This window comes from Saccostrea echinata, unplaced genomic scaffold (assembly GCF_033153115.1).
Source record: "Saccostrea echinata isolate AGI-Se365-2 ecotype Australia unplaced genomic scaffold, CSIRO_AGI_Sech_v1 ptg000077l, whole genome shotgun sequence".
Classification (NCBI taxonomy): domain Eukaryota; kingdom Metazoa; phylum Mollusca; class Bivalvia; order Ostreida; family Ostreidae; genus Saccostrea; species Saccostrea echinata.
This window is the reverse complement of record NW_026889826.1, coordinates 348940-421028: the sequence shown is the minus strand read 5'-3', so window position 1 is coordinate 421028 and position 72089 is coordinate 348940. Positions and strand designations below refer to the sequence as shown.

The 72089-nt window shown below is 33.0% G+C and overlaps 2 long non-coding RNA genes across 5 annotated transcripts; one reads left to right on the top strand and one right to left on the bottom strand.

The window, feature by feature from the left end:
• Positions 1–12981: 12981 nt before the first annotated feature.
• Positions 12982–33186, bottom strand: LOC133176624 (uncharacterized). 4 transcript variants are annotated; one of them, XR_009719497.1, is made up of 6 exons: positions 33122–33186; positions 30239–30334; positions 22968–23072; positions 22657–22754; positions 15299–15371; positions 12982–13333 (listed from the first exon to the last, which is right to left on the bottom strand). It is a non-coding gene; the product is annotated as an uncharacterized LOC133176624 (long non-coding RNA). The 4 variants fall into 4 exon arrangements; XR_009719498.1 differs by lacking the exon at positions 15299–15371 and having other exon boundaries at positions 12984–13333; XR_009719500.1 differs by lacking the exons at positions 12982–13333; positions 15299–15371 and adding an exon at positions 16280–16359.
• A 4208-nt stretch (positions 33187–37394) lies between these two features.
• On the top strand, positions 37395–58812 carry LOC133176625 (uncharacterized). Its single transcript, XR_009719501.1, has 5 exons — positions 37395–37510; positions 40335–40430; positions 44869–44966; positions 56281–56353; positions 58273–58812. It is a non-coding gene; the product is annotated as an uncharacterized LOC133176625 (long non-coding RNA).
• Positions 58813–72089: the final 13277 nt, after the last annotated feature.

The window sequence follows — 72089 nt, the reverse complement described above, 5'->3', positions numbered from 1 at the left end:
GGCACGATATATCGGAATCTTTTTGCAAATGAATATGCATGTATTTAAAATTGAGATCTTTTAGGTTTCACATACATCTTAATCTCATGAAGTGCAACTTTAAAACTTTCAGTTCAATATGCCAAATGAAATATAAAGTGAGGATCACAAGTTAAGGTACGAGGGATGTTCCAAAAATAATGACACTTGGCTTTTTTCACCCACATTTATTAATCTTTGATCCTTTTATTCGTCCCTGCCCTTCAAAGTACTCACCCTCGGCCTGGATACACCTTTTAGACAATCAATCCACTTCTGGAAACATTTTTCATACTCCTCAATAGGGACACCCATCATATAATGATAATGTAACAACAAAGCTTTAAGATAAACGTGATGACTTTAACTTTTCAATCGTCAACTTCCCTTACTTATGCAGCAATATACCCTTATCACCTGCATCCGGAGTGTATATTTCACAGTTGATTCAATACGCCAGAGCATGCTCTGCTTATGAACAATTTCTAAAACGAGGTAAGTTATTGACAAACAAGTTGATGAAACAAGAATATCAACAGTCTCTTTAAAATCATTATTTCGTAAGTTCTATAGTCGTATTAACGACCGTGTCAGCAAATACAATCTATCATTAAGTCATATGCTGACAGAGGTTTTTCATACTAATTGTTAGGCCATTATTTACAAACTGATTTGTCGACAGATTTTTCCGTTATTTCCCGATCATGACAAGGAGCACACGGCGGGTGGACCGGTCGGCAGGGGGTGCTCACTCCTCCATGGCACCTGATCCAACCTCTGATGTTTTTGGAGGTCCATGTTTGCTCTGCTCCCGATTTGTATTGTTTTAATGGACTTTGGGCTCGAATACTGTCCGTTATCTCCATATTTCATATTGATAAATTGCAGACCCAAGGGCATTTCGTGATTTGTATCTTTCTCCAGATAGGTGGAATCTAAGTTTGAGGAACAGAGAGAAGTCGTAAACGAAGGGTGTGGTAGGACAGTAACATTTGCCGCATCCAAATACTCGGTCACAATGCGTGCTTTGTGTGCATGCAGGCACATTGTCGTGCAAAAGTCGGAGATACTTCATACCCGTTTTGTGTGACAACTTTCGTAACATTTCTTCAGTTTAAAATAACAAAAGTTTTATAGAAGTTACCTGTGACTGGCACAGGAATTTGCATGACAGGGCCTTCTTCAAGGTCCGTAATCTTTTAGCAAGACTAGGCCGTTTTGCATTCTTTGATGCCCAGATTCTGTTACTATACTTTCAACACGGACTCTCTTTTGTTCATCTCTAAGCAAATGAGGTATCCACCTGGCGTTTATCTTTCTAAGCTTTAGATTCTTTTCGAAATACCCTGAACACGTGCTAACGACAAGTTTGTCATACGAGCCAATTGCCTCATGGTATATTTTGCGTCTTTCTGTAAGATTTGGTGGATTTTTAAGATTTTATTATTGGTTGTAACTGTTGCAGGGCGGCCTTTGCGATCTAGCAGCATCTTTGAGGTTTTCGTCACCTGTTTTAAATTTAGCAGCCAATCTACAAACATACCTATGAGACTCTTGACCATTCCCATAGATATCACAGACCTCACGATGAATATTTACGGGTTTAATGCCAAGTAAGAACCCACCTTTTAAACATGGCCTAATTTTAAGTGCATTGTTTGCTCTTTTTCCAGTCATTTAAAGTACATTGTATATGTAATAAATATGGTATAAATCAATGTACACTGTAGCTAAGTCAGTGAAATTGTGAACATGACATTTTCAGTTTTCGATATAACGTGTCAATGTGGTTTCAGTAAGATATTTACACGATTTGCACGCGAAGAAGGTGAAATGACATTATTTTTGGAACACTCCTGACATGAGTTGAATCAAGGATTTTTGTGACGGATATGTTAGATAACTTCTCATATTTCATGAATCAAAATGGCAAACTGGGGGTCATTGTGCATCTTACGGAGTAACAGTACAATTAACTTGACCTTTTTGCACTTAAATTGTAACTTTTAACCACTTTAACCTTTATCACATTTTACCAGATATAATCATGGCAATAAATATGATCTTATTTATGTAAAATAATTTGAATAATATTTATTTTTGAAAAATGATCCTGCAAAGTAATGCACTTAAGTTATTGTGCGATCTTTTTGTACTAAATAAATATCATATTTGGTATATTTAAAATCTAAATAGGCAATAAAATATTTTCTTGAATCAAGAATTTTTTTGACTTCAGTTCTGATTGGTTGGAAGTATCGTATAGTTTAAAATGATGAAAGAAAAAAAAGCTGGTAAAAAGTAATGTAAATTTTGACGTATTGGTGAAAATACGCGATTTGTAGGAAAAAAAAAAAAAAAAAAAAAAAAAAAAAAAAAAAAAAAAAAATATATATATATATATATATATATATATATATATATATATATATATATATATATATATATATATATATATATATATATATATATATATATATAAAAATTTTATCTTGACTTTTTCTTTTCTTGGCTAAATCTGTTGAGTAAATGAATGTGTAATATTTGTTCTGAAAATATTAATCTAAACCTATATTTAATATTACTAGCATATAGTAATGAGAAAAATTTCTGAGTAAAAATATGTAGGACTAAAGTACCAATATAGAACATTTAGCTAAAGTGTAGATCTGAGGAATTTTGTTCTAAATATCCTTCCATCACAAGAAATAGTCCCCCATAAATCGTATTAATTTATAATTTCGTGAACATTTTTTTAATTGAATATCGATAATTCACATTTTTATCTCAAATACGTCATTAAAATTTAATTGTAATAAATAGTTTCTGATCAAACTTTTCCAAAAAGCTGACGACTGACAAGAGCTATTCTCTGCAACCACTTAAACTTTTCTGCCACGCATTGTATTCAATTTTGAATCATTTAATTTCTATAAAATAATTGATTCTGATTGGATAAAAAATTCTTTTGATAACTGCATCTATAGATTCTTGAGTTCACTTGCACTTAGCAGCCGGAACTACTTTGGCTGACTTTACATGTATATTTCCCGCTTTCCAGATTACTTTGTGAAAGAAAAATGAAATATTTTTACTCTATTTTCCTGAATTTCAAAACTTGTCCGTTAAGTTCCTGAGTTATTTTCTACTTTTGTTTTTTTTTTCGAATTATCCCCCTTTGGTAAACAAATCGGATCGTCTGCATTGACATAGATCTATGCAGTTGCGCGAAAAAGGAAAGAAATCATCATACATATGTTAAATGTCTGTCTTTGAGTTAACTGATATGAACAATAGAACTATGAAGAAATGTTTTAATGCTACCAAAGAAAAATTGGGATTAATAGTTACTTTGCAGACAAACTATGGTAACAACGTATTAGTGGTTTAAAGTGATATTTTTGCTGCTTTAGGAATTTGTTACATTTTAATAAAAAAATATACTATTTTATTCACTCTGAATAGTCCTTACCTGATATTACTAAAGTTGAATATTATGTATCAATAAATTTTGATTAAGGAAATAACACTGTTGCTATGATTACCAAGAAGATTTTTTTTTTTGATTTTGTTAACTTTCAATCAATATTAAATTCTATGAGGTAGCTTCTTGCACCCAGTTAGAGATTGTATGGTGGTCAAAACTGAAAGTCAGGTTAGCTGTTTATAAATATCTATCATAAAAGGTTTGGGAGTCTATATACAAGAGTACATGTCCAAAGAATTTAGTTTTATACATACAATATTTTTCCGATAATTTCCTTTGCAACGCTCTATTTAAAGAAATCAATTTGAATTTCTTGAAATGAGAAAATTAGGACCACACCAATGCCTTTGAAAATTGATCAGGGGTCATAAAGAAATATGCTTTTTTTTTAAAAAAAAAAAAAAAAGGGAGAATCATATCAAAACTTACATAGAAAAAATTTGAAATCCCTTTGCGATATTAAAACCATGGCAACCATTTCTAATAAGACATATCACATTCTGTCCTTGGTATATGTTACAAGGATTTTTTTTTCTATTTTTTGCTTGCATTTCAATCTATAATTGCTTTTAATGTTGAGTGTATGACTTTATGAAAATCAATGAATAAAATTATTACTTTTGAATACTTTGTTTCTAAAGTAAGGTATGAAAAAGTTGATTTCCCAGATAAGACATCAGGCCTTCAACTTTTTGGAATTAAGAAGTCCGCGTTTGCTCCGCTCCTGATTTGTATTATTTCAGTGTGAGATTGATTACTGTTCGTTATCTCCATATATTTCAATGCCACTTGTTTGTATTGCTGCAAACGATAACTATGAGACTCTGAACATGTTCATAAATGCCATTTTCTAAATTTTAGTGCATGTTGCCATGGTAACCATGAAACATTGCAACCAAATTTTGCATGATTTGAGTTCATGGTATCAAAGACTTTCATCATAAGGAGTTTGGAGAAGGTCTGAGACGATTCGTGCCACAACTCATACATAAAAGTTTAAGTCATTACAGAGAATGGCTCTTGATTAAAAAGGTCTTTAATTGAATCAAGTCCGACTTTGGGAGAGGCTGTTGTGAACTTGAACCTTTGAATTGACATATCATAAAAACAGAGCTCCGGGGATCACGTTTTGCTCACATAAATTTTAATTAGAGAGTTCTCTGGAAATTGTAGGTGTATTTATTTCCGCGTAGGATTAATTTACGCTATGTACGCGATCACAGATCTTCTACGAAAATTTGTCAAAGCGTATTAAAGTGCAATTAAGACATGGAGCGGCAATGCAAGAAATCCATGGCTTTATTTACTACCCGGGGATTTAACAGAAATTGTTATTCCGCGTAATTATGACCCCGTAGAAAAAGGACGTTTACAGTAGTTTTTAAGTTGCAGATTTCCCTGCACATATATCACTATATGACATTTTCGCATTTTATATCAATATGACATCCTTAAAGCAAACTCTGATCAATCATGTTATAAAACTCCAGTGACAGTGAATAAGTTCATTTTTAATACATGTATCTGAGTCTCTTGAAACTCCCCATCCCAAGTAAAAATAATTCTATTAAAAATAAATAAAGGTTTTAAAAGAATGATCACATGGATATTAGTCTCACAATTTTAAAATTTAAAGAAACTTTTGTTTAACTTTATTCTACTTTTACAACATCTCAAAACTGATTTTTCTGCATGATATAAACGTAAAGCATAATTAATATCAACATAATAAGAGGCTGAGGGGTATCAATTTTGAAGTAATAATCAACGGAACAGTTCAGTTCATGATAAAATATCAATCGATTTGAAAACCTAAATTGTGTGAATTAACTTATAGGAAGAGTAATTTTTATACTCTTCTTGCACATTTTAAAAGAATTCATTGAAATAAAACTTAAATTTCAAATATTACTATTACTATTATAAAAATATATTATAACAATCTATTTGACAGAGCAAAATCAAAAGTTTTCGAAAGCAATTACCTTGACCGGGTATTGTCCTCAAACAATAATAATAATACATCCAGAATCACGTGCGTTACATTTGACTACAGCATCGATGAGCTTTAAGAGCTTGGTTAGTTTGAGCCTTTTCTTACAAGTCAAGGTAAACAAACAGTTTTAAGGCATAATATTTACATTTGCTATGTTTTTCTACTAAGACAACTGTGAAATTGATTTGAATGCCATTTCTGTGTATACTCACGCGTAGAAATATGCACTAAGAAACTCGCACTAAAGTGACGTCACAATGAGCTACAGAGGCGTTAATAAAAAAAAAATGAAACCATATAGGGCAGCGAATAATTCAAAAATTGGGTATATTTTTGGTGCTTTTGAACATGTAAAATGTAAATATAAGGAATGTTTTTAAGCGCTTCATGAAAAATATGCCTACGTGCAAGTCTGTGTGATTTACACACCAATAACTTACACAAAACTTAAAAGCATTCCTTAATTGATATACTCACGTTTGCATGTAATTGTGACGTCACTCCATGTTCCATCCCACAGACAGCTTATCAACCCATCTCCAGTTTGATTGTATCCTTCTTTACAGGACAGTTTATGCCTGCTTCCGAAGTCAACAGCTAGTTCGGATGCAAAAGGTTTAACGTTCTTTTCAGATATATTTAAGTTTTTTGGGTGACATTCTATTGAAAAAAAAAAGAATTCAAGTTGTCCACAGTTGTAATGGAATCATATTTTCAATAAACTTTGTGGAAGAAAACGAATTGACGCAAACTAAGATTTTACTTCGATCAATTTTCCTGAGTAACAGTTGTAAAAAAAATATTAAAATGATAAGTTCCTTAATATTGCGTAAGTGTCGACTATGAAAACAATTGTCAATATTTTTTTTTCATCTAGTCAAAATAAAAGTGGATCTCATAAATATGAAGAAAAAATATAACGGGTTATTTTAGCGACCGGCAAAGAAGATAAATGCCTTTATTATATACCCAACTGTTTGTCACTCAGTTTAACTGTTAAATTCACGCAATCACGTGACAGTGTGATCCGACGTTCCGGATCACCACACTGTGGTTTTCTGAATCCATATCACCCCTCTCTGAAACTGATGACGTAGTACACAGATAAATGACGTTTATATTCTCGCGCATCAAAAAGTTCCTTGACAAAATGGTTTGTTTATAATGTTTAAAAGTTATGCAATCGATCCAAAAAGTTTTATTTTATTATATTTTGCTAGTTGTAAAGGGGGTATATAATAAATTTATCATTATAACAGTAACTTGATCCGAAGAGCCGTATCACGTCTCGTTGACAGGCGCGGATCATCAGATCAAACTCGACGCTTCGCGTCTCGTTTGATCTGATGATCCGCGCCTGTCAACTCGACGTGATACGACTCTTCGGATCAAGTTACTGTTATAATAATATATATGTATCTTCTGATATATAAAAATCATATTCAATTTGTGAATTTAGTATTTAGAGTGAAGTTCTTATTATTGAAATTTATGAAATTATGATAAACAAAGTTTTTCTAGGAAAATTTTCTCGACAAAAATTATTTTGTTATTAAAAAAATAATATGGTATTCGTGGGGTTCGAACCCTAGCAATAAAAATCCTGGAATACCATTTTCCTTTGAGACTAACATGCTAACCACTACGCTACACAACTGCTGATGACCCTTGACTAAATGGACCAAGTATTTCTAGGAAAGTTGCGAATGTTGTGTTATAACAGTGTATTTTTAAGGTATAGAGGGTCTTTGCTCCATGTTTTTTTTAGCCAAACAAATGTTTATCTTTACGCAAACTTTGGTGATAAACTTTAAAAAAATGAAGTGAAGACCCACTCATATCGAAAAATTGTGTTATAGTAGGAGAAAATGATCCTTTTTGCCCTATTTAGTGTGTGTTTGCTATTTCATAGGCAAATAATTTCAATTTTTGTGCAAATTGTGGAGATTTCACGTAAAGTATACTTTAATGTTAGATGAAATATCAAAAAAAAAAATTTTAAAGTTGAGATTTATTTTTCATCTTGATGTTTGTCGCACTATAGACATTTTGCTCGCCTTGTTCGCCCATTTTCTTTAACAATTTTATTCTATAAGTGGGCATTTATCATTAGCATAATTTTTAGTGATTTTAGGAATAATTCTATCAATTTTCTCGGGTTATATCTATGTTTGAATTATTAGCGACATTTATTTTTAGCGTTGCCAAGACCGTCGCTAATAATGCCAAAATTAGATAGTCGCTAAAGTTTCGCTTACTTGTTACTTTTTCGCAACCGATATCTTTTATTATTTTGAGAGAATGATCAGATTCTCTTTCTTAAAAAAAACAACAACAGTAAAATGTTATGGGTTTCATACGACATAAAAGCTGTTCTTGGAATAATATCAAGTGTAGTCAATTTCATGTTTTCTTACAAAATATATTCATGAATCTTTTGTCTGTATTTAAAAAAAAATAAAGAAAATGATATCTCGATGCCTGTATCGAATCCTTTACGATAAAGGTTTTATTATTAATTCACGGTAAATCTCAGATCGTACAAAAAGAACAAAAAAGCAATCATATTACACTCAATATGTACATTATCATATCAATATTCTGCTATATATTTTATGCACTTTATGAATGTTGGATTTCAAGACACGTATTAAGAACAAATGATACTTAAAAGGAATACTAGTATGTAACAGAAATTCGTAGACCAGTTTGTGCAGGGTTTATTATTGATAAACTCAAACTTTCCTTATTCTTGTATTTTCCTCAAGAAACAAAACTTTTATATTGAAATTCAATGAAAACATGTGATTAAAATCCTCCAAAAATGATTTAATATTAATGCATTCATATCTAGAAAATCTACCATAATGGTAGATTTTCTAGATATGAATGCATTAATGATCCCACCTCTTATGTTTTAGAGGTCCGTGTTTGCTCTGCTCCTGATTTGTATTGTTTGAATGGACTTTTGAGCTTGAATACTATTCGTTATCTCCATATATTTCATTACAAAGCTGTGTGATAACATAATAGAAAATTCAGTGAAAAAGTTCCACTTCATTTTTTTAGGGGGGGGGGGGGGGCAAATTTCAGAATGACTTTAAAGTAAATCTTTGTGATACCTGTACAAACTATTTTTGCAGATTTATTCAACATATCTTTCTGAGTATCACTTTCTAAAGAAAGTTTATATATATATATATATATATATATAACTCTGATTTAAGGACTAGGGAGACCAGACCATTATATATGGCTTAAGGGGACAATATACAGATTTTTTAAATTTGCTTTTTTCTAAAAAGAAATACCAGATCAAAGATCTATAGAACACCATTTAGTCGACTCTTGCTTTATTTTTTCATAATAAATGCCTCCTAAAAATATATGAAAAAAATGGTCTCCTTAATATTTTATGTTTCTCTCATATGACTTAAGGAGACCAGTGTATATTTTTTATAAATATAACTTGTGGTTTAAGTAGACCATTTTTCTTTCATAGTAATTTCACTTATTATGCATTAATTAACATATTGTTTCCAACCAGAATAGTTGCGGATGGTCATTAGTCAAGGTCAGCAGAAAGATATTTGTGCTAATGTGACTCAACATGATCAGTACAAAACTTTGAATTAAACTAAAGTCATTGCACAAGTGACTTAAATAGAGAGTAGTTGCCCCAGTGGCGCAGTGGTTAGAGCGTCTGCTCTAGAGTAGCGAAGTAAGGAGTTGATCCTTACGTCGCAGGTTCAAATCCCACTGTGGGATGGGGAGACCGGTCCTTCAGATGAGACCGTATAAATCGAGGTCCTGTGTCGCAGTAGGTGCTGGCACGAAAAAAATCCCTCGATGCTCAATGGCCGTAAGTTCCGAGTATAGGACAAAATTTGCAGATCTCCACTGGCATGTGGTGGTGTCTCCATATGAGTGAAAAAATCTTGAGAGGAATGTTAAACAACATACAATCAATCAATATATAGAGAGTATAAGCCCAGAGTAGCTTGTTCTGATATCCACATTTAACTCTCAATGCTGTCGCCCACATGGTGCAGTGGAAAGAGCCTATGCTCTAGAGTCGTGGAGTTAGTTGATCCTTTTGTCACATGTTTGAATCCCACTGTGGGACGTAGAGACCAGTCCTTCGTACAAACAGAGGTCCAGTGTCGCAGTAGATGCTGGCATGAAAAAAATCCCTCACTGCCCATTGGCCCTGAGTGCCGAGCATAGGTCATTTGCAGCTCTCCATCGGCAAGTGTTGGCATATGAGTGAAAAATTCTCCAGAGGGACGTTAAACAACAAACAAACTCTCAATGCCCAAAACAGTTTAACCTAAAAGTGAATGCAGACACAGATTATTCTTTAGACCAAGTATAGTATACTCCATATTGTTTTGTTGAGGACACAAAGTTCACAGTGGACATCAAGTAGTTTTTCCTGCTATTTATACCCAGCTTCTTTTAAACCATATAGTCACCGAGTGCATTCGCTTTCCAACTAATTGATGAAGTTCTGACCTATGCCTATATTTGTTTAAATTCTTTCTGATTTAAGAATACATTTGACCAGTTGAAACCAAGAGTACATGTACTACATAAAATTTCAAGGTTGTGATTAAGATTCAGTAAAAGTTATGCCCCATCCAGTATAGCAATATGTGGATGCCATGTTCAATATACCCGGTACATATTTGCTATCATTAAACTTGCAGAGACCATGAATCAAAATAATTCAAATACTTAAAAATCATTTTATTTTTACTGCTAGTCAAAATACAGTCACTCAAGCATATCCTTTGTTAATTTGAAAAAAAAAATGATAGTTTAACATTTATTATTAATACCATACCAAAGCACAAGATAGTGCACTTCTTACATAATCCAATGATTCATGCTGTGATTTTACCTATTTAGATGTTTCTTATTTACAGTTCAGTATACATGATATACCAGTACAATGTGACACTAACCTAGTATCAATTAAATGGATCATTACTATTCTGTTTTTAAGAAGTTTGCAGGGTAAAAAGTATAATAAAATAAAAATGTTGATACATTTATTGATTGCATATGCTAAAACCTTTTATAAAATATCAAACATTGTATCATAACAGCTTTTACAAATTAATTCAATACATTCAAAGGTACAAAAATCAAATTATTTTCATCCACAGTTTTATCATATTCAGTTGAACAACAGCTACATCTATTATATAAAATGTATGGTAGTTGGCACTGATGGTATATATACAGACCTGTCTACCCTTTTCATTGCGAGGGTGTAATTTCAAGACTCAATTAAGTGGAATTTATGAGGTAAAGGCGTAATCCTTTATGTTTCCCTACTTTGATGTTTTGCAAAGCTACTATATTGTCTGAATCAACCTGAAATTGTACATCATTGAACAAAGCAAGCATGAATGTTTCTTTTTCAAATCATTTATAGACAAAAAGTCCCTTTGTTGTAAAAACTGGTATCGTAATTGCAGTCAAATCAAACTTATTTATCTAACATTCCTAATGAACGTTTGGAAAAAAATTAGCAAATCACATAATTCAGAGTTTCAATCGCATATTAATACAAATTCTACATTATTCCGCTATTTCGATTTTGTTTTTCTTACATTTACTTGTCTCTATGTTGTTCTTAGCAATGTAAGAATAAACCGAATTGAAAATTAAACTGACTTTACTTATTGCACACATCATTCAAAAGTTTTGTTTCCTTAATTTTGGCATGCAACCCGTTTAAAAGGCATAACTACAACGTGTATTACGTATGTTGTTTGTATCATAAATAATCATATCGTGAAGAACTGAAACCCTCCATTAATTAGTATTAATTACCTTCTCGTTTTCATTAAGGAAAGCCTTTACTTTAACTCCAAAGTTAGCCTTTCATTAAGTTGTTTATGAAAAAATATTTAAAAAGCGTAAAATTAGTTTTCATGGCGTAACAGCGTAATTTTGTGGTAAAAAGCGGAAAAATTACGCCAAAAGCGGAAGGGTAGGCAGGTCTGTATATATCCTGAGCAAAGAAAAAACATACCTAATCAAAGAATACAGAGCTCACTTCTATAAATGTTATCTACTAGTAAGGCAAAGTCTCACTTAACAAACACTCTAGTAATGTATATCACCTGGATCCAAAATCTATGCAAGTTGGTCTGGGTTAGATTTAACTGCTCAATAACCCTGAAAATGTATGTTACATCCAGCATCAGAAGCAGGATACATCATCTATGTTTACTGATCACCAAAGAGTATATTGTTACACTGAATGAACCTTCTCTAAAAAACTGGTCATTAATCCAGAATATCTAAGTCAAATCAAGGATTGGTACCCTGAAACATTTACATGTACATACATCATCTTTGCAGGTTTGTTCAACATAGAGTTTATAATTACATGAGAATAGGACTGCTCAAAACACTTAATCTTGTGGAGTCCCCCATGTGGCGCAAAGGATAGAGTTTGTAATCTAGAGTCGCGAGTAAGGATTTAATCCTTAAGTCTCAGGTTCAAATCCACTGGGGATGTGGGGACCAGTCCTTCAGATTAGACCATATAAACCGAGGTCCCGCCTAGCAGTTGATGTGGGCACAAAAAAGATCCCTTACTGCTCAAGGCCCTGAGTGCAAAGTATAGGTCAAATTTTGCAGCTCTCCACCAGCAAGTAGTGGCATCTCCATATGGATGAAAAATTCTTGAGAGGGATGTTAAACAACAAACAAACAAAAACAAAAAAAACACATGAGGAAAATGTAGATCAGGTCAAGCATCTGAAGTAAATCTGTTAATGTGCTTTAATCCATGCAAGTTTGTCCAGGTAGAGCTTAGGAATTAACCTTGCTCCTTAAATTTTAACTGGGATGACAATGCTAGGTATATAGTGAGAACTCATCTAGACTGTCCAGAAAATCTAAAAAATATTTAGCAATTTCTTACTTGCATGATTTAAAAAAATCTGCAATCTAACATTATTTCAAAAAAAATTTCAACACATTTTCTAATTTTCAACAAATTCAATGCACTATGAGACGATTTAACATTTCTTAACCACATACACTGTACTTAAAGTGCAATATACATGCATTATATTGTATGTTAAATCTTTACAGTTTTCTTCAAGTACTCTAATAGTATATGAAATATGAAGATTACCAACAGTGATCAAGCTTTAAAGTCCATTGAAACAATACATAATTAGAGCAGAGCAAACAGACTCTAAAAACACCAGGTGCAATGGAGGAGAAAGCATTTCCTGCCATGTGCTCCTTGACATGATTGGGCAAATGGAAAAATCCACAAACAATTCAGTGTAAACAATTTTGAAGAAAAACATTAGTCAACATTCAACTTAATGATCGATTGAATTTGCTATAACAATTAATTTACACGTAAGTGTACACACATGTATGCATACTAGATGAATTATTTCACAATATCCAAAATTGGACAATAATAGTTTCTAATCTAGCTAGACAGCAGGAAATTTTCATTATTACTTAAATTACATGAAACTATTGAAGTCTATGAGATAAAAATTATATCTAAAAATTATACACATTTTAACAAGTGTTTACAGTTTAGTGTATTTATTATACACAAATGATGACTTAGTAATTATGACTTACTAGTAAAGTCCACAGATTGACTTCCAGATTTCAGCTCAAAGGCTTGAAGATTTTTAGTGGCTCTTTCATCATTTTTTTTTTCACTGAATATTTTCATTTTTATTTTCAAGACGCTGTTTTTGTTGAGGTCTTTTAGCCGTTTGATGCAATCCAAGAACTCCAAGGGCAATTTAAGAACTCCTGAATTTCTTTCTTACCTGGAAAAAATAAAAATTTAAAAGTTTAAAATATATTCAACTTACATGAAGAAAACTAGTAAAACTAGTGATAATGTAATAGACCTTTCAGATGTTCCAAAGCAGCTACATGTATCTAATTAAAAAATATAAAGTTTGAAGTATTTAGAGTCACCTGTATTCTGAACAAGCATAAGGGATATGTGTATTTGACAGACAGATGAATGAATAGACTGATCACTATAGAGCACCTTAGTCTTTTTTCAATAATCTTTATATTAGTGAAAATCAAATAGGAACTAGAGTGTTTCAAGGAATGTATATGTCACCTGCTAGGTATCGTCATTAAAGAGGTAAATAAATCTAAGAGTGGTCCGCTATTAATTTAATATTAGCATGGAGGTTCAAGCATTTGCCTGCAAGGAAAAAAAGGACCCAAAAGTATTTAAAAGACTGGGATAGAATCTGGCAATCGGAGAAAATATAGTTCTCCAGTCCTCAAATGAATAATTTAATTAAAATTATGAGGAATAACTATTTATCATTTTATTAATACACATGTAGGTGCTTCCAACAATCCTCGGAGGAAAGGAATTTCAGACTGTCTTTACTTTAATTGTCACTTTGTCAGTCAACATGATTCATTGTGGAATACTGATCCCAATGTATTTTCATAGTATTTAAATATAAGTTTGTGTGGTAACTGAATTTCATACAGTTTTAAAGTATAGTATCATGAGCTCAAAAACATATATAAATGCTAATTATCAAAACCCTGCCTCTCAAAATTTTGGAGATATAAGGTGTGACAGACGGACAGACAGACACCAGGTAAAGTGATCTCTAAGTGTCGTTCTGCTCTGCAGTTGACACAAAAATGAAAGTTAGTCAATTTTTGACCATGTATATCACTTCAGTGATGAAAGGAATGCTGAAGTGGTAAGTCTATCCTAATTATTTGAAAATACGGCAACCCCATTGGTCAGAATATAATACATATGCTGTCCAGCCTTAATTTCATTGGCATAAAGCAGCACAAAATACGATTTAATTGGATGGTGCAACTTGTTTTTCTAGGGGGCGCTGTTGCAACCCTGGAAAAGAAAACAGGACTGGGGCTTGCCCCTAGGGGGCACTTACTGACCGGAAGTAAACAAACAACAGAAATAGCAATACACTAGAAATATGTCCATAGGACATGTATGCCCGCCGAGTGTATAGTAATGCAACATGAAATTTTGTGTTAGTGTATGAAGTTTGATGAGAATATCTTGAAAAGTTTCTTTAAAATTGAAATTGAGATCTAAAAAAAATGGATATAAATGATAAATTCTCACCAAATTATGTATAGATGCATAGCCTTAGATATCAATATTTTAAATGGTTTTAAAACCATGCAAAATGCAAATTGAAGGAAAGTGAGGTCAAGGTCACAGGAAAGGTCAAAAGTTTTTGAAATAGTTGAATAGGTCTTACTAATTATATATGTATCAGCATATTAAGTTTGATAAAGAATATCTTGAATGATTTCTTTAAAACTGAGCTAGTCACAAGCGTGGCGCCATGGTTAGAGCGTCTGCCCTAGAGTCGCGAAGTAAGGAGTTGATCCTTATGTCGCAGGTTTGAATCCCACTGTGGGACATGGAGACCAGTCCTTCGGATGAGACCTTATAAACCAAGGTCCCATGTCACAGTAGGTGCTGGCATGAAAAAGACCCCTCACTGCTCAATGGCCATGAGTGCAGAGTATAGGACAGAATTTGCAGCTTTCCACTGGCAAGTGGTGGCGTCTCCATATGAGTGTAAAATTCTCAAGAGGGACTGCAGATTACCTGTAATGATTGACCAAAATCCCTACTAGGCTTTAAACTTTTCATTCTTGACCTGTATTTCGTCAAATAAGATTTTTCCAGTTAATTAAGGTAAAATTACTAATTGTTAAAACTGTAAATGATTTTTTTTTTTTTTTTTTTTTTTTTTTTTTACCTGAGCCAGATTTTTACTTTTCTTAGAAGTGTCTGTATTTGACTGTTGGTTCCACCTATCTCAAGAAAATGATCTGTAAAAGTAAATGTTAGAAATCATAATCTGTTCTCTATCTACTATAATCATGAGAAAAGGTGTTGAAAATTAACAGATGGAGATAAAATCAGCAGTCATAATAAAGGCTTTTTTTCAATAATCAATTTATTAGTGAAAATCATAAAAGTATTAGGCAAAAAGGAAAAATAAATGTTGTCATTAATTAACCTTGCATATCTCTACAATTTTCTGATAAGAAAATTATACCCGATAGATGCAATATAATCACCCTTTGCCTGCCCCTAAATTATGATTATTTAAAACAAGGTTCTTTTAGAGGTGCCTAGGGTCGAAATTCATAGAAAAAAACCTACAAAAAACGTGAAAACCTATTTCTATCATACTGGTTTATATTTATCACAAATGTCCTCATAGTCAGCATAGCCCAGAACAATAGACCGCAGACTCTCACCATGAACATTTTTAGTGTCCTGGTTCGAAACCATTTGTTGGCACATTTTTATTTTTTCAAACTTTTTACCTGTATAAACACTAAAGAACGAGTGCACTTATGGGCCCCGGTAAATTAAATTAAGCATAATTTTCCATCTCAGATCATTAATTGATATCTAAACCATAAGATTCAACAAATTTTGAATATACAAAGAGCAAAGCCATACAATGTGGTAGGGGTCAGCCGACATTCGTGATTTTCTATAGTAAATCGAGGATGGTCATTCATTTCAAAGCTTTTGTTTATTGTCAGCCTAACACTGTACAAACTTGTGCGATTGACAAAAAATGCATTATACATTTATAAAACTTGTGTGAAAGTAGGAAATTTGTACATGATTAGGCTTGTACTTAAAATATTAAAAATGTATGAAAAGTTCAATGTTTTTCCTATAACAAGCAAGAGCTATTTACCTGTATGACCTATGTTGAACCCACCCGTGGAATAAATTATTTAAAATACTGGTAGTCACGTGAGTTCTACCCCGGTAAACATTCCTCAAAGATGCTCACTGTAAAACATAACCACGTTCTGTATCATTATATCGAAGTCAAGCCGCATAGAGAAGTTTGTATGTATTTGGTTTTAGGAACACGGGATGGTTAGGAGAGTTTAGTGTCGTTAAAATGTCATCATAAATAAAAGTGTCAACCATTTTAACATTCATGCAAGACAATGGTACTGGTATTGAAAGCCACCAAATACACTTTTTTTCATTTTAAAATTTAAAGGAACTAATGTTAATACTTATTGTATTATTTCAAATGCAAGCATGCAAATTTCTTAGTTTGATCACTATGGATACAGGTATCTATACAACTTCATTCGATTTTTTTCTCGGGTAAAATAGCACAAGAAGTATCATTCGGCATACGCGCCTGTCAATGATCCACCATCAGATTGTTCAAGTGTCTGATTTAAATGTCTCCTCCCCTTGATTTAAATAAACGAAACTCAAAATAGGTTCGGTACGACTTTTCCGGATTTGGGGTATCTATAGACATTTAAAAAACTTCATTTGTTTCAAATCCATGCTGATTTAGGTGATGTTTTAATGTGATTTTAATTAGAAATGTCCACTTGTGTTTAACTATTACCAAAAGAGAACAATTTGGTAATACATTCTAAAGTAATATGGCACTGAAAAAGGACCCATTAAGCATTGCTTAAGTGCACTTGTCCTTTGATTTTTTAATACAGGCTTTTGCATTTTACTTAATATATTTTCTTCCTTAAATGCATGTTTGGTGTTGATATAAAAGACATCTATGGAAATGCAGATCATAAATTCTCTTTAACTAAACGCAATCAACCGGAACTAAACCTCATTGTAAGCACACTTTGTTCGAGGACATGAATCATTCACTTTGTGTTACTCGATACTCCAGGTGTCATGAAAAAAAATCATGCCGAGCAATAATTGCTGTGTTTGCCTTTCAAGAACATAATGACATGTAATAGTACTGTTGTGCCAGTGGGAGAGATACTGTTCTATGCAGAGTAGATGCAGTTCATTCCTCGGGAATAATGTGTGCATTGGCGATATGTTATGCTAAAAATGCATGAGGGTTTTCAGATTAGAAAAGAATGTGGTAAGGTCAGTTAAGGTTTTATGTCCCATTGCCATTACTCAGTCAGACATCAAGAATGACCCTCAAACAAAGGATGTATCATTCTGTAAATACTGAGGTAGGATCACATGAACACACAGTTGAGTAGAATGAAATATATCGAGATAACAATCAGTATTCAAGCTCAAAAGCCCATCAAAAAATACAAAATAGGAGCAGAGCAAATACGGACCTCCAAAACATCAGAGGTGGGATCAGGTGCCATGGAGGAGTGAGCATCCCCTGCAGACTAGTCACACCCGCTGTGTGCTCCTTGTCACGACTGGGAAACAATAGAAAATTCCATACACAATTCAGTGTGTAAATAATGGCCTAACAATAAGTATGAAAAACGTCAGTCAGCATTTTACTTAATGATAAATTGTATTTGCTGACAAGGTCATTGTATCGACCATAGAACTTACAAAATGATGACTTTAAACAAGACTGCTGATATTCTTGTTTCAGCAATTTGTTTGTCAATAACTTACCTCCTTTTAAAAATTGTTCATACATAGAGGATGCTCTTGCGTATCGAATCAACTGAGAGATATAAACCCCGTATGCAGGTGATGAAGGTATATTGCTGAATAAGTAAGGGAAGTTGATGATTGAAAAGTTAAAGTCATCACGTTTATCATAAAGCTTGGTTGTTAGATTACCATTAATGTAGAACTAAAGCAATACATGAGAAACAAGAAACTACACACGTGACCTAAAGTCAGTGACCGGAACATATATCGGTAAGCTTTTTCTAAAGACTGAACCAATATTGGTCCTATAGGTCATCTCATATTTTTAACTAGAAGTGTTCCTTTGATATACTATATTTTACTTAATTTCTATAGACTTACTATACCCTGAAAAAAAAAAGGAAAACAGGAACTACCTGTTTAAATGACCCCGACCACCGAGGTTAATCTAAAGTTTGTCCCTGCCTACCTGAAAAACAGACTGCCTCGGGCAGTCAGTAATTTCCAACTCTGGTTATGAGATGCTAAATGTTAAATATTTACAATTAAATGCTTATATTTACATTTTTAAATTCATCATAGATTGAGAAAGTCGATAAAATCATTTCTATATTAAGTCTGTATACTGTATAGGGGGAAAATAACTCGCGGTGTTAATATTCGCTATATTCACGGTGTGAATAAATCCGTGAATTCAAGAAACAGTGAATAAGTTTTCAATAACCTACATGTTATATTTGGAAATTTGAGAATAGACTACGATAGGTAAATATACGTGCAGTACATGGTCATTTCAGTAATTACGAATCGTACTTGTCATTCAATTATTTTAATTATCACGCTTAACATTGATTTAGATCACCCAGCAGATAATAACCTGTATTTGTAAAAAAAAAAACTGTTTTAATAGCCAACGCTACATGTTTCATCAATCAAAACACTAGGGTCATGGGTTTTGAATACCCGTACGTAACTATGTTACGACGTGTATTTGTTACCTGCATTATCATGTTTTTGTCGACATTTTGGTTTTATAAAATCATTCAAATAACTATCGAACTTGCTGATGTATATATAAATCTACCCTGTTGTTCGTGAAGTGAATACATAACGCTGATTAATGCCTTCTAGCTATGCTATGGATTACCGGTAAATGGATATAGACATTGAAGGGAGGTACATGTAACCTTAGTTATATACCAATTCCGCGAATTCAACAAACTGCGATCGTGTCAGAGGAGAGAAAAACATGAAAATTACAACCCCTGAAATTAATCCCCTATACAGTACTTCAACCGAGAAATTAGTTGAAACTGGTTCCAGAAAAGAAGCTGAAAATGTTCAATAGTTTACAGACAATACTTGACACATGATGACTGAACAAGAACAGATAGCAATAAGTAATTTAAATGACTCAGGTGAATTATAACCTGTTCAATCTTAGATCCATCTTTTTTCTAACACGAGGGTTGATCCAAAAGTTCATGGAATTTAATTATTTCTAAAATTTTATTGTGATTTGATGAAAGCAAACAATAGGCATATTTATAATATAGAGTCATTATGCAACAATACTGGAAAATTTCACTAAGTTCCAATTACCAATAAGGTCACATGAGCTTTCTGAACACTGATAGTTGTAAAATCCGGGGGAGACTTCGACGTAACGTCAAGTTAAGTATGTCATGTCATGTTATAGGAGCATCTCACCCTCATGTTCAATTCAACTAAGTAATTCTACAGAATATCCTGCCTTTTTCTCCTTTTTTCTCTCAAGAAAAGCCTGGGTATCCACCAATCAACTTATCTTTATATTACATTCATATTTCAAAAATACTCCCCATCTTTCCATATGATGTTCCAATTCAGTAGCAAAGTCAAGCACAGTACGTCAGCGGTCAACATCCATCAACGCTTAATTTGTCTACGAGAAAAACAGACCCTCCAAAAGCAGCCACACCATGGAAGTTCTATTGTTCTTAAATTTCTCACGCCACTGGAAAATCAGTTGCTAAATGCATTTTTCTCCAGCCTGTATCAGTAGTATACCCCTTTAAGTCAGAGTGTTCCTAAGATTTTAACAAAACTTATAACTTGACTGAAATGTGACGTTCTCTAACAATTAAAAGATGAACAAGAAATCATCAACTAATAATCTAAATATCAAGTTAAATCAGTAAAACTCTCACATACAGGTATATTAGTGGTCAAGCAATCGTAATTATGACAAAATTCTCATTTTATTTGCCACTTGGCGCAGGTTTTTTCTTATATCACGTATTAAGAATTAAAATGATAATGAACAAGTAAATGTCTCCCCTGCATTTTAAAACATCCTTTGCTATGGCAACTAACATAGAGTTACTATCATTAAAATTTAAAATATTTTTTTATCAAAAAAATTCAACAAGTGTCTATATTCTTATTTGTAATTTTCAACCACTTTCACAAATAAATAAATAAAATAAGAAGAAATTCCATGAACTTTCGGATCAATCCTCGTACATGTCAGTCATTAAATTTATATAATATACAGTATGCATAAGGGAGACCAAATGTATTATTACTGCATTAAGGAGACCAACCACTATCCATATGTAAATCAGTATTCAACCACTTTCACTAATAAAAAAATAAAATACGAAGAAATTCCATGAGCATTTGAATCAACCCTCGTACATGTCAGTCATTAAATTTATATAATATACAGTATGCATAAGGGAGACCAAATGTATTATTACTGCATTAAGGAGACCAACTACTCTCCACATGTAAATCAGTATTCAACCGCTTTCACTAGTAAATAAAAAAAAATATGAAGAAATTAGTGATGAGACATCAGTTAATTTTCATAATCGATCATCGGTTGGAATCGGTTACTGCTTCTGATGCGATTTCACCGATTATAATTGGATTTCTTCATAGTTTTGTATACAAAAAGCAGACTATTACAATAATTTCATTTATTTCTTTAACATGAATATATAAAATACATAATATATTATTTTCTTTGTTGTTTTGCTTCTTTTACACTTTCTAGACCTAAAAATATTTACAGTGGACACCCAACATGGCTGCCTAGCGGCAGAAAACGAACTTCAAAAAGTCGTGGGGGGAATTGATCACTCTATATTTAATGTAAATGTTGACTAAGTTGCATATTTATATCTCAAATAAAAGACACAATTAATATTTTTTGAATAAAAAGAATCAGCTGATTGATCAAACCAAAGAGCAAACACAGATTTGGCAGAAAAAAAAATTCACCCGGGGGTAAATTGAATGGGTCGGTCGGGTTATTACAGGAAACAAAAATAATTTTTTTTAGGCCCTATATATGCATCTTCGGTTCTTAATCACCTCTGCTTCGTGCTAGTTGGCTAGTATCAGATGCAGATGCCATTTTCTTTCGTTAAGAAGAAATAAATTTTAAACCAGAAATGGATAATTCCGGAATGTATTGTATTAGAAGTATGTTTCCGATGATCGATTATGAAAAACTATAATCGATCATCGGAATCGGTAGCATTTTTTTGTCGACAATCGATGTTTTCTGATTATCGGTACAACACTAGAAGAAATTCCACGAACTTTTGGATCAACCCTCGTACATGTCAGTCATTAAATTTATATAATATACAGTATGCATAAGGGAGACCAAATGTATTATTACTGCATTAAGGAGACCAACTACTATCCACATGTAAATCAGTATTCAACCACTTTCACTAATAAATAAATAAAATATGAAGAAATTCCATGAACTTTTGGATCAACCCTCGTACATGTCAGTCATTAAATTTATATAATATACAGTATGCATAAGGGAGACCAAATGTATTATTACTGCATTAAGGAGACCAACTACTCTCGATCCACATGTAAATCAGTATTCAAAACTTGAGATTTTAATACCCTAATAATTAACATGTTTAGTTACATGAACTAAATCTATTTACCTTTGTCATAATGCAAGAACTGTTTTACATTCAGCCAACTTTAACATTACACATGCATACAGTGTATGCCATGCATTAGGAAGACCAGATGCATTATTTCAACATTAAAGAAACCAACTACAATGGAACAATTAGACAGTATTCCAAAATGTTCATTCCAATACCCTGGTATTTTCCCTTAATTTGTTTGTATTTAGATGACTTAAATCAATTTATCTCAGCCAGAATTGGAACAAAAAACTAATCATAAAAGTGGCCAAACACATGAACAGACAGATGGACATGATGATTCCTATGCTTATATACACCCAAAGTTGCCAAAGTAGAGCAGATGCAGTGGTTAGAGCATCTACTCTAGAGTCGCGGAGAAAGAAGCTGATTCTTACATCGCGAGTTTGAATCCCACTGTGGGACATGGAGACCCGTTCTTCAGATGAGACAGAGGTATTAACCGAGGTCCCATGTCACAGTAGGTGCTGGCTCGATAAAGATCCCTCAATGCTCAATGGCCATAAGTGCTGAGTATAGGACAAAAATTTGCAGCTCTCCACCGACAAGTGGTGGCGTCTCCATATGAGTGAAAATTCTCAAGAGGGACGTTAAACAACAAACACTATACACCCAAAACTTTGTTTGCAGAAGATTTTGTGATACATGCTTTACAAGTATACATATTGTTCATAAGGGAATAAAAATGCTATAATATATCATTAAGGAAAGCAACTGAACTTAAATGTGCACTTCTAATTGAACTAAACAAAATTACCCTTTGTCAGAATGTAGATTTATAAACAGGAAGGCTGTTTTTCTTAATTTTTTCCATGTCAGATTCAGACTGTTCTTGAAAAAATTCTGGCATACACCCTGTAAAAGTGAACAGTGCAGATAATAAAGAGCTTCTAAATAAACTGCATAATATTTAAATGATCCACTTAAAAGGGATAACAAATGCATTTAACTCCATCAAGGAGACCAACTGATATCCATATATATATAAATCAGTACATGTATTTTAATTGTGATATTTTAATATCCTAGTAATTTACATGTTTAGTTTCATGAAATAAATCTATTTACCTTTGTCCAATGACCAATGAGCACAAGCACTGATTTTTCCTCTTTTTTCTTAACGGAATCACCAGGGCCAGTCTGCGGTCCATATGATTCTGGCATATGTACACTCTGTAAAATGCATATTTGTACCATGTACAGGCATATGAACAATATTTCTATACTACATACATGCATCATTAAACTTAATAATCTTTTTTTCCCAAAATTCATTATTCATAGTGTTTTGCTGTTAGCAAAATTCAACAAAAACTATATCGTATATATACTTGCCTATAAGGTGGTCCACCTATAAGTCAGTTGTATTTTTTGAGGTTATTTTGGAGGGATTTGCTATTGACCCGCTTATAAATCAGTACAACTTTTTGCCAGAATCAATTGACAATTTCAAATCAATGCTCTGATGTTTTAACCTGGTTTCAAAATACTAATCTTTTTATGACTCACCTATAAGCTGGACATAGAGTATATACAGTATCTGCATTGTACATGCATTAGGAAGACCAAATGCATTATTGCAATATTAAAGAGACCATTGTGGCAAATGAAATCAATGTATGAATTGTATTCAAAACTACGGGTGTACTAATTTGTCTGAAGTATATCATGATATAATGTGATACACAAAGACTTTAACAGGATATGTACATATACCCACATGCCTAAATGTAACAACAGGAATTATCGTTCTACAATAATTTACTGAAATTGCCAATATGAATAAACAAAAGCAAACTTTGTTTCGATTGTATGAACTTTAAGTTTTCTTTTTACACCACGGTCAGATAATCTAACTATCCCCTGGTTGGCTACTGGGACCTTCGTTAGATTGCCTTATCGGACATGATATTTACTGAAGATTTGATTTTTGGTACTGACTTTTATACTCAAAATAATGTCTTTAATTGTTTAATTTCTTGAGTTCAATATCACTTTGATGTGTTCAGTGTTTACTTTGATATGTAATGATGTGTATAAGCGTGTATTTTCGATAATTTAAATTTCTAGTACAGTAATCGTCCCCAAGCTGCTGTTTCATTATCGTGTCATAGTATCTCTGAGAGTGCATTTTATTAACACCTCCAAATCACCTGGCCTGCGTAATTAAATTTAACTACCAAAAACAACAGCTTGGGACTAATAAGGTGTGATTATCAGCAATGGTCCCATGAAGCCAGTGCTAGACCTAATGGAAACGTTCAACAGACCGTAAAATTAGCATAATGGGATTATTGTGTACTAAGGTGTGAATTCAGCGGAGCGAGAATTTGTTGGACTTCGAGATAACGCATGTGTTTATAGCACTTGGGACCGTAAATCTACTTCGAGATAAGCGAGGTATTCGAGATTTCCGTGTTCGAGATACCGGGGTTTTTTAAAATCATAAATATAATAAAAACGGCCGGGACCGTTGATTCACTTCGAGATATCCGTGGTATTCGACATACCGGTGTTCGAGATACCGAAGTTTACCTGTATATCGATACATATCTAGATTAATGAATATATCGTATCAAAAACAAGAAGCCCATGGGCCACAATGCTCACCTGAGCACATTGGCTAGGAAAAAGCACAAATCACTTCAGTATTGAAAAGTTTAAAGGGGAGGGGGCTTGGATTTTGAACTACCTGAGGATGCTTCCATATCAATATAACAAATGGCTTTACTGTTCTTGAGCAGAAGATTTTTTAAGATTTTTTTCCTATATATTCCCTTTTTAAAAATTTGATCCCCCATTGTGGACCCTCCCTACCCCCCCCCCCCCCAATCATTTGAACAAACTTGAATCTACACTACCTGAGGATGCTTCCATATCAATATGACTAAACATGGCTTTTCTGTTGATGAAAAGATTTTTTCCTATATATTCCTATGTAAAAATTTGATCCCACATTGTGGCCCCACCCTACCCCTGGGGTTTATGATTTGAACAAACTTGAATCTACACTACATGAAGATGCTTCCATATCAATATGACAAAACATGGCTTTGCTATTCCTGAGAAGAAGATTTTTCAAGTTTTTTTCCCTATATATTCCTATGGAAAACTATGAACCCCCATTGTGGCCCCACCCTACCCCCAGGGGTCATGATTTGAACAAACTTGAATCTACACTACCTGAGGAAGCTTCCATATCAATATGACAAAACATGGCTTTGCTGCTCCTGAGAAGAAGATTTTTCAAGTTTTTTTCCCCTATATATTCTTATGTAAAACTATGATCCCCCATTGTGGCCCCACCCTACCCCCAGGGGTCATGATTTGAAAAAACTTGAATCTACACTACCTGAGAAAGCTTCCATATCAGTATGACAAGACATGACTTTGCTGTTCTTGAGAAGAAGATTTTTGAAGTTTTTTCCTATGTATTCCTATGTAAAACTTTGATCCTCCACTGTGGCCCCGCCCTACCCCCAGGGGCCATGATTTGGACATATCTGAATCTTTACTACCTGAGGATGCTGCAATATAAATATGACCAATTAGGGCTTTGCTGTTCTTGAGTAGAAGATTTTTAAAGGTTTTTCCTATATATTTCTATGTAAAACTTTGATCCTCCATTGTAGCCCCGCCCTACCCCCGGGGGTCATGATTTGAATAAACTTGAATCTACACTACCTGAGGATGCTTCCATATAAATATGACTCATCATGGCTTTGCTGTTCTTGAGAAGAAGATTTTTAAAGGTTTTACCTATATATTTCTATGTAAAATTTTGATCCTCCACTGTGGCCCCGCCCTACCCCTGGGGGTCATGATTTGAACAAAGTTAAATCTACACTATCTGAGAATGCTTCCATATCAATATGACTTAACAAGGCTTTGCTGTTCTTGAGAAGAAGATTTTTCAATTTTTTTTCTCTGTATATTCCTATGTAAAACTTTGATCGCCCCTTGTGGCCCCACCCTACCCCGAGGGGTCATGATTTGATACAAACTTGAATCTTCACTACCTGAGGATGAATCCACATCAATATGACTAATTGTGACTTTGTTGTTCTTGAGAAGAAGATTTTTCAAGATTTTTTTCTACATATTTCTATGTAAAATTTTGATCCACCCATTGTGGCCCCACCCTACCCCTGGGGGTCATGATTTGTACAAAATTTAATCTACACTACCTGAGAATGATTCCATATCAATATGACTAATTGTGGCTTTGTTGTTCTTGAGAGAAAGGTTTTTAAAGATTTTTTTTCTATAAATTCCTATGTAAAATATTGATCCCCCATTGTGCCCCCCCCCCCGCCCGGGGGTCATGATTTTGTACAAACTTGAATCTACACTACCTGAGGATGCTTCCATATAAATTATGACTAATTGTGGCTTTGTTGTATTTTTAGAAAAACAATTTCAAGATTTGTCCTACATATTTCTATGTAAAACTTTGATCCCCCATTGTGGCCCCACCCGACCCCTGGGGGTCATGATTTGAACAAACTTGAATCTGCACTATCTGAGGATAATTCCACATCAATATGCCTAATTGTGGCTTTGTTGTTCTTGAGAAAAAGATTTTTAAAGATTTTTTCTATATATTCCTATGTAAAACTTTGATCCCCCCTTGTGGCCCCATCCTACCCCTGGGGGTCATGATTTGAACCAACTTGAATCTACACTACCTGAGGATGATTCCATATCAATATGACTAATCATGGCTTTGTTGTTCTTGAGGAGAAGATTTTTAAAGATTTATTCCTATATATTCCTATGTAAAACTTTGATCCCCCATTGTGGCTCCACCCTACCCCAGGGGGTCATGATTTGAACACATTTGAATCTACACTATGTAATGAAGGTCTCACCTAAGTTTCAACTTTTACAGCCCAGTGGTTCTTGAGAAGAAGATTTTTAAAAGATACCACTAAATTTTCACTAATTCTTAATTATCTCCCCTTGAAAGAGGGTGTGGCCCTTCCTTTGAACAAACTTGAATCCCCTTTACCCAAGGATGCTTTTTGGCAAGTTTGGTTGAAATTGGCCCAGTGGTTCTTGAGAAGAAGATGAAAATGTGAAAAGTTTACAACAACAACAACAATGACAAAGACGACAACAACGACAGGTGAGCTAAAAATAACTTATGGGCAGGCAGTTTTTTTATGTAATTGTGTGAAAAACTTGGGAATTTCAATCACCAAAGATTATATTTACCGGTAACTGTTTTGAATTAAAACTGATCAACAAGAGGCCCATGGGCCACATCGCTCACCTGAGCACATTGGCAAGGCAAAAGCACAAATCAGTTCAGAATTGAAAAGATTACCGGTGTGGGGGGGGGGGGTGTTGAATTTTAAACTACCTGATGTCAATATATAATTTGTTTTAACAAATGGTTTTGTTGTACATGAGAAGATTTTTTAAAAAAAATTCCCATATATTCCTCTGTAAAAATTTGATCCCCCATTGTGGCTCCTCCCTATCCCAGGGGTCATCATTTGAACAAACTTGAATCTACACTACCTGAGGATGCTTCCATATCAATATGACTAAACATAGCTTTTCTGTTCTTGAGAAGAAATTTTTTTCTATATGTTCCTATGTAAAACTTTCGATCCCCTTATTGGGCCCCACCCTACCCTCGGGGGTCATCATTTGAACAAAATTGAATCTACACTACCTGAGGATGCTTCCATATGACTCATCATGGCTTTGCTGTTCTTGAGTAGAAGATTTTTAAAGGTTTTTCCTATATATTTCTATGTAAAACTTTGATCCTCCACTGTGGCCCCGCCCTACCCCCGGGGGTCATGATTTGAACAAACTTGAATCTACACTACCTGAGGATGCTTCCATATCAATATGACTAAACATAGCTTTTCTGTTCTTGAGAAGAAATTTTTTTCTATATGTTCCTATGTAAAACTTTCGATCCCCTTATTGGGCCCCACCCTACCCTCGGGGGTCATCATTTGAACAAAATTGAATCTACACTACCTGAGGATGCTTCCATATGACTCATCATGGCTTTGCTGTTCTTGAGAAGAAGATTTTTAAAGGTTTTTCCTATATATTTCTATGTAAAACTTTGATCCTCCACTGTGGCCCCGCCCTACCCCCAGGGGCCATGATTTGGACATATTTGAATCTATACTACCTGAGGATGCTGCAATATAAATATGACCAATTAGGGCTTTGCTGTTCTTGAGTAGAAGATTTTTAAAGGTTTTTCCTATATATTTCTATGTAAAACTTTGATCCTCCATTGTAGCCCCGCCCTACCCCCGGGGGTCATGATTTGAATAAACTTGAATCTACACTACCTGAGGATGCTTCCATATAAATATGACTCATCATGGCTTTGCTGTTCTTGAGAAGAAGATTTTTAAAGGTTTTACCTATATATTTCTATGTAAAATTTTGATCCTCCACTGTGGCCCCGCCCTACCCCCGGGGGTCATGATTTGAACAAACTTGAATCTACACTACCTGAAGATACTTCCACATAAATATGATCAATCAGGGCTTTGCTGTTCTTGACAAGAAGATTTTTAAATTTTTTTTCTATATATTTCTATGTAAAACTTTGATCCTCCATTGTGGCCCCGCCCTACCCCCGGGGGGTCATGATTTGAACAAACTTGAATCTACAATACCTGAGGATGCTTTCATATAAATATGACCAATTAGGGCTTTGCTGTTATTGAGAAGAAGATTTTTAAAGATTTTTCCTATATATTTCTATGTAAAACTTTGATCCTCCATTGTGGCCCCGCCCTACCCCCAGGGGTCATGATTTGGACAAACTTGAATCTACACTACCTGAGGATGCTGCAATATAAATATGACCAATTAGGGCTTTGCTGTTATTGAGAAGAAGATTTTTAAAGGTTTTTCCTATATATTTCTATGTAAAACTTTGATCCTCCATTGTGGCCCCGCCCTATCCCCGGGGGTCTTGATTTGAACAAACTTGAATCTACACTACCTGAGGATGCTTCCATATAAATATGACTCATCATGGCTTTGCTGTTATTGAGAAGAAGATTTTTAAAGATTTTTCCTATATATTTCTATGTAAAACTTTGATCCTCCATTGTGGCCCTGCCCTACCCCCGGGGGTCATGATTTGAACAAACTTGAATCTACACTACCTGAGGATGCTTCCATATAAATATGACTCATCATGGCTTTGCTGTTCTTGAGAAGAAGATTTTTAAAGATTTTTCCTATATATTTCTATGTAAAACTTTGATCCTCCATTGTGGCCCTGCCCTACCCCCGGGGGTCATGTTTTGAACAAACTTGAATCTACACTACCTGAGGATGCTTCCATATAAATATGACTCATCATGGCTTTGCTGTTCTTGAGAAGAATATTTTTAAAGGTTTTTCCTATATATTTCTATGTAAAACTTTGATCCTCCACTGTGGCCCCGCCCTACCCCCGGGGGTCATGATTTGAACAAACTTGAATCTTCACTACCTGAGGATGCTTCCACATGAGTTTCATCTTCCCTGGCTTTGTGGTTCTTGAGAAGAAGATTTTTAAAAGATGCTACTAATTTTTCACTAATTCTTCATTATCTCCCCTTGAAAGAGGGCGTGGCCCTTCATTTGAACAAACTTGAATCCCCTTCACCCAAGGATACTTTGTGGCAAGTTTGGTTGAAATTGGCCCAGTGGTTCTTGAGAAGAAGTCGAAAATGTGAAAAGTTTACAGACGGACGGACGGACAGACAGACAGACAGACAGACAGACAGACGGACAGACAGACAGACGGACTACAGACAAAATGTGATCAGAAAAGCTCACTTGAGCCTTCGGCTCAGGTGAGCTAAAAATGACATAATCATTAAGGAGGTAGCACATCTTAAATGATTATTACAAAATCATAAAAATACATAGACAACTTTACTTAACATGTTGATTTTACAGTCAAGAAAAGTTTGAATTTGAAGTGTAATTTTTAAAGACGGTGAGACAAAAAATTAAAAATGAGTAAAAAACAATTATTATTTTTATAAGATTCATGCATAATGATTTATAAGACTTTTTTGACAGAATTGTTAAAGAATTCAATATATTGCATATCGCATTAAAAAATGTCTTTCTTTTTTTTTTTTTTTTTTTTTGCTCAATACACAGCCCTAGCAAAAATGATATACAACAAGGACTTTGATTGGATTATTAACATTCATACGATTGATCATAATTATTAACTGTTATTGCACTTTCATTTTCAAAATATTGTTAGGTACATTGTTTGTTCACTCTTTTGCATTGATGTTATAATTTATAAAAGAGTATTTTAGCAGAAAAAATTATCAATTTACCTTTCTTGGAATAAAGACATGTTGACCCTTGAGCTGAGATTTTCTCTCTTTCCATAGATTTGTTACACTGGGGTCCACATGATTCTAGCAGAGACCCTGTAAAAAAGGACTTAACTATGGAAAAGCATGAAGAATATATGCCTATTATACATATCTTAAATTCTAATGAAAACAATGTTTTTTATTTAAGATCCATATATTTCTAATGATTGACATAATACAAATTCAAAATAAAATATGCATGTCTATATTATACACTGTACCTTAAGCAGACCAATTGCATTATTACATCCTTCAGGAGACCAACTTAAATCAATGTTTGAGAACTACTTGTGAGAACAATAAATTTGTCTACTTTACAGTACTAAATGTACATGGAATCTATAGGATCATGTTACTTTAACTGGCCTGCCTTAGTTCAACACAGTAATCTAACAAAGAAATTGAGCCAAAACAACATTTTAAGACTTTTTGAACAGTGCATGTTCCTATCATTTCAAAACCATTACACTGTACCAGTAAAAATGCTAATATAGGAAAATGATGACAATTAATTAATATTGTACTTTCAGGTATATTAGATGAATTAATCTGATTTGTCAAGAAACATTTGTTAAAAAGCACTATTATCCGCTGAATAATGAAGCCACGCCCAGTGTCGCAACAGTCAACATTGCTTGACGACGGGTGATATTCCAAAAAATAGTGACTGCGCAGATTTATGCACTCAAGGTTCACTATTATTTGTATAAAACATTCAGTATGATATAATAAATATTGCATGTAGTTGAGTGTAATATTGAAAATTTTCACCCCTCGAAAACCAAATACGTCAAAAAGGGATGGGTTTCTTTTCCAACTTCTACATAGTTTTGCCCCTGCAAAAACTGGTATAGACCTTGGAAATGTTTAAACGGGCTAAGAGAAATCAAATGCATCAAGAGTACTTAATTGTTTTTACCCAAGTTACATGCCAAAAAAGATTCAGAGAGACGTCACATAAAGTTAATGTTGATTTGAACTGAAGTTAGGGTGTCAAAAGTCATTCACGTCCAAAAGTGACATTGATCATGTGTGGTAGATAATAAACTCCTACGAGCTAAATATGCTGCCATAATCAAGTGAGGATCTTTCCCTAATCCTATATATAAATCCATTTACAATATTATATGCACTTAAGCAGCTGTTTATGACATTGTAAAATTATATAAACAAGACCGGTTTATATAATTTATATCAATTTATATAATTAATAATATAATTTATATATAATTTTATCAAGATAAGTGTATGGGGTAGAGGGAGCAGACATTGAGAATCAATGTTGTCGGACCTCATGAAACTAAACAAACAGTCTTCCAAATAACCCGGGAGTCCAATGCCAGGGACCTGTTAAATTTGCAGCCGGGCATGTAAAAATTGCCAAATTACATGTCCGAAGAGGGCATATGTGAATCTTCTTTCATTGTACGATCTTTACTTGCCATTTATTCTGTCCTTCCCCCATTATTCGCTTAAACGTTGCTATATGTAATGTCGATGGATTGCCTGTCTACATTCTCGATACGACCTGTCAAATGATTGTCAATCTAATCATTGAAGTGTTTAGTTTAACCTATTTGTTTTCTCGAAGTTGCTTGCTAAATTACGAGATGTTCATCAATGCCACATACTGTGGCACTACAGTCATGATCCCATTTCTGAAATTCAGTTCAGCTAAACCGGCCAACAAATGACCAGCATGCAACTCAAAAGTTATTTATGAACAAAAACGCTTTAGAAAATGGCAATCACAGGCCATGGTTGGTTTACGATGCTGAAAAAAGTAATATAAAACCTTTATACCTAATGGGTTTTTTTTGTTGCACAATACTGGTAAATGTAAGAATTTTGAGTAGGACATGTACAAATTTGAATGGGCTGGGTAAAAATGATAGGTCTACATGCCCGAAGGGCATGTGCTGAAAAAGAATTGTTGTGAAGACTGAACTAAAGCGACAGTGCCGGGTGATCATATAAAGTCCCCTTTATTACATAATAATTTGGCAAATTATCAACACATCAAGCTAAAATTTCCAACATATCTTAACGGTGAGAATTTTTATTTTTTAAGTTGAAACCTCGTGACCTGTGAAAAAAATGAAATTTGTATCCCATCTAAAGTCTTAAAATGTATCAAGGTAATTTTCGATACAAATTTGCGGTTGGGGTTATAAATGAAGGATAAAACCAGAGACCTCGGAATGGAATACTCGGAAGTCTCTGGTTTTATTCTATCCCCAACTGGAAGTTGTATCCCATCTAAAGTCTTAAAATGTATCGAGGTAATTTTCGTGGAATAAATGAGTGTTTTACAATAAAGAGACTCTACCAGAGACGTCTGAAACGATTTATTTGACAAGAAAAAAGTCTCTTGAAGTGAACGATGTCATTTTAAAGTAGGTTAATGATTGATAATGATACATGAACAAAATACGAGCTTGAAGCAGGGGTGCCTGAAATTGAGTTAGATACCTTGTGGTAAAAATAAGTAGGGGTGCACCGTATATGAAACAAGTGCCTGTGATTGATAGTCTGAAATTTCTCCTCACCTAAATATTAAAAGCTTGCAGTGATCGCTATAAATCTATACAACAGTCAAGTTACATACGGTAAACTAACATAAAAACAAGATTACAACAGTCATGATTACAGAAGGTATATTTTGAAGACTCCAGGTCAGTAGGTGAATGGAAACAGGTAAACACACGTGGGACAGTCACCGCAAATATGAACCACAAAACGACTTGTAACATTAAAATGTAAATATTCATCTGCACACAGATTTTTGCATAATAATAATAATTTTTAAAAAGTGTAAATTAAAATATAAAATAAACAAACCTCAAACCTTGTAACAAGGCTTGTTTCCCTACAAATCTTATTCTGGTTCTCTGTCACTGAAAATGCAGGGAACCAGGCTGCGTTATTAACTCGTACACAGATTTGTTGATACGAATAAACCTATAAACATATATACGAAATAAAATATTATCATAAAAAATGAAGAATTTCAAATTGCTTGAAAAATTATCTTTATGTAGTTTATAATACATGGTTGTAATTGTTTATTAATTTCTATCTATCCATTAAAATTTGATACGTATATCAGCTTAATATGTGTTCGTCTGAACAATTATTGTTATTACACTCCCTGTCACATCTTCATAGTTAAGCCTGTAAGCATGGTAAGAAGGAATCAATTTCAGTTGAAGGGGACCAAAACCAACATTTTTCAGTTTCATTTGGTGGGGAGGGGGGGGGGGTATAAACCTCAAATGATCATTTTATCTCTGTCACTGAACTGCTGAAAATAATGAAGGGAACTAGGCTGCGGCAATGATTTGTTGACTGAATTAAAATACGAAATAAATTATCATACATACGAAATAAAATAATTTCATGAAAAAATGAAGAATTTCCAATTGCTTGAAAAAAAAGAAGCTTTTCATGTATGTGATTTACAATAAATGGTTGTACTTTTATATTTTCTATATATCCATAAAATTTCACAGTATCAGTATTTCACTATTTGTAAACATTAACAATAATATTAAATAAATGTTACACTCACTGTGGCTTTGACTGAGTTACTGTCACATCTTCATAATTAAACGAGAATATTCCCTTCCGTAAATATTGCTATATATATCTGAACTGTTACCAATTAATCTTTCTTTGGTGAAAGAAAACCTCAGGGATGGAGAATAGGCTCGTACTTAATTTAGTTGGAGGGGGGGGGGGTGAGCACAACCAAACAACATTTTTCAGTTTCAGGTTGGGGGAGGCTACAAACCAAAAAATTTTTAATAAGCAAAAGAAAAATACATTATCAGAGGTTATTATTGAGGGGGCCCAAAAGCAAAAGAAAAATAGATCATCAGAGGTTATTATTGAGGGGGCCCGAGCATAAAGGAGCAATGTTTTCTATAGTATACCTAAATTTCAGCAAAATTACAGGGGGCCTGCCCCCCCCCCCCCCCGTTCCTTCAGCCATGTATTGTATCAAATCTGCTTCACCCTGATTCAGATTTTTTTTACAGTCAGCATATATATTCTATTAGCAGAGGACCACATTATATTAATAAACAATTATTAAATTACAGCTATTTTTTTCTTACAGGGTCTGTTTCATTTATACTATATCATGATGATCATGTCCTGCATGATGTTTACAGAAATTAAGTTTAATTTAAATTTTTAAGCTAGAAACAGCTGCGTCAACTTGCGAGACTATTTTTTCAACGTTCGGCCTAATCTTTAAAATATTTAATTTGTTTGTGGACTTGCATAAAAGAATTAAAAAATATAGGGGCCTATCATTTAACTTTATTTCGAATTTCCTTCAGGATTTTATATACCGAACTATAGTCTAACGATTATTTAAAATCATACTTTTTCTCTTGGAAGCTAAATTACTAGGCAAAAAAAACAAAAACAAAAAACAAACGAATGTTTGTCTTGTGTATTCTTAATTACAACTTATTACTGTATCATTTTAGTTACTTACCCAAATTTCTCAACATCCATGGTGTTCAGGGGTCATTTTCTGAAAACTGAAGGGGCATTCCGATGGCATTCGGAACAAATGACGGAAAGCACTTGCTAAGAATTCAAAACATGGTTCATAAATTTACAATATTTTTTCCTTTTTAGGTTTTTAACATAAAACATGGAAAACTAAGTTAAAGAAACACTCATTTGAACAAATCAAAAGCGGAAAAAATATATATGCTAGATTTTTTGTTTAATTGCATGTTTTTCATGGTCTCCAAAATGCAGAAAAATTATCCTTTGAAATTATACGTAGGTTATAAATTCTTTTCTTTTTTAGGGAAGATGATAGAAATTAGACAACTTTTGAATGTTAAATAACAGAGTTAAAGATTAATAATATTTAATGACAGACTGTTTATTTATCTATAAAAAGACATTTGCAATACTGATGAGGTCAAAATAATAGGGAGACCGAAAAAGGTCGCCTTAATCCAGTGGTCTCCCTAAGCCAGAAAATATATCCTCCTTGGTCTCCTAAAGCCATAAGTCATATATATATATATATATATATATATATATATATATATATATATATATATATATATATATATATATATATATATATATGACATATGGCTTTAGGAGACCAAGGAGGATATATTTTCTGGCTTAGGGAGACCACTGGATTAAGGCGACCTTTTTCGGTCTCCCTATTATTTTGACCTCATCAGTATTGCAAATGTCTTTTTATAGATAAATAAACAGTCTGCCATTAAATATTATTAATCTTTAACTCTGTTATTTAACATTCAAAAGTTGTCTAATTCCTATCATCTTCCCTAAAAAAGAAAAGAATGTATAACCTACGTATAATTTCAAAGGATAATTTTTCTGCATTTTGGAGACCATGAAAAACATGCAATTAAACAAAAAATCTAGCATATATATTTTTTCCGCTTTTGATATGTTCAAATGAGTGTTTCTTTAACTTAGTTTTCCACTTTTTATGTTAAAAACCTAAAAAGGAAAAATATTGTAAATTTATGGACCATGTTTTGAATTCTTAGCAAGTGCTTTCCGTCATTTGTTCCGAATGCCATCGGAATGCCTCTTCAGTTTTCAGAAAATGACCTCTGAACACCATGAATGTTGAGAAATTTGGGTAAGTAACTAAAATGATACAGTAATAAGTTGTAATTAAGAATACGCAAGACAAACATTCGTGTTTTTTGTTTTTGTTTTTGTTTTTTTTTTTTGCCTAGTAATTTAGCTTTTAAGAGAAAAAGTATGATTTTAAATAATCATTAGACTATAGTTCGGTATATAAAATCCTGAAGGAAATTCGAAATAAAGTTAAATGATATGCCCCTATATTTTTAATTCTTTTATGCAAGTCCACAAACAAATTGCAGAAAATATTTAAAGATTAGGCCGAACGTAGAAAAAAATAGTCTCGCAAGTTGACGCAGCTATGTCGAGCTTAAAAATTTAAATTAAACTTTCTGTAAACATCATGCAGGACATGATCATCATGATATAGTATAAATGAAACAGACCCTGTAAGAAAAAATAGCTATAATTTAATAATTATTTATTAATATAATGTGGTCCTCTGCTGTTAAAATACATATGCAGTAAAAAAAGGGTGAAGCAGATTTGATACAATACATGGCTGAAGGAACGTACGAAATGAAATTTAGGTATACTATAGAAAACATTGCTCCTTTATGTTTGGACCCCCTCAATAATAACCTCTGATGATCTATTTTTTACTTTTGCTTTTGCCCCCCCTAAATAATAACCTCTGGTAATGTATTTTTCTTTTGCTTATTAAGAAATTTTTAGTTTGTATCCTCCCCCAACCTGAAACTGAAAAAAGTTGTTTGGTTGTGCTCACCCCCCCCCCCCCCTCCAACTAAATTACGTACGGGCCTATTCTCCATCCCTGAGGTTTTCTTTCACCAAAGAAAGATTAATTGGTAACAGTTCAGATATATAGCAATATTTACGGAAGGGAATATTCTCGTTTAATTATGAAGATGTGACAGTAACTAAATGTTACACAGTGAGTGTAACATTTATTTAATATTATTGTAACAGTTAATGTTTACAAGTGAAATACTGATACTATGAAATTTTAATGGATATATAGAAAATATACAAGTACAACCATTATTGTAAACCACATACACGAAAAGCTTTTTTTTTCCCAAGCAATTGGAAATTCTTTACAAATCATTATCGCAGCCTAGTTCCCTTCATTATTTTCAGCAGTTCAGTGACGGAGATAAAATGATCATTTGGGGTTTATACCCCCCCCCCCCTCCCCACCAAATGAAACTAAAAAATGTTTGGTTTTGGTCCCCTTCAACTGAAATTGATTCCTATTTACCATGCTTACAGGCTTAACTATGAAGATGTGACAGGGAGTGTAAAAACAATAATTGTTCAGACGGATACATAAGCTGATATAAATATCAAATTTTAATGGATAGATAGAAATTAATATACAATTACAACCATTTATTATAAACTACATAAAGATAATTTTTCAAGCAATTTGAAATTCTTCATTTTTTAAGATAATATTTTATTTCGTATATATATGTTTATAGGTTTATTCGTATCAACAAATCTGTGTACGAGTTAATAACGCACCCTGGGTTCCCTGCATTTTCAGTGACAGAGAACCAGATATAAGAATGCAGGGAAACAAGCCTTGTTACAAGGTTTGAGGTTTGTTTATTTTATATTTTAATTTACACTTTTTTAAAATTATTATGCAAAACTCTGTGTGCAGATGAATATTTACATTTTAATGTTATAAGTCGTTTTGTGGTTCATTTATTTGCGGTGACTGTCCCACGTGTGTTTACCTGTTAACATTCACCTACTGACCTAGAGTCTTCAAAATATACCTTCTGTAATCATGACTGTTGTAATCTTGTTTTTATGTTAGTTTACCATATGTAACTTGACTGTTGTATAGATTTATAGCGATCACTGCAAGCTTTTAATATTTATGTGAAGAGAAATTTCAGACTATCAATCACAGGCACTTGTTTCATATACGGTGCACCCCTACTTATTTTTACCACAAGGTTTCTAACTCAATTTTAGGCACCCTGCTTCAAGCTCGTATTTTGTTCATATATCAATCATTAACCTACTTTAAAATGACATTGTTCGCTTCATGAGACTTTTTTCTTGTCAAATAAATCGTTTCAGACGTCTCTGGTCGAGACTCTTTATTGTAAACCACTCATTTATTCCTCGAAAATTACCTCGATACATTGTTAAATTTAAGACTTTAGATGGGATACAACTTCCAGTTGGGGTAGAATAAAACCAGAGACTTCCGAGTATTCCATTCCGAGGTCTCTGGTTTTATCCTTCATTTATAACTCCAACCGCAAATTTGTTTTGAAAATTACCTTGATACATTTTAAGACTTTAGATGATACAAATTTCATTTTTTTCACAGGTCACGGGGTTTCAACTTAAAAAATAAAAATTCTCACCGTTAAGATATGTTGGAAATTTTAGCGTGATATGTTGATAATTTGCCAAATTATTATGTAATAAAAGGGACTTTATATGATCACCCGGCGCTGTCACTTTAGTTCAGTCTTCACAACAATTCTTTTTCAGCACATGCCCTTCGGGCATGTAGACCTATCATTTGTACCCAGCGCATTCAAATTTGTACATGCCCTACTCAAAATTCTTACATTTACCAGTATTGTGCTACAAAAAAAAAACATTAGGTTTAAAGGTTTTATATTAATTTTTTCAGCATTGTATTTCTCCGTGACTGTACCACGTGTGTTTATTCACCGTGATTGCCATTTTCTAAAGCGTTTTTGTTCATTAATAACTTTTGAGTTGCATGCTGGTCATTTGTTGGCCGGTTTAGCTGAACTGAATTTCAGAAATGGGATCATGACTGTAGTGCCACAGTATGTGGCATCGATGAACGTCTCGTAATTTAGCAAGAAACTTCGAGAAAACAAATAGGTTAAACTAAACACTTCAATGATTAGATTGACAATCATTTGACAGGTCGTATCGAGAATGTAGACAGGCAATCCATCTAAGACATTACATATAGCAACGTTTACGGGAATAATGGGGGTAGGACAGAATAAATGGCAAGTAAAGATCGTACAATGAAAGAAGATTCACATATGCCCTCTTCGGACATGTAATTTGACAATTTTTACATGCCCAGCTGCAAATTTAACAGGTCCCTGGCATTGGACTCCCGGGTTATTTGGAAGACTGTTAGTTTAGTTTCATGAGGTCCGACAACATTGTTTCTCAATGTCTGCTCCCTCTACCCCATACACTTATCTTGATAAAATTATATAAATTATATTATTAATTACCCTGGTATATAAATTGTATAAACCGGTCTTGTTATAAATTATATAAACTGGTCTTGTTTATATAATTTTACAATGTCATAAACAGCTGCTTAAGTGCATATAATATTGTATTAAATGGATTTATATATAGGATTAGGGAAAGATCCTCACTTGATTATGCCAGCATATTTTGCTCGTAGGAGTTTATTATCTACCACACATGATCAATGTCACTTTTGGACGTGAATGACTTTTGACACCCTAACTTCAGTTCAAATCAACGTTAACTTTATGTGACGTCTTTCTGAATCTTTTTTGGCATGTAACTTGGGTAAAAACAATTAAAGTACTCTCGATGCATTTGATTTCTCTTAGCCCGTTTAAACATTTCCTAGGTCTATACCAGTTTTTGCAGGGGCGAAACTATATAGAAGTTGGAAAAGAAACCTATCCCCTTTTTGACGTATTTGGTTTTCGAGGGGTGAAAATTTTCAATGTTACACTCAACTACATGCAACATTTATTATATTATACTGAATGTTTTATACAAATACAAATAATAGTGAACCTTGAGCGCAAAAATCTGCGCAGTCACTATTTTTTGGAATATCACCCGTCGTCAAGCAATGTTGACTGTTGCGACACTGGAGGGCGTGGCTTCATTATTCAGTGGGTAATAGTGCTTTTTAACAAATGTTTCTTGACGAATCAGATTGATTCATTTAATATACCTGAAAGTACAATATTAATTAATTGTCATCATTTTCCTATATTAGCTTTTTACTGGTAATGGTTTTGAAATGATAGGAACATGCACTGTTCAAAAAGTCTTAAAGTGTTGTTTTGGCTCAATTTCTTTGTTAGATTACTGTGTTGAACTAAGGCAGGTCAATCAAAGTAACATGATCCAATAGATTCCATGTACATTTAGTACTGTAAAGTAGACAAATTTATTGTTCTCACAAATATTTCTCAAATATTGATTTAAGTTGGTCTCCTGAAGGATGTATTAATGCAATTGGTCTGCTTAAGGTATAATATAGACATGCATATTTTATTTTGAATTTGTATTATGTCAATCATTAGAAATATATGGATCTTAATTAAAAAAACATTGTTTTTATTAGAATTTAAGATATGTATAATAGGCATATATTCTTCATGCTTTTCCATAATTAAGTCCTTTTTTACAGGGTCTCTGCTAGAATCATGTGGACCCCAGTGTAACACATCTATGGAAAGAGAGAAAATCTCAGCTCAAGGGTCAACATGTCTTTATTCCATGAAAGGTAAATTGATAATTTTTTTCTGCTAAAATACTCTTTTATAAATTATAATATCAATGCAAAAGAATGAACAAACAACATACCTAACAACATTTTGAAAATGAAAGTGCAATAACAGTTAATAATTATGATCAATTGAATGAATGTTAATAATCCAATCAAAGTCCTTGTTGTATATCATTTTTGCTAGGGCTGTGTATTGAGCAAAAAAAAAGAAGAAGACATTTTTTAATGCGATATGCAATATATTGGATTCTTTAACAATTCTGTCAAAAAAGTCTTATAAATCATTATGCATGAATTTTATAAAAATAATAATTGTTTTGCAACTCATTTTTAATTTTTTGTCTCACTGTCTTTAAAAATTACACTTCAAATTCAAACTTTTGTTGACTGTAAAATCAACATGCTAAGTAAAGTTGTCTATGTATTTTTATGATTTTGTAATAATCATCTAAGATGTGCTACCTCCTTAACGATTATATCATTTTTGATCAGTTTTAATTCAAAACAGTTAAATATAATCTTTGGTGATTGAAATTCCCAACTTTTTCACAGAATTACATAAAAAAACTGCCTGCCCAAAATGTATTGGAATTAAGTTATTTTTTGGATACGATATATTCATTAATCTAGATATGTATCAATATATTTGGTGCAGCCCTAATTATTGCTGGTTCATAAATAACTAAAAAATAAACAAATGCCAAATGTTGGCATGGTTGGCATTGCAACTGTATCTTACACATTCAAATCAGGCCATTCTTACAAGTTTTGAAACATGTTGGATTCTTCACTAGTGCTGCTACTACAGAGAAGACAGCATGTTTATAAACTGTGTCATTCAAAGTTTCAGTATATATATGAGAAACACAACAAATCTGAATGCTTAGCCATTACACTAAATGATGAATCTACTTTATTGTGTTATTTATTGACATTTGACAATCATGATTTATAAATCATTTTGAAATTTTTAAAAACAAATTAAAGCAATTCCCATCAATTCCTCCCTAGACAAATATATTAATGATAATTTTTACAGCAATACCTTGCTGTAAATTTCAATTCAAGTGATTTGATTTTTGATTTTTTTTTTTTTGTTTGTTTGTTTGTACATTTATGGTTAATTTATCCTTAGAAAAAAATTAATAAGAAAGTAATTTTATTAAAATTTTATAACTTAAATAATGTCTAGATTCATGTATTGAATCATAAAATTGTTTTGAGAGATGTATCATATCATAATGTCTGTGTATTATCCAAACCCAATATACCTACATATCACGATGTATCATTTCAGCATTTATTTGTTAGTGTTGTTTGATTTGTTTTGTATATGCCCTTTCCTGCTCAGAAAGCAGAAAGCAGAAGTTCTTGCTTCATAATTGTCACTCAAGACCTGAAACTGTATTAGAAATCTGTATGACGTGTGAAATTTCATATCTGTTTTGACATAGTTGTTAATTTGTATAACAAAATGCAATAATACAACACAATTAATTTAATAGCATTAATTTTTGTATCAGCAAAAAAAAAAATATATATATATTTTCCCTACCTACTGACCCAAGTGTTTAAAGACTCAATCGGCAATGCTAAACCAACAATTTTTTAATTGTGGCCTTATCCACTGATATTTCTTTTGTTCTGATTTTTAGTTTCTTTTGTTCTGATTTTTTGTTCATTGAAAAAAATTAACGCCTTTTCTTTAATTCCTTAATTTTCAAGTTGAAGAGTGCATCCCGACAATCAGTTATGATGTTACAGTGTCCACTGTCCAATCCGACAACTGTGCAATCCAGCACACTGGACTTTCCGACCATTAAAACTTAAATATTTTATTCCCAAAAATTTCTTTATAATATATATAGAATAAAACACTGTATATTCCGACCACTGTACATTCCGAATTCTGGTGCTTTTTGTCGACAAGACTAGATAATTACCTTATGATTTTACCTGGGTAATTCGACATAATTATACATTTGTACCATAATTAGTCGCTAGTCCCATTTTGGCACAAGCTTGGTCTACTTAGTTGTTAATTACATGTATTAGTTTGATGGTGTTTATATAAACAATAAATGAACTGTGTTTGAATTTAAAAATTAGGCAATCAGTACTCTTCGTTGTTATCAATTTTATTCTCGCATTGACAAAATAGCATCCACACGATAGAAAATAAAAAGGAGTACCTGATATTTAGATTGCCTTTACCTAACAGAATAAATAAGATTTTTTGCTTGAAATTGAAATCAAACACGCAGTCAGAGTCCTTTAATGTCATGTCTCCCTAAAAAATGAGTACAGCAAACTGCTGTATAACATGTAGACAACACACAATTTGAAGACAGCATCTCGTCTAATAGAAAATGTTTCATTTCCGGGTTAATATACACTGAATTAAGTGAGACTGTGCACATAAAAGATTTGCAGGAAGCAAAAAACTTCCACTTTAAGTAGACCCATTAAATTTTAAAATGTTAATGTTGTTTGATAAAAATTAAATCGCAATAACAATGTTTTAGAGGTACGTCCCATTTGTTTGAAAAGTCACGAGAGGGTATTAATAGCACAGTCTATCTTGAGAAGTTAACAATGCAGAAAAAATCGGAGAGAAATGTAGTGTAGAAAAAAAAAATAAAACCACTGTTTACAGAAGGTAGACAAAATATTTAATATCTACTGTTAGTAAGTAAAATGCTAAAAATTAAATTGCAACAACTCGAAGCGATTGGCAGTTCCATCTGTTTTGCACGTTTAAAAGAAATTATCATATATTACTACAGAGTTTACTAGTGCTGTAACAAATGATGTGTCTCAAAGAAATGTTAATCAGCCGAAGGTATATTTTATACAACAAAGAAACACACACACACACACACTTTGACAATTAAATATACATGTACTCTAAACCTAACGAAAAATGTTTTTTTTTTTTTTCTGTATGAAGTCACCTGACATTTATCATAATGCTCAGAAATATTCAACACTGGGTAATCCGACACACTGTCTAATCTGACATTGATTTTATTCCCCTTCAACATGTTGGATAAGACAGGTTTCACAGTATATCAATGACGTAATGTATGCAATATATAAATAACTGTCCCACCTGCCTGCTAATGTGGAAACAAAACTTCCCTCCATAACAAAAGAGTGCACCAATGGAGATCATTCGGCAAACCTCGGCTGATTCCGTCACCTTCATCAAACGTTTGATGAGGTACGAATCGGCCGAGGTGTGCCGAGTGCAATGGAGATAATCTCGAAACTTGTGTAGTAAGATCAACTCCTAACAATGCACCACTTTTCAGCATTTATATTCATTGCTTAAGGGTTTATTCTTACTAATGAAATAAGTTGTGGTGATGCCTATATTTACTGTAAGACATTTGTAATAATGAAGCATTTGTACCCTTTATCAGTTATTTACAAACAAGGCATTTGAAGAGGATGAGCACAGTGCATTTTTTTTTTATCTGAAGTTAAGGTGATTTTAAGCAAAAAACATTTCTTGTCCATATTTAGAAAGCAAAATATTTTGACTTAGTTTAAAGTTTTATAAACCCATTAAACTTGTTAAAAAATTAAGTATGTAAACTAAATTTTGAATAAAGAGTTGGTCCTCTGTGTAAAACTTGCTCTGTGAGCAAGTTGGAATTACAATGCCTTTCACGATTCCTTCACAAAAAATGGGGTGATGACCCACAATATTAATAAATGTAGATTAAACATCCTATTTATGTCAGTTATTGTATTAAATGAGCTTTCAACCATTTTATGCTTTATGGTTTTAAATAATATTTTATATTTCATAAATTAGACAGTGAAATTTGCAAAAAAAAAAAAAAAAAAATTATTGATTTTTAAACTGTTGTTACATTTAGGAATGTGGGTATATGTACATATCCTGTTCAAGTCTTTGTGTATCACATTATATCATGATATACTTCAGACAAATTAGTACACCCGTAGTTTTGAATACAATTCATACATTGATTTCATTTGCCGCAATGGTCTCTTTAATATTGCAATAATGCATTTGGTCTTCCTAATGCATGTATAATGCAGGTACTGTATATACTCTATGTCCAACTTATAGGTGAGTCATAAAAAGATTAGTATTTTGAAACCAGGTTAAAACATCAGAGCATTGATTTGAAATTGTCAATTGATTCTGGCAAAAAGTTGTACCGATTTATAAGCGGGTCAATAGCAAATCCCTCCAAAATAACCTCAAAAAATACAACTGATTTATAGGCAGACCACCTTATAGGCGAGTATATACGGTATAGTTTTTGTTGAATTTTGCTAACAGCAAAACACTATGAATAATGAATTTTGGAAAAAAAGATTATTAAGTTTAATGATGCATGTATGTAGTATAGAAATATTGTTCATATGCCTGTACATGGTACAAATATGCATTTTACAGAATGTACATATGCCAGAATCATATGGACCGCAGACTGGCCTTGGTGATTCCGTTAAGAAAAAAGAGGAAAAATCAGTGCTTGTGCTCATTGGACAAAGGTAAATAGATTTATTTCATGAAACTAAACATGTAAATTACTAGGATATTAAAATATCACAATTAAAATACATGTACTGATTTATATATATATGGATATCAGTTGATCTCCTTGATGCAGTTAAATGCATTTGTTATCCCTTTTAAGTGGATCTTTTAAATATTATGCAGTTTATTTAGAAGCTCTTTATTATCTGCACTGTTCACTTTTACAGGGTGTATGCCAGAATTTTTTGAAGAACAGTCTGAATCTGACATGGAAAAAATGAAGAAAAACAGCCTTCCTGTTTATAAATCTACATTCTGACAAAGGGTAATTTTGTTTAGTTCAATTAGAAGTGCACATTTAATTTCAGTTGCTTTCCTTAATGATATATTATAGCATTTTTATTCCCTTATGAACAATATGTATACTTGTAAAGCATGTATCACAAAATCTTCTGCAAACAAAGTTTTGGGTGTATATTGCTTGTTGCTTAACGTCCCTCTTGAGAATTTTTCACTCATATGGAGACGCTACCACTTGCTGGTGGAGAGCTGCAAATTTTTGTCCTATACTCAGCACTTACGGCCATTGAGCATTGAGGGATCTTTATCGAGCCAGCACCTACTGTGACACGGGACCTCAGTTAATACGTCTGTCTCATCTGAAGAACGGGTCTCCACATTCCACAGTGGGATTCAAACTCGCTATGTAAGGATCAGCTTCTTTCTCCGCGACTCTAGAGTAGACGCTCTAACCACTGCATCTGCTCTACTTTGGCAACTTTGGGTGTATATAAGCATGGTTGTATATAAGCATAGGAATCATCATGTCCATCTGTCTGTTCATGTGTTTGGCCACTTGTGTGACTAGCTTTTTTGTTCCAATTCTGGCTGAGATAAATTGATTTAGGTCATCTAAATACAAACAAATTAAGGGAAATTACTATGGTATTGGGATGAACATTTTGGAATACTGTCTCATTGTTCCATTGTAGATGGTCTCTTTAATGTTGTAATAATGCATCTGGTCTTCCTAATGTATGGCATACACTGTATGCATGTATAATGTTGTTAAAGTTGGATGAATGTAAAACAGTTCTTGCGTGATGACAAAGGTAAATAGATTTAGTTCATGTAACTAAACATGTAAATTACTAGGGTATTAAAATCTCTCGTTTTGAATACTGATTTACATGTGGAGAGTAGTTGGTCTCCTTAATGCAGTAATAATACATTTGATCTTCCTTATGCATACTGCATATTTATTTTTATATAAATTTAATGACTGACATGTATGAGGGTTGATCCAAAAGTTTGTTGAATTTCTTCATATTTTATTTATTTATTAGTGAAAGAGGTTGAATACTGATTTAGATGTGGATAGTAGTTGGTCTCCTTAATGCAGTAATAATACATTTGGTCTTCCTTATGCATACTGTATATTATATAAATTTAATGACTGACATGTACGAGGGTTGATCCAAAAGTTCGAGGAATTTCTTCATATTTTAAGGTCACCTGAGTAACTCAGGTGACCTATTGCTATCCGTTTTCGTCCGTCGTCGTGCGACGTACATTAACATTTGAACATTTTTAGCTTCTTCTCTGAAACCGCTCAACCAATTTCAACCAAATTTGGTATATAGCATCTTTGGGTGAAGGGAGAGGGCAAACAAACATTATTTTAAAGATTGCCTTAGCATGTTGTTTATTCTGTGCATTTATGGCAATTAATATTAAAATCGTCCAGACCTGTTAAAACCCATGGATGTCCACAAAAATGTTACTCAAATCAAATTTCATGTTAAAATTCGAAGTAAATATAAATACCTGTGTAATTGTATAATGGTGTAACAAATGTTTAAGAATGCCATATTTAAATTTCAAAAATTGCTCTAAATGTGCATGAGATAAATATCTAAATGCTGTGAAGAAGCACTGTGCTACAATTACCATATTAAAGAAGTGATTTTAATGAAATCTTGTTTCTAAAAAAACCTGTAGAAAATTTAAAGAAAATTAGAAATCACGATTCTTACCCCAAAACCATCAGATGGTATGAAAGCCTTCAAACAATGTGTTTTACATAATTCGCATTTCCAAAAACTGTGATCATTAATTTGCCGACCTATTATTGTATGTTCTAATGAAGGAGAATTCATGTGCAAACTTCTACATGAGAAGAATAAAAGTATTGCCGTGTCCTGCAAGAAAACAAAATCACATTATATTATCAATTGCAGATGGTGTCTACGTCTTTCAACTAATTTTGCAATGGCAAGAGTATCTTCTATGTAGTAACTGTTTTGAACCAAGACATCCTACTGACAACTAAGTCCATGATACAGAGCTTTCTACTGCCTTGTTTAGAATTTTACATGTCGAGAAATTTATGGTCAGTGTAATGACCTTGTTTGCAAATCTAAATCTTCATTACGTTGAGTTTAGACTTTCATGTGAATTTCATGGTCCCTGTCCCCCTGGGGCCTGAGGGGCGGGGCTAAAACCACCAAAAATAATGCAATCTTTAAAAATCTTCTTCTTTACTCCTGGATATCAAGCAGTCAAACTGTTCACATCATTGTAATAAGCATTGAGCCCTCTACCAAAATTTTGAAATTCATGGCCCCAGGATCAGGGGTTCTGGTGCTAGGATGGGGCAATATAGATCATATAGTGAAAGTGCATTATTTCTTTGAAAATCTTATTCTCTGCTCCTGGGTATTAAATAAAGTAACTAAGTACATAGTTATGAAAAGCAAGACTGCCTCTTCCAAAATTGTGAATTTCATGGCCTCAGGGTCAGGGGTTCTGGTGTTAGGGCGGGGCTCTATTGATTATATAGTGAAAATGCATTAATAATTCTTTGAAAATCTTCTTCTCTGCTCCTGGGTATTAAATAAAGTAACTAAGTACATAGTTATGATGAGGAAGAGGGCCTCTTCCAAAATTTTGAATTTCATGGCTCCAGGGTCAGGGGTTCTGGTGTTAGGGCGGGGCTCTATTGATTATATAGTGAAAATGCATAAATTCTTTGAAAATCTTCTTCTCTGCTCCTGGGTATTAAATAAAGTAACTAAGTACATAGTTATGATGAGGAAGAGGGCCTCTTCCAAAATTGTGAATTTCATGGCCCCAGGGGCAGGGGTTCTGGTGTTAGGGCGGGGCTATATTGATTATATAGTGAAAATGTATTAATTCTTTGAAAATCTTCTTCTCTTCCCCTGGGTATTATTTAAACAAACTAAGTACATTGTTATGATATTCAAGATTGCCTCTTCCAAAATTGTGAATTTCATAGCCCCAGGGTCAAGGGTTATGGTGAAAAAGGGGGAGGGGCTCTATTGATTATATAGTGAAAAAGCAAAATTTCTTTGAAAATACTCTTTTCTGCTTCTGGTTAAAAAGCAAAGAAGCTAAGCATATAGTTATGATGAGCATGATTGCTTCTTCCAGAGTAGTGAATTGCATGACCCCTGGGTCAGATGTGCTGGTGTAATGGTGGGGCTCTTGATGATATAGTGAAAATGCATTAATTCTGTTAAATAATCCTGTCTGCTCCTTAGTGTTAATCAGATAAACAAAGTGATTACTTACATGTATGATGAGCAAACTTCTGGTCCCAGGGTGAGAGGCTCTGGTGTTTCTAGGTGTCGGGGGGGGGGGGGGGGCTCTATTGATAATATAGTGAATCTGTAGTAAAAAATGCATTATTTCTTTGAAAATCTTCTCTGCACCTGGGCATATCAGAGGCAAAACAAGTAAAAGTTTTCATAAAGATTTTTGAACATCTGGCTTCGGGGCCACCAACGTATAAAATCTCAGCTCAAATCTCAACCTCAAATCTTAGATTTCTGCCTCAGCTGAGATTTTCCTAAAACATCATGCCACCAACATCTCTGAGATTCGATCATCTCACGTAAGCTGAGATTTGAGAAAAATCTTGGACTTATTCTCGTTGTTATATACGACCTTTTTTTCTGAAAATGCATGAATTTGTTGAATCAATGATTGAATTTACCTTTTAGTCAGTTATTTATGCAATATTTTAGTGAATATCACGAAAAAACACATCCCACACTTCCTTCATCTTTTATTTGTTGTTTCGAGTCATTCAACAAAGAGGATTCCATTTCGACATTTGCGACAATAAATTTTCATTGAACCCCCCGTAAAAAATCCCTACAGAAGAATAACACAAAAACATATCTAAACTTTGTAGTCTTGGTTCGTCTGTTGACATAAACACACAAAAACATACACCGAGGCGTCACTTCCACCATTGTGACGTTACGTGTAGCAGGTAGGCAGATCAAGACTATATTCCCCAGACTGATTAAAAGAAATCATTTTTCTTTGTTTGTTATATATGTTAGATATATCTGTATTATTCTTAATTCTCCATAGCAAAAAAAAAAAAATATGAGTCATAGGGACTATTTAAATTTAGAATAAACCTGAGTGAATTTTTTTTCAAGCAGATCCACCAAAAAAAAAATGCTCAGTAGGCCTATATCATGTAAATTTCTCACATGCTGTAATAAATTTCGCGAGTATACCATAATTGTGGAAAAACAGCAAACATATCCAGGAGCAGGTAACATACGCATGCTTAGTTTTACAGGATTTAATTTATCAAGGAAATTTCTCGAGGAACTGTTTAATTGTCGGTGAATTTCAGCTCATATCCCCCCAGAAGGAAGAAAAACCGGCTGAAATTTGAACTAAGGGCATGTATAGGGAAGCGGCAAACTAACACATCGCATTTTTCTACGATCCCCTGTGACAAAATGTCTCGGAAAGTCTTCTTTTTTTTTTTTTTAGATAAATAATAAACAACGAATATAGCACCACTTGACAAATAATCATCGTTACATTGAAAACCCAAATCAATCTCGCTTACGCTCATTGAGTAATGAGAAACTGATTAATTTCTAATTGTATCGTAAATAAAAGTTTCACTGCGTAATGATGTAATTTTTAAAAAAAAAAAAAGAACCTACGGATCATACTTTTTTGCTTCAAAATGTAAGTTGTTGTACTAAAAAATACTGTTTGTTAAAAAAGAATCTATTCTTGCAAGTACTATAGCTAGCAAGTACATTTGAATAGATGCAGTCCTTCTTGTGATTTATACATGTATTTCAGAATGGTCATAAGTCAAGTTTATTCTTATAAATAATATAAATGGTCAAGGATTTAAGTACGCACAATACATTGTGAGTATAAAGTCGATCCAAATTCTCAATCAAGAATTTTATAGATTTAATTAAGAACCAAATTAGACAGACTGCTATCATCTGTAATAAATAAATGGCGATTTACATATTATTTCGAAAGAACAGAAGAATTTGTACATGAAATTCTAGACAGATTTCTTTTAATATTTCGTATAATATTTACCTTAATAAATAGTAAAATATAACTTCCTGGGAAAAAAAATACGGGACCGAGGAGTTTTGATATTTTATCTAGTCATATTTCCTTTTCTGATATACATGAACATTGTGAATTACATGTAATAAAAATGTCTTGTCACAAATAGCTCATTTGAATATGAATTAAATTAATTATATTAATTCCTGTATGAATGAAGATATAAATGTTATGTACGAACGTGCCACTAGAATATTCTATTCTTTATTTTTTTCTTTATTTATTTTTTTCTTTTGGTAAAGTTTAAAGTGCTTGATTCCATGCATGGACAATATTAATATAATAAGAATATTTACATGCGCATTATTACCCCCCCCCCCCCTTCACAGGATAATCAAGTTTTGGGAGAAATTAACATCCTTTCTGTGCTTGTATGTTAATTTCGTGTATTTATTGATTAAAATGTGCACTGTCACAACATTTGCGATCATTTTACCATAAAAAAAAATTGTGAGATTTTGTTTGAGACTGGTATACATCAATCTCAAGATTTTCTGAGAAACCTCAGAATTTTTTCTCAGCTGAGTCGGAAAAAACGTTGGTGGCACGCATGTTTGAGAAAAATCTCAGACGTGAGAATCACTGTAAATAATGTACTTGAAAGGTTAATAGTATAAGAGAATTATGCAAGGTTTTTTATCGTATAATACAAAAAGTACTTTCATAGTTTTAATGATCAGGTAGACTTGTAAGTAAAAGATGAATAAAATTGAGACAAAAATAACTTGTCTTATTCAATGTTCATCAAAGACCAAAAGAGTCCAATGTAAAAGATTTTCAACAAGGAATTAAAATACCGGGTAGTACAGAAGCACTAATAGTTTGTTAATAACTGTATGGTGATAGTGATAAATGGGGAACAGATTAGAACCTAATTTATGAACTGTTCATGAACACTAGACTAATTATTTTGTTGATCCTGATCACCCTATTTTTCTTGCTTTTGGGCAACAAAGCTTCACCTTTCAGTTCATTTTATACTCTGTGGATCCTCTTAATTGTTGTATTATAATCAGATGACCGTTAAGGCCCTTGGGCCTCTTGTATTTATTTATTAGTGAAATTGGTTGAATACTGATTTACATGTGGAGAGTAGTTGGTCTCCTTAATGCAGTAATAATACATTTGGTCTTCCTTATGCATACTGCATATTATATAGATTTAATGACTGACATGTATGAGGGTTGATCCAAAAGTTTGTTGAATTTCTTCATATTTTATTTATTTATTAGTGAAAGTGGTTAAATACTGATTTACATGTGGATAGTAGTTGGTCTCCTTAATGCAGTAATAATACATTTGGTCTCCCTTATGCATACTGTATATTAATATAAATTTAATGACTGACATGTACGAGGGTTGATCCGAAAGTTCATGGAATTTCTTCATTTTTTATTTATTTATTAGTGTAAGTGGTAGAAAATTACAAATAGGAATTATATAGACACTTGTTGAATTTTTTTAATAAACAATATTTTAAATATTTATGATAGTAACTCTATGGCAGTTGCCATAGCAAAGGATGTTTGAAAATGCAGGGGAGACATTTACTCGTTCATTATCATTTTAATTCTTTATACGTGAAATAAGAAAAATCCTGCACTAAGTGGCAAATAAAACGAAAATTTTGTCATAATTACGATTGCTTGACCACTAATATACCTTTCTGTGAGAGTTTTACTGATTTAACTTGATATTTAGATTATTAGTTGATGATTTCTTGTTCATATTTTAATTGTTAGAGAACATCACATTTTGGTCAAGTTATAAGTTTTGTTAAAATCTTGGGAACACTCTGACTTAAAGGGGTATACTACTGATACAGGCTGGAGAAAAATGTATTAAGCAACTGATTTACCAGTGGCATTAGAAATTTAAGAAAAACAGAACTTCCATGGAGGTTGATTAAAGGTGTGGCCGCCTTTTGGAGGGTCTGTTTTTCTCATAGACAAATTAAGCGTTGATGGACGTTGACCGCTGACGTACTGTGCTTGACTTTGCTTCTGAAATTGGAACACCATATGCAAAGATGGGGAGTATTTTTGAAATATGAGTATAATATTAAGATAAGTTGATCCGTGTGAGAGGATACCAAGGCTTTTCTTGAGAGAGAAAAGGAGAAAAAGGCAGAATATTCTGTAGAATTACTTAGTCGAATTGAACATGAGGGTGAGATGCTCCTATAACGCTCCTATAATGTGACATGACATACTTAACTTGACGTTACGTAGAAGTCTCCCCCTGATTTTACAACTATCAATGTTCAGAAAGCTCGTGTGACCTTATTGGTAATTGGAACATGGTGAAAATTTCCAGTATTGTTGCATAAAGACTCCATATTATAAATATGCCTATTTTTTGCTTTCATCAAATCACAATAAAATTTTAGAGATAATTAAATTTCACAAACTTTTGGATCAACCGTCGTATTAGAAAAAAGATGGATCTATTAGATTGAACAGGTTATAATTCACCTGAGTCATTTAAATTACTTATTGCTATCTGTGTTTGTTCAGTCATCATGTTTCAAGTGTTGTCTGTAAACTATTGAACATTTTCAGCTTCTTTTTTGGAACCAGTTTCAACTAATTTCTCAGTTGAAGTATACAGACATAATATAGAAGTGATTTTATTGACTTTCTCAATCTATCCTGAATTTAAAAATGTAAATATAAGCATTTGATTGTAAAAATTGAACATTTAGCATCTCATAACCAGAGTTGGAAATTACTGACTGCCCGAGGTAGTCTGTTTTTCAGGTAGGCAGGGACAAACTTTAGATTAACCTCGGTGGTCGAGGTCATTTAAACAGCTAGTTCCTGTTTTCCTTTTTTTTTTTTTCAGGGTATAGTAAGTCTATAGAAAATAAGTAAAATATAGTATATCAAAGGAACACTTCTAGTTAAAAATTTGAGTTGACCTTAGGACCAATATTGGTTTCAGTCTTTAGAAAAAGCTTATCGATGTATGTTCAGATCACTGACTTTAGGCCACATGTGTGTAGTTTCTTGTTTCTCATGTATTGCTTTAGTTCTACGTTAATGGTAATCTAACAACCAAGCTTTATGACAAATGAGATGGCTTTAACTTTTCAATTGTCAACTTCTTTTACTTATTTAGCAATATACCTTCATCACCTGCATACAGGGTTTATATCTCTCAGTTGATTTGATACGAAAGAGCATCCTCTATGTTTGAATTTTTTTTAAAACGAGGTAAGTTATTGACAAACAAGTTGCTGAAACAAGAATATCAGCAGTCTTGTTTAAAGTTATCATTTTGTAAATTCTATGGTCGATACAATGACCTTGTCAGCAAATACAATTTATCATTAAGTCAAATGCTGAGTGACGTTTTTCATACTTATTGTTAGGCCATTATTTACACACTGAATTATCGATGGATTTTTCCATTGTTTCCCAGTTGTGACAAGGAGCACATGGCGTGTGTGACCGGTCTGCAGGGGATGCTTACTCCTCCATGGCACCTGATCCCACCTCTGATGTTTTGGAGGTCCGTGTTTGCTCTGCTCCTATTTTGTATTTTTTGATGGGCTTTTGAGCTTGAATACTGTTTGTTATCTCGATATATTTCATTCTAGTCAACTGTGTGTTCATATGATCCTACCTCAGTATTTACAGAATTATACATCCTTTGTATGAGGGTCATTCTTGATGTCTGACTGAGTAATGGCAATGGGACATAAAACCTTAACTGACCTTACCACATTCTTTTCTAATCTGAAAACCCTCATGCATTTTTAGCATAACATATCACCAATGCACACATTTTTCCCAAGGAATGAACTGCATCTACTCTGCATAGAACAGTATCTCTCCCACTGGCACAACAGTACTATTACATGTCATTATGTTCTTGAAAGGAAAACACAGCAGTTATTGCTCAGCAAGATTCTTTTTCCTGACACCTGCAGTATCGAGTAACACAAAGTGAATGATTAGTGTCCTCGAACAAAGTGTGCTTACAATGAGGTATAGTTCCGGTTGATTGCATTTAGTTAAAGAGAATTTATGATCTGCATTTCTGTAGATGTCTTTTATATCAACACCAAACATGCATTTAAGGAAGAAAATATAAGTAAAATGCAAAAGCCTGTATAAAAAAATCAAAGTGCAAGGACAAGTGCACTTAAGGAATGCTTAATGGGCCCTTTTTCAGTGCTGTATTACTTTAGAATATATTACCAAATTGTTCTCTTTTAGTAATAGTTAAACACAAGTGGACATTTCTAATTAAAATCACGCTAAAACATCAATCAGCATGGATTTGAAACAAATGAAGTTTTTTAAATGCCTATAGATCCGGAAAAGTCATATCAAACCCATTTTGAGTTTCAATCGTTTATTTAAATCAAGGGGAGGAGACATTTAAATCTTAAATCAGACACTTGAACAATCTGATGGTGGATCATTGACAGGCACATTTGCCGAATGATACTTCTTGCGCTATTTTACCCGAGAAAAAAATTGAATGAAGTTGTATAGATGCCTGTATCCATAGTGATCAAACTATGAAATTGGTACGCTTGCATTTGAAATAATGCAATAAGTATTAACATTAGTTCCTTTATATTTTAAAATGAAAAAAGGTGTATTTGGGTGGCTTTCAATACTGGTACCATTATCTTGCTTGAATGTTAAAAATGTTTGACGCTTTTATTTATGATGACATTTTAACGACACTAAACTCTCTTAACCCTTCTGTGTTCCTAACCCTCCCATTTTCCTAAAACCAAATACATGTACATACAAACTTCTCTATGCGGCATGACTTTGATATAATGATACAAAACGTGGCTATGCTTTACAGTGAGCATCTTTGAGGAATGTTTACCTGGGTAGAACTCACGTGACTACCGGTATTTTAAATAATTTATTCCATGGGTGGGTTCAACATAGCTAGATCATACAGGTAAATCTAAGCCCTTACTTGCTATAGGAAAAACATTGAACTTTTCATACATTTTTTTAATATTTTAAGTACAAGCCTAATCTTGTACAAATTTCCTACTTTCACACAAGTTTTATAAATGTATAATGCGTTTTTTGTCAATCACACAAGTTTGTACAATGTTAGGCTGACAATAAACAAAAGCTTTGAAATGAATGACTGTCCTCGATTTACTATAGAAAATCACGAATGTTGGCTGACCCCTACCACATTGTATGGCTTTGCTCTTTGTATATTCATGAATTTCAGCAATAAAATTTGTTGAATTTAGGGTTTAGATATCAATTAATGATCTGAGATGGAAAATTAAGCTTAATTTGATTCTTCATTTTTTCACATTTTACCGGGGCCCATAAGTGCACTGGTTCTTTAGTGTTTATACAGGTAAAAAGTTTGAAAAAATAAAAATGTGCCAACAAATGGATTCGAACCAGGACACTAAAAATGTTCATGGTGAGAGTCTGCGGTCTACCATTCTGGGCTATGCTGACTATGAGGACATTTGTAATAAATATAAACCAGTAAGATAGAAATAGGTTTTCACGTTTTTTGTAGTTTTTTTTTATATAAATCTAAAGCAGGGGTACGTGCCCCTAAAAAACCTTGTTTTAAATAATTGCTTAGATCAAAATCTATCAAAATTTCATAATTTAATTTAGGGGCAGGCAAAGGGTGATTATATTGCGTCTATCGGGTATAAATTTTCTTATCAGAAAATTGTAGAGATATGCAAGGTTAATTAATGACAACATTTATTTTTCCTTTTTGCCTAATACTTTTATGATTTTCACTAATAAATTGATGATTGAAAAAAGCCTTTAATATGACTGCTGATTTTATCTCCATCTGTTAATTTTTAACACCTTTTCTCGTGATTATAGGAGATAGAGAACAGATTATGATTTCTAACATTTACTGTTACAGATCATTTTCTTGAGATAGGTGGAACCAACAGTCAAATCCAGACACCTTTAAGAAAAGTAAAAATCTGACTCAGGTAAAAAAAAAATCATTTACAGTTTTATCAATTAGTAATTTTTACCTTAATTAACTGGACAAATCTCATTTGACGATATACAGGTCAAGAATGAAGAGTTTAAAGCCTAGTAGGGATTTTGGTCAATCATAACAGGTAATCTGCAGCCCCTATTGGGAATTTTACACTCATATGGAGACGCCACCACTTGCCAGTGGAAAGCTGCAAATTCTGTCCTATACTCTGCACTCACAGCCATTGAGCAGTGAGGGTCCTTTTTCATGCCAGCACCTACTGCGACATGGGACCTCAGTTTATAAGGTCTCATCCGAAGGACTGGTGTCCACATCCCACAGTGGGATTCAAACCTGTGATGTAAGGATCAATTCCTTACTTCGTGACTCTAGAGCTGACGCTTTAACCATGGCGCCACGCTTGTGACTAGCTCAGTTTTAAAGAAATCATTCAAGATATTTTTTATCAAACTTAATATGCTGTAAGATTAGTAAGACCTATTCAACTATTTCAAAAATTTTTGACCTTTCCTGTGACCTTGACCTCACTTTCCTTTAATTTGCATTTTGCATGGTTTTAAACCATTTAAGATATTGTTATCTAAGGCTATGCATCTATACATAATTTGGTGAGAACTTATCATCTATTCATTTTTTTTTAAATTTTTATTTCAATTTTAAAGAAACTTTTCAAGATATTCTCATCAAACTTCATATACTAACACAAAATTTCATGTTGCATTACTATACACTCGGCGGGGCATTCATGGCCTATGGACATATTTCTAGTGTAATTTGCTATTTCTGTTGTTTGTTTACTTCCGGTCAGTAAGTGCCCCCAAAGGGCAAGCCCCAGTCCTATTTTCTTTTCCAGGGTTGCAACAGCGCCCCCTAGAAAAACAAGTTGCACCATCCAATCAAATCTTGTTTTGTGCTGCTTTATGCCAATGAAATTAAGGCTGGACAGCATATGTATTATATTCTGACCAATGGGGTTGCCGTATTTTCAAATAATTAGGATAGACTTTCCACTTCAGCATTCCTTTCATCACTGAAGTGATGCATGCTCAAAAATTGACTAACTTTCATTTTTGTGTCAACTGCAGAGCAGAACGACACTTAGAGATCACTTTACCTGGTGTCTGTCTGTCCGTCTGTCACACCTTATATCTCCAAAATTTTTAGAGGCAGGGTTTTGATAATTAGCATTTATATATGTTTTTGAGCTCATGATACTATACTTTGAAACTGTATGAAATTCAGTTACCACAAACTTATTTAAATACTATGAAAATACATTGGGATCAGTATTCCACAATGAATCGTGTTGACTGACAAAGTGACAAAGTAAAGACAGTCTGAAATCTCTTTCCTCCGAGGATTGTTGGAAGCACCTACATGTGTATTAATAAAATGATAAATAGTTATTCATCATAATTTCAATTTAATTATTCATTTGAGGATTGGGGAACTATATTTTTTGATTGCCAGATTCTATCCCAGTCTTTTACTTTTGGATCCTCTTTTTTCCTTGCAGGCAAATGCATGAACCTCCATGCTAATATTAAATTAATAGCTGACCACTCTTAGATTTATTTACCTCTTTAATGAAGATACCTAGCAGGCGACATATACATTCCTTGAAGCACTCTAGTTCCTATTTGATTTTCACTAATATAATGATTATTGAAAAAAGACTAAGGTGCTCTATAGTGATCAGTCTATTCATTCATCTGTCTGTCAAATACACATATCCCTTGTTCAGAATACAGGTGACTCTAAATACTTCAAACTTTATATTTTTTAATAAGGTACATGTAGCTGCTTTGGAACATCTGAAAGGTCTATTACATTATCGCTAGTTTTACTAGTTTTCTTCATGTAAGTTGAATATATTTTAAACTTTTAAATTTTTATTTTTGCCAGGTAAGAAAGAAATTCAGGAGTTCTTAAATTGCCCTCAGAGTTCTTGGATTGCATCAAACTGCTAAAAGACCTCAACAAAAACAGTGTCTTGAAAAAAAAAATGAAAATATTCAGTGAAAAAAAAATTATGAGAGAAAAAGCCACTAAAAATCTTCAAGCCTTTGAGCTGAAATCTGGAAGTCAATCTGTGGACTTTACTGGTATGTCTTACTAATTAAGTCATCATTTGTGTATAATAAATACACTAAACTGTAAACACTTGTTAAAATGTATATAATTTTTAGATATAATTTGTAGCTCACAGACATCAATAGTTTCATGTAATTTAAGTAATAATGAAAATTTCCTGTTGTCTGGCTAGATTAGAAATTATATATTATTGTCCAATTTTGGATATTGTGAAATAATTCATTTAGTAAAATTGGGTATGCATACATGTGTGTACACTTACATGTAAATTAATTGTTATAGCAAATTTAATCTATCATTAAGTTGAATGTTGACTAATGTTTTTCATCAAAATTGTTTACACTGAATTGTTTGTGGATTTTTCGATTTGCCCAATCATGTCAAGGAGCACATGGCAGAAAATGCTTTCTCCTCCATTGCACTTGGTGTTTTTAGAGGTCTGTGTTTGCTCTGCTCCAATTTTGTATTGTTTCAATGGACTTTAAAGCTTGATCACTTTTGGTAATCTTCATATTTTATATACTATTAGAGTACTTGAAGAGAACTGTAAAGATTTAACATACAGTATAATGCATGTATATTGCACTTTAAGTAGAGTGTATGTGGTTTAGAAATGTAATTCATCTCATAGTGCATTGAATTTGTTGAAAATTAGAAACTTTGTTGAAATTGTTTTAGAATAATGTTAGATTGCAGATTTTTTTAAATCATGCAAGTAAGATATTGCTAAATATTCTTAAGCTTTTCTGGACAGTCTAGATGAGTTCTTGCTATATACCTAGCATTGTCTTCCCAGTTAAAATTTAAGGAGCAAGGTTTATTCCTAAGCTCTAACTGGACAAACTTGCATGGATTAAAGCACATTAACAGATTTACTTCAGATGCTTGACCTGATCAACATTTTCTTCATGTGTTTTTTGTTTTTGTTTGTTTGTTGTTTAACATCCCTCTCAAGAATTTTTCATCCATATGGAGATGCCACTACTTACTGGTGGAGAGCTGCAAAATTTGACCTATACTTAGCACTCAGGGTCATTGAGCAATAAGGGATCTTTTTTGTGCCCACATCAACTGTGAGGTGGGACCTCGGTTTATACGGTCGAATCTGAAGGACTGGTTCCCACATCCCCAGTGGATCTGAACCTTAGACTTAAGGATTAAATCCTTACTTGCGACTCTAGATTACACACTCTAGCCTTTGCGCCACATGGGGGACTCCACAAGAGTAAGTGTTTTGAGCAGTCCTATTCTCATGTAATTATAAACTGTATGTTGAACAAACCTGCAAAGATGATGTATGTTAATGTTTCAGGGTACCAATCCTTGATTTGACTTAGATTTTCTGGATTAATGACCAGTTTTTAGCTCTACTGGTCAGAGACCAGAAGAGCTTATGCGATAGTAAGGTGTCCGTCGTCCGTCCGTCCGTCTGTCTGTCTGTCTGTCTGTCTGTCTGTCTGTCCGTCTGTCTGTAAACAATTTTTCAAAACGCTACTCCTCCTACAGTTATGGTCCGATTTCAATATAACTTGGCACACAAGTAGACTACACTAAGATACATAATTTAGTGCATCGGTTTTTGATTTCGATGGACGGTGTTGCCATGGTTACTAAAAATAGAAATTTCTGTGAAATTTCTTTAAAACGCTACTCCTCCTACAGTTTTGGTCCGATTTCAATATAACTTGGCACACAAGTAGACTACACTAAGATACATAATTTAGTGCATCGGTTTTTGATTTCGATGGACGGTGTTGTCATGGTTACTAAAAATAGAAATTTCTGTGAAATTCCTTTAAAACGCTACTCCTCCTACAGTTTTGGTCCGATTTCAATATAACTTGGCACACAAGTAGACTACACTAAGATACATAATTTAGTGCATCGGTTTTTGATTTCGATGGACGGTGTTGTCATGGTTACTAAAAATAGAAATTTCTGTGAAATTTCTTTAAAACGCTACTCCTCCTACAGTTTTGGTCCGATTTCAATATAACTTGGCACACAAGTAGACTACACTAAGATACATAATTTAGTGCATCGGTTTTTGATTTTGATGGACGGTGTTGCCATGGTTACTAAAAATAGAAATTTCTGTGAAATTCCTTCAAAACGCTACTCCTCCTACAGTTTTGGTCCAATTTCAATATAACTTGGCACACAAGTAGACTACACTAAGATACATAATTTAGTGCATCGGTTTTTGATTTCGATGGACGGTGTTGCCATGGTTACTAAAAATAGAAATTTCTGTGAAATTTCTTTAAAACGCTACTCCTCCTACAGTTTTGGTCCGATTTCAATATAACTTGGCACACAAGTAGACTACACTAAGATACATAATTTAGTGCATCGGTTTTTGATTTTGATGGACGGTGTTGCCATGGTTACTAAAAATAGAAATTTCTGTGAAATTCCTTTAAAATGCTACTCCTCCTACAGTTTTGGTCCGATTTCAATATAACTTGGCACACAAGTAGACTACACTAAGATACATAATTTAGTGCATCGGTTTTTGATTTCGATGGATGGTGTTGCCATGGTTACTAAAAATAGAAATTTCTGTGAAATTCCTTTAAAACACTACTCCTGCTACAGTTTTAGTCTGCTTCTAATATAATTAGGCATACAAGAAGACTATACTAAGATACATAATTTATTGCATTGGTTTTTGAATTCGATGAACGGTGTTGCCATGGTTACTTAAAATAGAAATTTCTGTGAAATTCCTTTAAAACGTTACTCCTCCTACAATTTTGGTCTGATTTCAATCTAATTTGGCACACAGTTAGAATACACTACGATACATAATATGTATTTCTGTTTTTTTTTATTTGGGTGAGTGGTGTTGTCATGGTTACCGGTACTAAAAATAGAAATTTCCGTGAAATACTTTCAAAACGCTACTACTCCTAGTTTTCATTTGATTTCAATATAACTTGTCACAAAAGTAGACTACATTAAGATACATAATTCTATTTATTGTTGCATGTTGCAATGTTTCAAATCCAAGTGCTACTTTTCTTTTGTTATACAAACAGACCAGTAGAGCTACAGTCTCATCAGAGACTTCTGGTTTAGAGAAGGTTCATTCAAAGTAACAATATACTCTTTGGTGATCAGTAAACATAGATGATGCATCCTGCTTCTGATGCTGGATGTAACATACATTTTCAGGGTTATTGAGCAGTTAAATCTAACCCAGAACAACTTGCATAGATTTTGGATTCAGGTGATATACATTACCAGAGTGTTTGTTGAGTGAGACTTTGCCTTACTAGCGGATAACATATATAGAAGTGAGCTTTGTATTCTTTGATTATACACTCAGTGCCAACTACCATACATTTTATATAATAGATGTAGCTGTTGTTCAACTGAATATGATAAAACTGTGGATGAAAATAATTTGATTTTTGTACCTTTGAATGTATTGAATTAATTTGTAAAAGCTGTTATGATACAAAGTTTGATATTTTATCAAAGTTTTTAGCATATGCAATCAATAAATGTATCAACATTTTTATTTTATTATACTTTTTACCCTGCAAACTTCTTAAAAACAGAATAGTAATGATCCATTCAACTGATACTAGGTTAGTGTCACACTGTACTTGTATATCATGTATATTGAACTGTAAATGAGAAACATCTAAATATGTCAAATCACAGCATGAATCATTGGATTATGTAAGAAGTGCACTATCTTGTGCTTTGGTATGGTATTAATAATAAATGTTAAACTATTATTTTTTTTTTTCAAATTAACAAAGGATATGCTTGAGTGACTGTATTTTGACTAGCAGTAAAAATAAAATGATTTTGAAGCATTTGAATTATTTTGATTCATGGTCTCTGCAAGTTTAATGATAGCAAATATGTATATTGAACATGGCATCTACATATTGCTTTACTGGATCTTAATCACAGCATTGAAATTTTATGTAGTACATGTACTCTTGGTTTCAACTGGTCAAACATATTCTTAAATCACAAAGAATTTAAACAAATATAGGTATGATTCAGAACTTCATCAATTAGTTGGAAAGTGAATGCACTCAATGACTATATGGTTTAAAAGAAGCTGGGTATAAATAGCAGGAAAAACTACTTGATTTCCACTGTGAACTTTGTGTCCTCAACAAAACAATATGGAGTATACTATACTTGGTCTAAAGAATAAGTCTAATCTATGTCTGCATGTCTATGTCTGCATTCACTTTCAGGTTAAACTGTATTGGACATTGAGAGTTTGTTTGTTGTTTAACGTCCCTCTCGAGAATTTTTCACTCATATGGAGACGCCATCACTTGCCGGTGGAGAGCTGCAAATGACCTATGCTCGGCACACAGGGCCAATGAGCAGTGAAGGATCTTTTTCATGCCAGTATCTACTGTGACACTGGACCTTGGTTTGTACGAAGGACCGGTCTCCACGTCCCACAGTGGGATTCAAACATGTGACATAAGGATCAACTCCTAACACGGCAACTCTAGAGCATAGGCTCTTACCACTGCAACGTGGGCGACAGCATTGAGAGTTAATTGTGGATATCAGAACAAGCTACTCTGGGCTTATACTCTCTATATATTGATTGATTGATTGATTGTATGTTGTTTAGCGTCCCTCTCGGGATTTTTTCACTCATATGGAGACGCCACCACATGCCAGTGGAAAGCTGCAAATTTTGTCCTATACTCAGCACTTACAGCCATTGAGCAGTGAAGGGATTTTTTCGTGCCAGCACCTACTGTGACACGGGACCTCGATTTATGCGGTCTCATCCGAAGGATCGGTCTCCCCAGCCAACTGTGGGATTTGAACCTGCGATGTAAGGATCAAGTCCTTACTTCTCTACTCTAGAGCAGACGCTCTAACCACTGCGCCAGGGGGGCAACTACTCTCTATATAAGTCACTTGTGCAATGACTTTAGTTTTATATTCAAGATTTTGTACTGATCATGTTGAGTCACATTAACACAAATATCTTTCTGCTGAGCTTGACCAATGACCATCCGCAACTATTCTGGTTGGAAACAATATGTTAATTAAGCCATAATCAGTGAAATTACTATGAAAGAAAAATGGTCTACTTAAACCACAAGTTATATGTATAAAAATATACACTGGTCTCCTTAAGTCATATGAGAGAAACATAAAATATTAGGGAGACCATTTTTTTCATATATTTTTAGGAGGCATTTATAATGAAAAAATAAAGCAAGAGTCGACTAAATGGTGTTCTATAGAACATTGATCTGGTATTTCTTTTTAGAAAAAAGCAAATTTAAAAAATCTGTATATTGTCTCCTTAAGCCATATATAATGGTCTGGTCTCCCTAGTCCTTAAATCAGAGTTATATATATATATATATATATATATATATATATATATATATATATATATATATATATATATATATATATATTCACTTTAACAAGCTTCAAGCTTAAAATATATATATATATATATATATATATATATATATATATATATATATATATATATATATATATATATATATATATATATATATATATATATATATATATATATATATATATATATATATATATATATATATATATATATATATATATATATATATATATATATAAAGCACATTTTACAGCAACTCTTAAACTAACATCCTTGTTAAAGTGAATTTCTTTGTGCTTTCTACATGTATATTAATAATTCTTCACTTAGGACAGTTATGTTAGTTTAAGAGTTGTTGTAAAATGTGCTTTATAAATAAAAATTAATTTCATTACAACGTGTATTGGTAACGATCCTCTAATAAAACTAATGTCCAAATAACTGTATCTCACTTTCATTCTCAATGACCTTGTAGTGTAGGGCAGCGCCGTGAGAATTCCATCGGCATCGAAAGCAAGTTTTTTGACTTGCTTAGGTAGCCAAGCGGTCTAGCGCGCTGTTCCTGTACTGCTAGGAGACAGATTCCGTAGGTCGAGAGTTCAACCCCGGGCTGGGGCGGAAATGGGTATCCTTGTTAAAGTGAATTTCTTTGTGCTTTCTATATATATATATATATGTATATATATATATATATATATATATATATATATATATATATATATATATATATATATATATATATATATATATATATATATATATATATATATATATTAAATATTGATTACAATACTTAATTGCTAGAATGCAACTTTAATCACCGAGGTTTCCTTTCACATTTCTCCAACAGAGAGCAATTGGAATTTTCACATGCACCTGTCAGTTTCTAAATAAATGTACATGTATGAAGTAAAGGAGAAAGTCCGAAAACTGTCCAATCTGTGAGAGAAAGAACTGTTCGAGGCCCGAAGGGCCGAGAATAGTTTTTTCTCTCACAGAATGGACGGTTTGAGGACTTTATCCTACTTAAAACATTTTCTCTATTGTTAACTCGATAAACTGTCCCAGGCGATGGTTATGCGTTTGCTTTGATTATGTAACACAATTAATTGTCCGGAGAGTGAGTGGCATTCAAATACACAACAACAAAAGGGGTGAAAATAAAGGTGTATTGTTAAACTTAATGGACAGTGCCGGGTAAATGTAGATTTAAATGATAGCTCACTTGATTTATGACTATTTCCCATGTAAAGCTTCATGAGTGAAGACGTTCTCATCAGATGGAGAAAGTATATTTCTAACTTAATCAAAATACAGGCCAAAAGATGGAAAATGCTCTAAAGTACGCACAAGCGGAAACCTGGTATGCAGATTCTCCAGTCGGCGTTCAAGTCTTGACAAAAACTATCGCAAATCTTTGTGAACAAGCAGGATTTAAGGGACACTATACGAATCACTCTTTGAAAGCAACAGCGGTGACCCGCGTGTCTGAAGCTGGATTGACGAACAATTAATAACAGAGAAAACAGGCCACAAATCTACCACAGTTTGATCCTTCAAACGAACCAACAATGATCGAGTTAGTGAAATAATTCATGGAGATATGGGGGATTCAGATGATGGCAAGTGTATGAAAAAGATGACAATTTGTGATCCCTGTCCCAAAAATTATTCCGCCTGCAGTGTATCTAGTGAGATAATCATTTCATCAGGAAATATGTCTTTCTCTTTTAAATTTTGAATTGCTCTTGGATATATTTTTGAACATTCATGGAAAGGATCTACCACGGCCAGCACTCATGTACAAATGTTGTGAAAAGGATGGGACGTTTGTTTATTAATAAATAAACTTCTGGATGTGTATGTTGTAAAATTATTATGCATCAGGATATTATGCTTCTTTTTTGCATTGGATTTGTCATCTCCAAAGATGATATACTGTTAAACATTTCATATGCAAATGTTTGATATTTATGCATAATTGTGTATTAAACTAAAAATATATTTGTTTATTTCATTACTCTTGAAGTCCAGTAAACATTTTGCGTTTTATGTATTTTTCTTGCTTTCAACATTTAAAACCTGTACCTTAAGTAACCTGTAATTATAGTACATTAAGTTGAAAAAAAATTGTCGATTAAGTTAAGGAGGGATTCTTCTCATATTTCTTGTATTTAAAAATTAATGAAATTTTCATAGATTCAAGAAGACATTATCATTAAGTGATAGTATCAATTAGATTAAATTTGACCGTTTTATTTTAAAAGCAAGGTCAGATCTTTCCTTGACCTTAAGAATAAAATATTACTGTTGCCAATCATGCCATGTCTACTTCTATTTCAAAAGATTAAATGTTTTTCTTTTTGCATAAAAAATATTACCATATAGGGTCTATATGATGATACTATCAAATGGACATAAAAAATTTAACTAAAATAGATATTGGCTAATCCGAATTTCCTCTATTTTTCTTAGATTTTTAGGATATATTAGTTATTTTTATATGCTTCCTATATTTAAATTTTTCTGATTTTCACATATGGCAAAGTAGTCATATAAAGATACAATTGAAACAAAAAGAAAAAGTTTTGACCATTCACTAAGAGAGAAAAACACTTTTTACAGATTTTTTGCTCAAATCATACTTAGATTGGAAGCTTTTAAAAGTTAACAAAATTGTAGTTTGTTTGGAAAATCATATTTATTTGATATATTTTAAAACTTCACTCCATTATTATTAATTTTACTTACATTTGAAATTTTCTTTAAGTCTTTGATTGTTTAAAATTTTTAACTAAATTCATTGTTCTATAGTAATTTTGAGAAGCAGAAAAGGAGATATTTTCATACGCCGCCGTTCCGCCAAAAATGTAGTCCCTGCTAGACTTCAAACTCAGTTTACCATTTCTATTTAAAGTTGAACAATTATGATGAGGAAAGAAAAATATGATCTTTTAAATCCCTTGCATCTAAATATATAAGACATATAAGCAAATATACTTTGAATATTTCATCTAGTCAGAAACCAGACAAGAATCCCTCCTTAAGAATTGACAGTTTTGTCCACTTGATGTACAGTTACAGGTGACTTAATGTACAGGTTTTAAATATCCAGATCTATTATGCTATATAATGTACTTAAAACACAAAGGATTACGTAACAAAAATGTTTTAAGTGTTAAGAAAATCGTGATTTTTATTACTAAAGCAATCATTAGATGCATCATGCATGCGCATGAATATGAATTCAAACATAATGATGTGAACAAATCTGTTATTTTTCTAAATGTTACAGACTATCATGATAAAGGAGCTAAAAAACATTTCAGACGATGAAGAAACGGGTACATCTGAAGTAATTGCAATGAAATATGAGTAGTATACGTATTCCATCTGAACAACGCATAATACATGTAAACCCAAAAATGATATACTCCAAATTGGATGGGCGCTTAAATAAATTAATGTATAATGATGCGTTTCTTCAGTTTCTAGATTTCCAGAAAGAAAAATTAAGCAGTTCTCTTACACAAAATCAAATGGCATGTTCAAATTAAACAACACTTTATCTGAAGTATCAAAATAAATGCAATTTAATATATTTAATATCTGGCTTTATGAAAGCAAAAAGTTACCGGTGCAATATTTGAAAATATAAATTATCAAAATATACTAATTACAAAGTACATCAACAAGTATGCTGTAGTTAATATGTTTGGTGGATGAATAGTATGGAATATTTGTGAAACTTTACATAAGGGAAGTCTTATGATGATATTTTTAATATAAAGGTTATTTTAGGGAAAATAAAAAGATGCACCGTAATTAAAGGTTATTAAAGTAAAGCAGTATCAACTTACAAATGTACGATTACAACAATTTGTTTAAGTAACACTTTGCAATTAGTATAAGGTTTATTCGATTATTAGTATTTAACATAAAGTTTACTGTTACTTTCTCATAATTATATAAAATACATTTTAAAGATATTTATCATAGGCCAATTTTCTCTGTAACCAAAGATCCATCCATCCATCCATCTCGGACAGTTTTTCCTTAGAACTAGAGTCATTTTCATAATTCAGTTCACAGAATATTGCAGCCCGTCTGTAGTAAAAGGACAGACAACCAGGACGGACTAGACATTCCTCAGCACAATCTAACGGGCTGACCTGAGCTATAGTGGTCAGTAACCTTCCAAGGAGACGCTTACCCCACTGTAAATTGTCGTATCCCTCCTTCAGAGATTTAGAGGCCATTGCCAAGCTATAGAAAATAACCATCAACCAGTAGCCTCTGAACTGGACCATGGTGTTGTCCCTGATATGAAATTTTAAGTCATCAGATTCAACTTATAACAGGAAAACAACGCGTATTCTGAATATCGGGCCAATTGGATTCAGATCAGATTTCTTTGAATGTGTGAGTAAATATCGATTAAAGAACATTTGCTGACATCAAGCATCTGTTTTCGCAAGCATATCTTGCATCAAGTTACCTAGTAAGAGATTTTTCTATCAAAAATCAATGTTTATTGTTTATTTTCTTGTTTATTGATAGTATGCAGGAAACTTCTGTCGTATATTTAAATAACGATGGAGGGTCACAGGACACAATCTTCTTTATACAGGTGTTATGTTTCATATGTTATAGACACCTTGAAGTGTTTTTTTACCATTAAAATGTAATCTGTTAATGATTTTTATGGAAATTATATAACATAATTTAGCTGTATTAATTTTTTCTCATTAGCCAGCTTTCGGGGCGACTGACAATTATGGCCAATTAGGGTCAATTTGCCAGAAACGTGTACATGTGTAATATCCATATGCATGTATTGATCAGTTTAAACCGGCTAGATTTACAATGTTTTAATAGAAATTATGATATGGAACCTCTCAACGCCCAGGTAAAACTAAAGACTTGGATCTTACGTCACTCATATGGAAAAATATGAGGGTCTTTCTGAAAGGTTGAGACGAGAATTCCCATTATGAAACCATCCCATCAGTAATTCCCTATCTATAAAAGTTATATGTGTACCTATAGAAAAATAAGTCAGTAACATAAATAGCAAATGTAGCTTCCCACTACAACAGAGATATCTTTTACCACTTCTAGTACTAACAGATATGCGGTACTCCTAAGGAATAAATACAAAAATGTAGCATAGATAAACTAAACTATAATAATGAAAAAATAATTATAATAAATAAGTTAACTTATATTCACATCTGAATATGTAAAAAAGTATTTTGTTTTTCTTTATTTCTAGCAGACAGTTCAATGAGAATTGTCTTCACGTGTAATTTCATAACATCCAGTAATTCCAGTCCTTTGATTTTAGATTTTTTGGTAAAAAGTTGACAATAATCGAGTAAAAATGCATAGCATGTATTATTTTTGTTTATTCAACAGAAACATGTGCTCTAACTGAAAGTTTATCATATGAAATAATCTACATAAGCTGATAGCTTTCATTTTCATTTATTAAATTTTCCTGCAAATATCGTAAAAAAGAAGCAAAAAAGTTTTATTTACATGTCATAACCACCTTTAACCAAGTTCATAATCTGGTAGTCACTTTTTATGTTTATAAGAAGTTTACATGTAAATGTTGGTGTTGGTAAAAGGTGGTTATGACATGTGTGGGAGTTGCCTAACACACCTACCCTCTTGAGTTTTCCCATTACCCTAATGCTAATACGGACCGATAGTATATTACTTTGTGACCTTATATCAAAATAAATAATAAAGCATCATTTACCAATCAACATTTATCATTAAATTGGATCATTAGCCTACTGATTCTTGCAGATTTTAAAGGAAAAAATACTAATTGAAAATTTGAATTCTAAATTTTGCAACTTGAAGTCCTCTTTATTACACACTTGTTTTTCACGCATACTGTTACCAGTACAAGACTTTAATGTTTTTTGAAATCCAGCTGGCTAAATGTACAAGCAGATCGAATGCTAATCTTTTGATTATTTTACCTGATTTGACATGCAAAGGTAGGTCTAAACTACTCAAAGCATCTCTCTTCAGCGGCAAAGTTTTCCAATTCTACATAACCTGTTCAAAATATTGAAGAGATTAAGTACTGTCTAAAAAATAAAATGCATTCAGTTACATTTGTTTACAATCAAAGACCTAAAGGCCTAGTCCTATATAGTGTCGTACATTTACTTTTTGAGAAAATTATTGCAAGGATCTGCCAAATGTCTAAAATTATACTACGATGTATAGGGTTAAAATAAGGTGGGTGTACTTTGACATTTGTCAAAAATCTCGGTATTTATTGTTATATGTATACCACATATCAGACCTTTCAACTTACATCTGTATGTTTTTCTTAAGTGAACTGCTAAATTATTAGCATTCCTGCAAGTGTTGATTAGCTGTAATACTTTGAATCATCTCCTGCCATGCAACCTGCATATGCTCGTTTGCCATCTTTATCGGGTGACCATTGCATGTTAGGTTAGTTTTGTATTTCATCAAACTTTGTTTTGATGTTAGACCAATTGAATAATTTCTTTCAATTAGTTATGTTACAAATAATTATGATTTCTAACATTCATTTTAGTACTTATAATTCTTGATTACATGCGTCTACAAGTTATGCTATTTCTATCCATACAGGTTATCTCCTGCTATTAGCACTAGGTTTCAAAGTTGAAATATAAATTATTTACTTACGTATTACAGAAATGTCTACTGTAGCCCATATTTATTGGTCATTTTGTCTTTTTACATCAATTTTCTAGCATTTATATAAACCTATATTGTACAACAAATTTGGTTTGACCGTACGACATTTGTGAGGATCTTACTTTAACGTGATTGGTGGAAAGTCACCATATTGCATTTTTATTGGTTGTGACCCTTTTTCACATCTTATATATAGAACTAGACACAATGGCATCATTTCCACGAGAATCCGTTCAACAATTATCTCCCAACACACTGGGCATCTTTCATTTAAGCTATATTTTACGGTGGAGATGAATAAGGATGTGACACACGCCGGAAACAGTTATAACACCCTCCAAATCATCCTTGCGTGCTTTTTGCTCCTATAGATCTGGTTCGAGAATTAAAGACGTCAGTTGCTAAGCAAACGTAAACAACAGAGCGTAGTTCCAAACGTCATGAAAAAATTTTTGGATTATATGTCTGTATTTTAACGATTTAGACCATTTTTTTTTATTTTAAAAATGTTATATAACATCTACCACATGGCTTCTAGTGTGACTTTACCAGAATATTTGTCCCTCAGTGACAGGAAAGCCCTGGAGAGTTATGTCATCCGATGCTGAAGACAGAGGGTGACATAAAACTCCAGGGCTTTCCTGTCACCTTGGGGCAAATATTCTGGTATGTATATTTAGTCTGAACACAAGAAAACATGATTATTCATGTTATCAAAGTAGTTACATCAGTAAAGTATCTACAATGTCTGTTCTTCTTCATGACAATGAAAAGCAAGCTGACTAAATTATTTATCAACCTAGTTCTTTTGTCATCATCATACACATTTCAACATTAAAGCAAATGGTGTAGCCAGCTGGCAAATATAGCAACATTTGTTGCCATACTAACAAAGCAATATGTACCAAAAGATTTTTTGCCTTGATTATTTGTAATACTTTGAAAATTTAAGGACCACATCTGTTTTTCAACAGGAAAGGTCACCCAAGTTTTAGACCAAAATGAGAAATTCCGAGGCCAAACAAAATTCATATTGGCAACTGGTCCGAGTCGGCTGCACCAATACCACTCACTTAACAACTGCCAAACCCACTTGCATTTTAAGTACCGGTAACATTCCTGCAACAGTTACTTCTATAGACTAGCAGGTGTGGTATTTGTATGGCATTGTTTGTGAACTCAGAAATGCTTTATTTTTACAACAGAGTTTAAGAAAATATATATAACCCCTGACTTCAAAAGTTTGTTTCATGAAATCATCCTCTTCTTAACATTTGTGGCAATTAATGAAAATTACACATTTAACATTACCTCTGTGTACTGTGTATGCTCATAAATTTTGATAAATGAATCATAGCACAAGTGGTAACTTATAGCACTGCTACATATGTAATTTATTATTTACCCCCTCCAAATTTTGTTTCACTGCATCCCACCCCCACAAACATATACATATACATACACACAAACAACTATTTAAAAATTCAAGTAGATAAATTCTTTATTTGCAAAGACTTCAGACTGGGAGAAAGAC